At 45.8% G+C, this 72,089-nt stretch overlaps 2 long non-coding RNA genes across 7 annotated transcripts; one reads left to right on the forward strand and one right to left on the reverse strand.

Moving 5' to 3' along the window:
• Positions 1–5,203: 5,203 nt before the first annotated feature.
• Positions 5,204–49,263, reverse strand: LOC133256767 (uncharacterized). 5 transcript variants are annotated; one of them, XR_009739297.1, is made up of 4 exons: positions 49,036–49,263; positions 39,690–39,872; positions 36,294–36,471; positions 5,204–5,456 (listed from the first exon to the last, which is right to left on the reverse strand). It is a non-coding gene; the product is annotated as an uncharacterized LOC133256767 (long non-coding RNA). The 5 variants fall into 5 exon arrangements; XR_009739295.1 differs by lacking the exon at positions 5,204–5,456 and adding an exon at positions 9,329–11,649; XR_009739296.1 differs by lacking the exon at positions 5,204–5,456 and adding an exon at positions 48,105–48,785 and having other exon boundaries at positions 33,175–36,471.
• Positions 49,264–67,999: 18,736 nt separating this feature from the next.
• Positions 68,000–70,559, forward strand: LOC133256768 (uncharacterized). 2 transcript variants are annotated; one of them, XR_009739299.1, is made up of 4 exons: positions 68,000–68,352; positions 68,480–68,724; positions 69,512–69,656; positions 70,099–70,559. It is a non-coding gene; the product is annotated as an uncharacterized LOC133256768 (long non-coding RNA). The 2 variants fall into 2 exon arrangements; XR_009739300.1 differs by having other exon boundaries at positions 68,480–68,659.
• Positions 70,560–72,089: the final 1,530 nt, after the last annotated feature.

Raw genomic sequence — 72,089 nt, forward strand, 5'->3', positions numbered from 1 at the left:
ATGCATTGAAAGCATGTATATGGTTGTGGTTTCTAAATTCTCTGCAAAATTAACCAGCCATGATGGAGTTAAGAGAATAAATATACTCTTATTTTGGGGACTACTTCAAAGTACAAAGAGCCATGTTCTTTTTTAACTGCAAAGAAAGCTTATAGTAAAATAGACTTTCAAAATTGCAAATAAAAATCTGTACCTCAAGGATGTGTGCTGGGCCTTTCTGTGTGCACAGCAGGATGAAGAAAGAGAGGAAGTGCCAAGAGAGAGGACCCACTGCATCAGGTGTTACAGATCTGGCCCGTTTCAGCTGGCAGGACGCTCTCCTCTTATCTCAAAGGGAGAGACTTTTCGGAGGAGCAAAATCCAGGGTCAACGTTTGAGGGGTCCAAAGTTAAGACTGACACTTGGGGACTTGCTTGGTGGTCCAGTTGTTTAAGAATCTGCCTGTCAGTGCAGGAGACACAGGTTTGATCCCCAGTCTGAGAGGATCCAACATGCTGTGGAGCGACTAAGCCCATGCACCACAACTTCTGAAGCCTGAGGGCCTAGAGTCCATCCTCCACAAAAAGCAAAGTCATTGCAATGAGAAGCTCGCTCACCACAACTAGAGAAAGCCCATGTGCAGCACCGAAGATCCAGCACAATCAAATATTTAAGAAAAAGATTGACACTTAGAAAACAAGAAATTTAAGAGGCGCCAACTGGTTCCAAATAGGAAAAGGAGTACATCAAGGCTGTATATTGTCACCCTGCTTATTTAACTTATATGCAGAGTACATCATGAGAAACGCTGGACTGGAAGAAACACAAGCTGGAATCAAGATTGCCGGGAGAAATATCAATAACCTCAGATATGCAGATGACACCACCCTTATGGCAGAAAGTGAAGAGGAACTAAAAAGCCTCTTGATGAAGGTGAAAGAGGAGAGTGAAAAAGTTGGCTTAAAGCTCAACATTCAGAAAACGAAGATCATGGCATCCGGTCCCATCACTTCATGGCAAATAGATGGGGAAACAGTGGAAACAGTGTCAGACTATTTTTCTGGGCTCCAAAATCACTGCAGATGGTGACTGTAGCCATGAAATTAAAAGACGCTTACTCCTTGGAAGGAAAGTTATGACCAATCTAGATAGCATATTCAAAAGCAGAGACATTACTTTGCCAACAAAGGTCCGTCTAGTCAAGGCTATGATTTTTCCAGTGGTCATGTATGGATGCGAGAGTTGGACTGTGAGGAAAGCTGAGAGCTGAAGAATTGATGCTTTTGAACTGTGGTGTTGGAGAAGACTCTTGAGAGTCCCTTGGACTGCAAGGAGATTCAACCAGTCCATTCTGAAGGAGATCAGCCCTGGGTGTTCATTGGAAGGACTGATGCTAAAGCTGAAACTCCAATACTTTGGCCACCTCATGCGAAGAGTTGACTCATTGGAAAAGACTCTGATGCTGGGAGGGCTGGGGGCAGGAGGAAAAGGGGACGACAGAGGATGAGATGGCTGGATGGCATCACCGACTCGATGGACGTGAGTCTGAGTGAACTCCGGGAGATGGTGATGGACAGGGAGGCCTGATGTGCTGCGATTCATGGGGTCGCAAAGAGTCAGACACGACTGAGCAACTGAATTGAACTGAACTGAACTGGCAAAGTGGTAAAGAACCTGCCTGCCAATGCAGGAAATGCAAGAAATTCAGGTTTTGATCCCTGGGTCAGGAAGATTCCCTGGTGAAGGAAATGGCAATGCACCCCATTATTCTTGACAGGAGGATCCCATGGACAGAGGAGCCAGTGGGCTACAGTCCAAGTGTGCGTGCTTAGTTTCTCAATCGTATCTGACTCTTTAGGACCCCGTGGACTGTAGCCCACCAGGCTCCTCTGTCCATGGGATTTTTCAGACAAGAATACTGGAGTCGGTTGCCATTTCCTTCTCCAGGACTACCATCCATGGAGTCACAAAGAGTCAGACACAACTGAACACACACATACACACACACAACTGCATCAGGAAGCACATTAGTGAGCGCACAGTCCTTTACACTGGTTTGCAAGCAGGCCCATGGGAACCTGGAATCAGAAGGGAATTCTGATGACCACACCAAGATCGGGGAGACCCTCGCCTCTACCCGGGGAGTCCAGTTCAGTCAGTGTGTGCTAGGCTCCCAGAATCCATTCTTTTGGCTTTCTTCTCTAATGGGGTATGCAGTAGGGGTGTGGAGATTTCATTCTCATAACACTTCTTCAAGAGTCAAGGAACCACTCAGCCCATTGAACCATTATCAGGGACCAGCCAGGCCCATGAACGTGGCGCCTCTGGGTCATGGAGACTCAGGAGCAGCACAATCGCACTTGGCCTACTGCTTGGCCAAATGGCTCCTGCTGCAGATTTTTGATGAATGATGATGCTTTTTTTGCTCAGGCCAAGGTTTAATTTGTGTTGCAAGGGAACACTTTCAATTGTCAACAACAAAAGGCGAAATTTCCTATATTCCTTGAGAATCAGCTTCAAAGGGTTCAGCTCCTTTTTTAAATGCTCTTCAGCTTTATTTTGACGTGGCAGGAAAGTTTTGCATGCATCCTCGCATCCCGTGTTGTGACAGCTGCATTTAATGAGTGCAAAATGATCAGAAAAACATCCTTTGCTGCGAGTTGCCAGTTGGTGACAGGGAAGAGGAGGTGCTGTCATCAGAGCAGGGGAGTTGCACACACAGTCGCTAAGGTGGGATTCCTGCCCGGCCAGATTCCTGCCTTGCCGGTCTGTCCCCAACAGCTCCACGCGCTGCCACGAGCCGAGTCAGGCCGGCACACCCACATCCCAACAGCAGGATGCAGAGTCAGCCATATCACCCCAGGCCACTGTTGCTGGAGGCTGGCCCATGTTTCTTTCTAAATTCTCTGTCCTACTGAGAGAAGGTCTTTCTGACTAGTCTCACTCAGTTATAACTAACAAACTCATCAGAAAAGAAAAAGGGGCAAATTTTAAGCAGTTTCTGTGGAAAGACCTCAATCGGAAAATAAAGATCTTCTTTTACAGGCAGGTATTCATGATAGGTTAGATTCCTAGAAGGCTCAGTGGTAAAGAACCTGCCTGCCAATGCAAGAGATGCAGGTTCCATCCCAGGGTTGGGAAAATCCCCTGGAGGAGGGCATGGCAACCCACTCCAGTATTCTTGCCTTGGAAATTCCATGGACAGGGGAACCTGGCAGGCTATAGTCCATGGGGTCACAAAGAGTCGGACACGACTAAGCATGTGTGTAGTCATGGTAGATTAAATTACTGTTTAGCAAACATTCACTGCATGCCCCAAACACATACAATACTGACTTCCTTGGCATGAATTTACTTTCTTTTTTAAAATATTTATTTTTATTTCTTTCTTTGGCTGTGCCAGGTCTTATTTGCAGCACACAGGATCTTCAATCTTCAATGCAACGCTCAGGAAATCTTTAGTTGTGGCGTGTGGGATCTAGTTCCCTGACCAGGGAACTAGATGGAATCCAGGTCCCGTGCACTGGTAGCTCAGAGTCTTAGCCACTGGACTACCAAGGAAGTCTTGAATTTACTTCCTTATCCCACGGATGTTGAGCTCGACCACGGGACCTCTTCTAGCCAATAACATGTGGGCAGATATATCGAATGTAGATTTGGAGTCCGGACCTTAATGCATGCGTGTTTACACTCACTCCTCTGAGAGCATTTGCCTTCACCTTGGAAAGATCAGTCTATACGGTTCTAAGCCCTCAGACAATCCTTGCAGAATGAAAGGCAGATGAAACAGACTTGAGCTCCAGCTGCAGCCCGAAGCAGGGTTGTCCCAACTGGCCCCTAAACCTGGAGGAGAGCTGCCCAACCAAACCCAGCCCACGTTGGCCCAGCCGCAGCTGACCCAAAGCCCCAGAACTGGGGCTTAATGACGTAAGTCATTGAAATTTGGAGCTGTTTGTTGTTCAGCATCATTGTGCTGCTTCCTAAGCTTTTGAGAGAGGTCATTGATAATATATGCCTAATTATGCAACAGCAAGAAATACTCCAGCCGGAGCCAGAAACCTCTAGCTCTACGGACACAGTGTTCCAGAAAGCCGGCAGAGCCAGCACTCCAACCATGCAATCCTATTGATGTCATCAAGATGAATACAGCTCCACACTAACTGCATCTTCAACCTCTTGGTTCCAAGTTGGGGTGGCGGAGTCCCGCTTAACAGTAATATTTCAAAGCTGCTCCTGTTCCCACCGTGCTGCATTGGTTGCAGTCCATCCACAGTTTACAGGGAAAAACTAGGAGTACCCACCTGCGTCTGTCTTCTTCTCTGGTGGTGGTGGTGGTGGTTTGGTCGTTCAGTCATGTCCAACTCTTTGCAACCCCACGGACTGTAGCCCCCCAGGCTCCTCTGTCCCTGGGATTTCCCAGCCAAGAATACTGGAGTGGGTTGTCATTTCCTACTCCAGGGGATCTTCCCCAGCCAGGGATTGAACCCACGTCTCCTGCATTGGCAGGCAAATTCTTTACGGACTGAGCCACCTGGGAAGTATCTGTCTCCTTCTCTGGAGTCTGTTTCATTTCCATGGGCTCCGTTTCAACCTCTGTCTTCCCTCCATCACAGGAAGACAGCAAAAGGAAACTCTCACACTGAACCATTATGACAATTTCCTCTAGAGGGGAGAGACCCGTAGGTGTCGAAAACCTTCCCCTAAGTTGCTGCTGCTGCTGCTGCTAAGTTGCTTCAGTCGACTTAGTGTCCGACTCTGTGCAACCCCATAGATGGCAGCCCACCAGGCTCCACCGTCCCTGGGATTCTCCAGGCAAGAATGTTGGAGCAGGTTGCCATTTCCTTCTCCAATTGTATGAAAGTGAAAAGTGAAAGTGAAGTCGCTCAGTCATGTCCAACTCTTAGTGACCCCATGGACTGCAGCCTACCAGGCTCCTCTGTCCATGGGATTTTCCAGGCAAGAGTACTGGAGTGGGGTGCCATTGCCTTCTCCGTCCTCTAAGTTATATTTGCTTAATTTATGCTTCTACCAGCAAGTAATTAGGGCAACAATTAATTTCCGAATGCAAATGTGCGATGGGTCTCACTCGTTTTGTTGTTTTCAAAGCCCCTTGTCTTGAGCCCTACTTGTGTTAGCATCTTAATGGGTTTCGTTTAGCAAAAGGAAGGAAATTATTTTTTCTAATGCTTTATTTACTTGATCGAATCGGGCTTTTGATCAAACATTGACTACAAATGTTTGTTCAAGATCACATGCCATAGCATTTAATAGGAATGAAAACCTGTAGTACAGAACCGTCATTTTCCACGTATCTGGCAGGCAACTGACGTAAGTGGTGCGTCATCGGCAGACAAAAGACATTTGTAGGGATGTGCCTGTCTGTATGAACCAACACTGATTTTCCAATCAGAGGGAAGACTTCATTTCATCTCTGAAAATGCCACCGAGATGTTCTTCGAGGAGAGAAAATGTTCCATCTGGAAAGACAAGTAAAATTAGCTCTTATTCCTTTTACATCCTCCAGTGCTGGAAAGACTGGGATGATGGTCAGACGTCCAGTGAACACTCCTTGTAACTGTTCATTCCTTCCTAAGCTACCGCCTCGAGAACACTCTTTGCTGGGTCCCCCAGGACCTGCTCTCAGGATTCACAGAGTGCTGGGAAAGTCAGACAGGAAAACCCCTGCATATTTTTGTAACCACTCCACCTGGTATCCTTTTATATGCCTGATTGTTACTTTCTCCTCCACTAGAATGTAAGCCCCACGAGCGCTGGAACTGCATTTTCTCACCATCCCAGCAGGGACCAATCACAGTTGAGTCTCTCTGTGAATATCTGTGCCCTTGAAAGGAAAAGGTGGTCCTTTAGAGACGTGAAGAGGAGGAAATGAGAGCCCAAAGGACAGATGCCCTTCTCAGCACAGGATAGGGTAGAAGGTGGATGAGTCAGAAAGGGGGCAAGGAGGAGATGCGGATGGAGGGGGCTCCCCTGAGGACACAGGAAGGCTGCTGTCCGAGGAGCAGTCAGGAGAGGGTCAGGAGCGCACAGTTGATGTAAAGCCCGGGAGGAAGAAGGGGAGGAGGCAGTGATCCAGCCGGGTGTGAGAACACAGAGGAAGTTTCCCTGCAGCACGGGGTCCCTTGGGGAACAGAGGTACTGAAACTGGACAGGTAGAGAGGCCCGCAAGCAGAAGTCACCTTATACCCAGATGGGGACCTCCATCTTTCTCTGCGATCAGTGTTGACTGTGATGGATCGAAGCGTATAAATACCAAATTACTCACTACTGTGAACACCAAAGAAAAACAGTTGTTCACTTTGGGCCAAAAGCTGAGGCCCATTTTTATGACAGATAACGAATGTGTTTCCACTGATGGGCGACTTGGCTTGAGGGTAAGGCCAAAAGAGTATTCCAAACACACACGGCAGATGTAGCTACACTTTTCTCCCACTGTCTACACGTTTAAAGGAAAACCGGCATTTGTGTCTGAATTATCTGAATAATTCCACAATTCTTCCTTTGCTTTGAGTAGATGCTCAAAAGAATTAAGAAACAAGCATCTTTAAGATTAAACATGATTCTTACAAAAAGGCTACTTGAAAATAGCAAAGTTGGGACTTCCCTGGTGGCCCAGAGGTTAAGAATCCGCCTGCCAGTGCAGAGGACATATATGCAAACCCTGGTCCGGGAAGATCCCACATGCTGCAGAGCGACTGTGCTCTGGAGTCCATGCTGCACAAGAGAAGCCGCCGCAACAAGAAGCCCACGCCCCACAACTACAGAGTAGCCCCCACTGGCCACAACTAGAGGAATCCTGTGTGCAGCAAAGAAGACCCACTGCAGCCCCCAGACAAATATTTTTTAATAAAAACAAAAAAAAAATAAGTAAAACGGCAAAGTTATTTGCTTCTGTTTTCACCCACATGAGAAAATATTTCATACAAGCACTGATGAGAGACCACCGAACAGGTGAGTGTTTTGGATTGCTTTCTTTTGTTTCCCAGACTTTCTGTTTTATTAGGGGAAAACAACCACTCGGCAGAGCAAGGCAGAGATCACCGCTTGCCTTCTGCCTGCTGCACGCCAAGGTCATCAGTAAGTGGAAGTAGGCCCCCTCTGATTAAGAATTCCTCTCATGTCCACAGACTTCAGCCTGGGCATGACAAGGACTTTTGAACTTCAAAAAAATAAATATTTCAACATCTCATCAGGCCAGTATGCTAAGCCTGATGGTCTCGTCCAGCCTCCAGAGAACCCTCGCCAGCCGTTCCCTTCCAGCAGAGCAGAGGGGGTGGCCCCACATCTGCATTCGGGGAGCCCAGCTGCCAGGAAAGAGATGAGGGAGATGCCAGGATGTCCACCCACCAGTCCCTCCAGGACATTCAACCAGTTCCGGAATTGGGTGAGTTGACAGGTGATGGAGCAAGCCTTTCTCTGCTGGCTTTATGCTCTCTTCCAGACAGTAATGGTCAGGGGACGTGTAGACAGTGTTCCAGAGGCGGCAGGGAGCTGACCGCCCTCACTCACTCCACCCTCTGTGTACAGAAATCCTTAAGGATGGGGCCGATTGAATGGATATTGGGCAAGAGCATGACAAGGGCTTCCGGGGTTCTCCACGTGGGCCCACACATCCCCCGCTTCCTCTTTCTGAGCAGCATGACCCCGAAGTCATCAGGAACAACAAGCCTTTGTTACTACCCTTCCGTGTAACTTTTAAAATTCATGTTACTCTTATAATACTTCATATACTGGCTTGTTTTTTTCCCCTCTGATCACACCTATATATTTTAGTTTGTCCTTCTACTTCTCTTTTTTTTAACTTCTTATTTTATGTTCTGAATGCATGCTAAGTCACTTCAGTCGTGTCTGACTCTTTGTGACACTATGGACTGTGGTCCACCAGGTTCCTCTGTCCAAGGGATTCTCCAGGTAAGAATACTGGAGTGGGGTACCAGGCCCTCCTCCAGGGATCTTCACAATAGAAACTGCATCCCTTTAGTCTTCTGTATTGACCTCTAGTGCCACCTGGGAAACCCACTGGAGTATAGCCAATTAACAATATTGTGATAGTTTCAGATGGACAGCAAAGGGACTCAGCCATACATACACATGTATCCATTCTCTCCCACACTGCCCTCCCATCCAGGCTGCGACATAACGTTGAGCAGAGTTCCCACTGCTCTACAGGAGGTCCTTGTTGGTTATCCACTTTAAACACAGCAATGTGTATGTGTCCATCCCAAACCCCCTACCCTCCCCACCCACCCTTATGGTCACTTATGGTAACCATAAGTTCTTTCTCTAAGTCTGTGCATCTGTTTCTGTTTCATAAATAAGTTCGTTTGTTTCTTTTTAGATTCTGCATATGAGTGATGTCGGGCAGGTGATCATACTTACAGTTTGCCCTTCTGCTTCTCTTACATCCCATCTATTCCTTTAAGGAGATCACAGTGGCGATGATCACACCGTCTGTTGTCAGGGAAAACTTGAACCTCAAGTGAAGTAAGACAGAACCTCTCACCCTGAGAGAGATGAACCAGCCACAAATAGCCCTGGGGAATCAGAGAGCCCAAGCTCAGAGTCTTGACAGATCTATTTCAGAAGAATTCTTGTGTGGGGTTTTTAAAACCACAAAGCAGAGATGTTAGAGGTAAATGTGACACTCTGATGGCTCAGCTGCATAAAAGAAGGTGTACAGTAATCTTCTGACAGGGGATGTCATGCTTGAAGCTCCTTAGGGTCTCAGGAGACCCCAGCCATGGTCTAAGGACCTGAGGGACTAGATGGATTCAGTGGGATGCCTCAGAGGCTCAGGCAATTCCTATTTGCTTTGCAGTTTCAGAAGAGAAAACATTGGGGGCTGCCCCGCATATTTCATTTTTAAGGAGTTTCTAGTTCTGGGCTGCTTCTGCTTAGTCACTCAGTCATGTCCAACTCTTGGAGACCCCATGGACCATAGCCCACCAGGCTCCTCCGTCCATGGGATTCTCCAGGCAAGAATACTGGAGTAGGTTGCCATGCCCTCCTCCAGGGGATCTTCCCAACCCAGGGGTCAAATCCAGGTCTCCTGCATTGCAGCCAGATTCTTTACCACTGAGTCACCATGGAAGCCCTTCTAATGCTGTGGATAATGATAACCTACTTATTACCTACTGACCAGGGCTTCGCGGTACCAGCTGTATCTACTAACATTCAAGTTGTACTAAAAGTAGGATTAAAACATGAATGAAAGATAAATCATTTTGTAAGATCCTAGATTTCTGTGTGTTTCCCATAAGAAATTCTAGATAGGCCCCATAACGTTGAATTATTAAAACCAGAATTTTATGCTACTGGTACAAAGATGGAGCTATTTGACCCATAAAATAATCGCTTTAGGCAGACACTTATTTATTACTTTAATAAGGGGAAAAGCTTTTGGCATGAAAAAAACTCAAAAAAAATTAATAAAATTCAATTGCCAATTACCTATAATTAGAAAATGTCCAAACTGCTTTTTTTTTTTTTTTTCAGCTGTCTTCATGGCACTCCAATAGAAAGCTTTAAGTAAATCTCTTCTTTTCAATGTGTCATTTTCATTAAAATCCCTGTACTATGTAACTAAAATAGGGGCTTCCCCAGTGACTCAGCAGGAAGAATCCTCCTGCAACGGAAGAGATGCAGGAGACCTGGGTTTGATCCCTGGGTCGGGAAGACCCCCTGGAGGAGGAAATGGCAACCCATTCCAGTATTCTTGTCTGGGAAATCCCATGGATAGGGGGGCCTGGTGGGCTGCAGTCAGTGGGGTCACAAAAAGTCATATACGACTGAGCAACTGAACAGCAGCAGCAGCAAGAGGTAGAAGAAACCCAAATGTCCATCAAAAATGAATAGATAAAGAAAACACAGTGTGTACATACAATTATATATTATTCAACTCTATAAGCAAGTAAAGCCCATAAGATACTATACAATGTAGATGAAACCGGAAGACATGACATTAAGTGAAACAAGCCAGTCACAGAAAGACAAATATTGTATGATTCCACTCCTAGGAGGTACTAGATCAACCGAACTCAACAAGAGAAAGTGGTACCAGACGTCTGGGCAAGGGAGAAAAGTGGAGTTGTCCTTTCACGGGGATAGACTTTCAGATTTGCAACTTCTGAAGCTCTTTTTCACAACAATATGAGTATGCTCAATGCTACTGAACTGTACAAGTAAAAACGGTAAAGATGATAAATTGTATGTTGTACTTTTTTACTACAAAAAAAAAAAAAACTGTTAAACGACAAGATCCCACTGTACAGCAAAGACAACTGTATCCAATATCCTATGCTAAGGACTTCTCTGCTGGTCCAGTGGTTAAGACTTTGCCTTTCAAAGCATGGGGGGAGGGTTCGATCCCTGATCAGGGAACTAAGATCCCACATGCCCAAGGCCAAAAACCAAAACAGTAACAATATTGTAACAAATTCAGTAAAGACTTTTAAAAAATCTTATGATTAAACCATAATGGAAAAGAACATTGAAAAAAAAGCATGTGTATGTATGTATATAGATAGATATTCAGACATATACATTTGAATCCCTTTGCTGTATAACAGTAATTAACACAATATTGTAAATCAACTATAATTCAATTAATAAATAAATGGAATCATACAGTTTTTGTTTAATTGTTTAATTTGTCATTGCTTTTACAAAGCAGAGATGGTTGCACTGGAAAGAAAGCCTAGAGCGAGTAACAGTTTGTTTGTAGGGAGAGGTGGGGGAGCCGGATGTGGGGAACTAAGATTTTGAGGCCAAGGGTTTTAAAAAGCTGGCTAGGAAAAAAATTTCTGGAGACAGAAGGAAAAAAAAAAAGTATGATGTTGAAATCAATTTCTAGAAAGAAGCCAGGCCTCGCACTGCGGACTATGGAGGCTCCAAGGCCACGGGACAGAGGAGATGCTGGAAACCACAGAAGGACATTTCTTGCCCTAAGCTCACAGTTTCCCATCTGAATTAATCACTGAGATTATACTCAGAAGCTGAGTCTCTTCTTCCCGGTTTGGACGGGACACAACCTGAGTGAGGATGACAGAGTGTTGTCAGATCCCAAACCAAAGCAAGTGGTGGAAGAAGCTTCCCAATTATCAGCAAGTGAAGGCCAAATGCATGTCATACCCCATTCATTCATTCAGCCTATCCTCTGAACGGCCGTGGCTCCAGATGCTGCGTATGGAGGTTGGTCAGGGCACCTCCACTCCTAGGAACTTGCATCTTGGAGGCACACAGTCTGTGTGACTGTGTCACACAGACACAGTCCATGCTGTGTGTCTCCCATCCTTGCTTCTCTGTGCCTTTCAAGAGTTGAGACCTTGGACCAATCCTAGAAGACCATCCACCCTTGGTGATAACAAGCAGGTGTTTGTACGGTTGAAAGGCCAATATCCAAATCCAAACAGGGCTTGGCCCACAGGCAGCAGAGAGGGGCCAGAGCTTCCCACAGGGTGAAGGGCTCGTCAGCTGGCTGAGGATGGGTGCTCCCCAAGAAAGGGAACATAGAGGACACAGCTATGGCTCCAAGAGCTGCACTGAGACCTGCGAGCCAGGGAAGGGGTGGAAGGAAACAGCTCAGGTCACTGCAGCAGCGACTTCCACCCTGTGGTTCCCAGGAGGCCAGCCGGCGGCTGCGGTGACAGGTGGCTGTGGAAGGAAGGGCTGCCTTGAGAAGGGGCAAGCAGTTTGTAGCATCCTTGGGGCCCCTAAAGTTAGACTGGAAAAGTCTTTTCCACGTCTTGTCTATGGTCACCAAAGGGACTGTGTGGGACATGGGAAGAAAATATTAGAAAGTCTGCTGCTGCTGCTGCTGCTGCTGCTATGTCGATTCAGTCGTGTCCGACTCTGTGCGACCCCATGGACTGCAGCCTACCAGGCTCCCCCGTCCCTGGGATTCTCCAGGCAAGAACACTGGAATGGGTTGCCATTTCCTTCTCCATTAGAAAGTCTACATCTCTTTAACATACTCATCATTTTGAATTTCCACATTTTTATTTTATGATATATATCATCTATATCCGGAGAAGGCAATGGCACCCCACTCCAGTACTCTTGCCTGGAAAATCCCATGGACGGAGGAGCCTGGTAGGCTGCAGTCCATGGGGTCACTAAGAGTCGGACACAACTGAGCGACTTCACCTTCACTTTTCACTTTCATGCATTGGAGAAGGAAATGGTAGCCCACTCCAGTGTTCTTGCCTGGAGAATCCCAGGGACGGGGGAGCCTGGTAGGCTGCAGTCCATGGGGTCACTAAGAGACGGACACGACTGAAGTGACTTAGCATAGCATAGCATCATCTATATCATCAATGGTATCTGTGCACAAGAAATAACAAATAATAAATTGCCAAGTGTATATTGGGAGTTTGTGTTCAAAATATTTTAGTGATTAGGGCAAACAGTCCAGAAAGCCTGTCGATCCACCCTTTAATAAACTCCTGTATTTAAGAGTAGGACCAAGAACACCATGCTTTAGGGGACACCCATTGCCTTTTGAACAAAACCAGCAGGATGGCAGGAGAGGAGAAATCAAAATACAGAGGGAGCTAGGCAAACAGGGGCAGACTTACCAGGTGGAACACATTACAAAGGAGCAGAAAGTAAAAAAGTTAGGCGCTCAGTCATGTCCGATTCTTTGCAACTCCCTGAACTGTAGCCCGCCAGGCTCCTCTGTCCATGGGATTCTCCAGGCAAGAATACTGGAACGGGTAGTCATTCCTTTTTCCAGGGCATCTTCCCCACCCAGGGATCGAACCCAGGTCTCCTACATGGCAGGCATACTTTACTGTCTGAGCCACCAGGGAAGCCCTTTGCTCACAAACGGACAGAAGAGGCAGACAAGTCCCAGAAAGACAGGAAAATGAAGGCAAGCACCTCCAAAAATGTCGAGTGGTGATTGGAGAATTACTTGCCAAACGGCGACTTTGATCAGGCTCATCTGTGCCTTTTCCTTTGGCCTCGGTACCCCGAGGTACTTCTTTCAGAAGAAAAAGTGGACTACACGTAGAAAGGGTCTGTCCTTCAGGGGAGAGAGTTCATGTCCTTACTTGGTTTATTCATACCTTGAATCTGTCTTAAAGGGGACATGGGGTGTGCCCGCATCCTCCACTGGATAAAATGCTCTCCAAGGACCTTACATTCAGACACACATGCACATATACACACATACACATACACGCATGTGTGCATGCACACACATACACGCATGTCTGCCCACACACGTATACACATGCACACACGAACTGAAGCCCGTGTTTCCAAACACATAGATTTATATGCTTCAAGTCTTAATTGCTGTAATGTTCAATGTAATGTCTCTAGCAAGTAAAAATAAATAAGTACCAACACGGACAGACTGTATAGCAAAGGGAGCTCTGCTCAGTGTTACGTGGCAGCCTGGACGGGAAGGGGGCTTGGGGGAGAATGGATACATGTATATGTATGGCTGAGTCCCTTCCCTTTTCTCCCGAAACAACATTGTTAATCGGCTATGCCCCAATACAAAATAAAGTTTTAAAAAAGAGGAACGACCAAAGGGGAAAAGAAAGCAGACAAAGTATAAGCTTGAGAGCAGTGGCCCTGGGCAGTGGGCTGGGAGCCAGGATACAGGAGGCAAGGTCCCCTGCTTCTCCCCTCCAGCACCTCCCCCAGGCTCTGCCCGTCCCCTGCGCCTACCCCTGTATGGCGCCCAGTGAGACGGGGGCCAAGCCTGCAACTGAAACCTTTCAGTCCCATAGGAAGTAAAGCAGGGATGTGAAGCTGAGACATGGCTCAGGAACCAGCGGTCCACGGCTCAGACTTTGCTCTGAACACCTCCCCCCAGGATGCACGTGTCCAAACCTCGGGCCATTGTGCACTCTGAGCCAGGCTGTGTGGGGGCCACCGGTGAGCAGAGCAGACAAGCCCTGGCCCTCACTTAGCTTCTGGTCTGAGGCCTCATTACTCAGTCTGGCTCCCATCCACTGAGAGCAGCCAGGGAAACCCCAGCCCCCACCCCAGACCCCCTGAGCCAGACACCAACCCCAGGCAATTTGAATGCACATGCAAGTTTGGGAAGTGCTGGTTTCGTTGTTTGTTTCTGTGAAAAACAGTCAGACCAGGGGCTCGAAGACACGTACATCTTCCCTTGACTTTCATGTGGGCCGGCGTTGGAGAAAATAATTCCTCAACTGTTAGAGCTCAAAGGGATCTTGTTGTTCAGTTGCTCACTCGTGTCAGATTCTTTGAGGCCCCACGGACTGTAGCCCACCAGGCTCCTCTGTCCATGGGATTTCCCAGACAAGAATACTGGAGTGGCTTGCCATTTCCTCCTCCAGGGGATCTGCCCAACCTAGGGATCGAACCCTCGTCTCCTGCATTGGCAAGCAGATTCTTTAGCACTGAGCCATGTGGGAAGCCCCAAAGGGATCTTACAGTTCATCTCATTCTACTGTTTCATTTAGGGATGAAGAAATGGGAAGCCAGAGAGGGAAAAAGCTCAGGAAAGAAGCCATGTGAAGGGAAGAAGCTCAGGGAAGAAGCCAGAACTGGAACCAAGAATTTTAGTAACAAGTTCTCTATGCCTGCCGCAGGGCTGAAGAAAGGCAGCTGCTTCTGCTGCTGCTGCTAAGTCGCTTCAGTCGTGTCCGACTCTTTGTGATCCCATAGACGGCAGCCCACCAGGCTCCCCCGTCCCTGGGATTCTCCAGGCAAGAACACTGGAGTGGGTTGCCATTTCCTTCTCCAATGCATGAAAGTGAAATGTGAAAGTGAAGTCACTCAGTCGTGTCCGACTCTTATCGACCCCATGGACTGCAGCCTACCAGGCTCCTCCGCCCCTGGGGTTTTCCAAGCAAGAGTACTGGAGTTGGGTGCCATTGCCTTCTCCGGAAGAAAGGCAGGGGGCAGTGTAAAAGAAAGGGAGACAGAAACAAGACATGTAAGACAGGGGGCCACAGCACTGAAGACCTGGGGGTACCTCAAAAATGTTGGGGGGCAGGTTATTTCTACAGTCCTTTCCAAGCCTGCTCTTTGATACCCTCCCAAGTTGGTGCAGATAAAGAAATGCTGACCCCCCAGCATGAATGTGCTTTTGTTCTGAGGGTGATATTCTGGTCAATGAGACCTCCCGGCACAGGAAGTGGCTATCAGGTGTCGTTCTGTCTCATTCCTCCAGACGAGCCTGTAAGTGAACCCTGGAGTCCAGGGTATGTGCATAAGGTTTACCCCCAAGGCCCTCAAATCCCTTTGGCGAGAGCATCAGAAGGGAATCAGTACACCTTCTGGGGAAATGCATGTGGATTACATCATCCCGCCAGGCTCCTCTGTCCATGAGCTTCTCCAGGCAAGGATATTGAAGTGGTTAGCCATTCCCTTCTCCAGGGGATCTTCCCCCTAACCAGGGATCAACCCTAGGTCTCCTTCATTGCAGGCAGATTCTGTACCGTCTGAGCCACCCAAAGCTCCTCTCTACATCCAAGTTCCTAAGTGCAGTCGTCAAGGATGCCAATAGCCTCTTACTCCTCCTCACCACTCATCTGAAGCACTGGACCGCTTTAAAACTCAACCTTAAATCAACTTGAGAGACTCTCCCACAAGAACCGGCACGTTCTGTCAAAAACCAGATAGATTAAAAATGAACACAGGCAGTCGCCAGACCCGTACTGTCCAAGCCAAGCTGAAGGAGCAGGAGGCTGGCAGGCCTGAGCCGAGGGGGCTGTAACGGGCCTGCTACCGCCTTTTCTTCCCACCCCAGTAATAAATACTCAATTTGAGAGAGCTGATGGAAAAAGACAGGAGTGAAAAGTGGGCTTGACACATTTATGAGAAGGATTTGTCCTGGGTTTCTTGAGTATAAAGCCTGGAGTTTTTTCAATCTTACTAGAGGTAGCAGGGAATGAACACTTGTTTCATGTTTCCCGACCACGGTTCGGATGATTAGATGGATCATGTACCATTGGGACCAAAAAAAAAAAAAAAATCATGGAAAAAGATGGCTTGTCAAGTTAACAAGAATTGTATATTGTTTGCAATTTATAAATAGAGGCAGAGAGGCAGACACAAACCGCCAGAAGATAGAGATACTGTTCCTCGCTGAACTCACAGTGTGTGCATTCTCAGCTGTGTCCGACTCTTTGCGACCCCATGGACTGTAGCCCACCACGCCCCTCAATCCATGGGATTTCCCAGGCAAGAATACCAGAGTGGGTTGCCATTTCCTCCTCCAGGGGATCTTCCCGACACAGGGATCGGATGTAAGTCTCTTGTGTCTCCTGCGTTGGCAGGCAGATTCTGCATGCAGTTTCTGACACTGGAACAGAGAACATTTTATGATGGATTTTTTGATCCCTTTTGCTAAAAGATGAGGGTGGGGATCTCAAATTGTTCAGTGCTTCCAAATCATGATGACAACTAGCAACAGTATCTGTCGGCTCCACGAGCTGGTTTTCCTCCAAGGCGGATGGAGCCGAGGATTTGTTACTTGATCTAACAGCAATGGCTTTCCAATAGCCAGACACGCACAGCATCATTGATCAGTGTGCCCTCTCCTTGTTTGCATTGGAACACTGCTCAATTTACACCAATTAAAGAATGCTTGGTTTGGATATTGAAGAATCATTAAGGAATGCAAATCCCCAAGGGCTTCTAAAAATGACATCTGACTAGAATGGTGATTAAAGCATGAAGACGGCATTAGTATTTGAACAGTTTGACTGATACACAAAATCATTAGAATGTCTCTCCAGGAAGAGTGACTCTGGGTCAATGTATGTCCTTGCCTGGTCACCTAAACAAATCTGACAAGTCTAATTTTAAGTAATTGCTCAGAGTTTAGTGGCCGCCTCTGTCCCCACAAGGGCAGCCGTCTGGACCACATATTGTAATTGAGATGTGTCTTTAAACGGAATGTGTCAACCCAGCATGCAAATGCGCTCTCAGAAAAGGTTAAAGGTTAGTGATGCTCCGACGAATCGCTTTCCAGTCAAATTTCCACGTGAAAATTCTACTGTCGCCAGCAGTCACCTCCCTCAGCGGATTCTACCTCATGCCGTGCAGGAAAGGCTGGGTTTTCTGGCTATGTCTGACTCTCAAGTTCAGCTAGAGACCATCTGAAAGTGTGTTCTCTGGACCAGCAGCATTAGCATCACTTGGAAACTTGTTAGAAATGCTGAGTCCTGCCTCCTGCCTCCGCTAACCTGCTGAATCAGAGATGCTAGAGCTGAGGTCTTGCATTAATGCTTTACTAAGTCCTGCCCTGATCTAAAGCCCATTCGAGTTTGAGAACCACAGATCCAGACCCACTGAACCTCTGTCTAGGATGAAATGGACGCCCCGTGGGATAGTGATTTGCCTGAGGCCATGCAGCCCAAACGATAGTGGGAGCTATGATGAAGTATGTTATCGTCAAATCATTCATTGTTCAGTCGTTCTCGTGTCCAACTCTTTGTGACCCCGTGGACTGCAGCATGCCACAATTCCCTGACCTTCACTATCTCCTGGAGTTTGCTCAAACTCAAGTCCACTGAGTCGGTGATGCCATCCAACCATCTCATCCTCTGTCGCACCCTTCTCCTCCTGCCCTTGATCTTTCCAAGCATCAGAGTCTTCTCCAAAGTGTAGCTCTTTATATCAGGTAACCAAAGTATTGGAGCTTCAGCATGGACTATAGCCCACCAGGTTCCTCTGTCCATGAGATTTCCCAGGCAAGAATACTGGAGTGGGTTGCCATTTCCTTCTCCAGAGGATCTTCCTAACCCAGGGATTGAACCTGAATCTCTCTCATCTCCTCCATTGGCAGGTGGGTTCTTTACCACTAGCCCCACCTGGGAAGTCCAAGAGTCACCTGGGAAGCCCTGAAATCATTAATCCTTGACTTTATTATTCAATAAAAACATTTGGGCTTCCCTGGTAGCTCAGTCAGGAAAGCATCTGCCTGCAATGCAGGAGACCAAAACTCAATCCCTCAATTGGGAAGATTCCCTTGGAGAAGGAAATGGCAACCCACTCCAATATTCTTGCCTGGGGAAATCCCATGGACAGAGGAGCCTGGCAGGCTACAGTCCATGGGGTCACAAAAAGTTGGACACAACTTAGCAACTAAACCACCACCACCAAAATTTTGAATATACTTTGCTGCTCTGTTTTTTGATGTTTGTTTGTTTGTTTTGGCAGGTATGCCCCTCCCCTCATCCCGGAGAGCTTATGCAGGATAGTCCTGGCTGGCGGGTGGCTGGTTTGCCTCTTCCTTCTCCTGGGCCCTAGAGACAAAACACCCAGGGCTGGCTGTTGGCTGCAGCCTCTGGACTAAGTGCTGGGGACGGCTCATCTGAGCTGGAGATTTCATTGCCGTGGTGAAAGCCTTGCAAGATGGCTTCTTCAGTCCGTGGGGATCATGGGTGCCCAGGTGGAGACTGACTCTCCATTGCCAGCGGTCCCCGAAGGACCGGGAGGAGCAGAGCCCCTTGCCGACTCCCACTGGCTGTGTCGTCAGAACCACAGATGGTGTGAAGCAGAGGGCACTTGGGGAATGTTTGTTTCTACTTGATAACCCAGCATCTCTCAGGACCCTTTGGGGCTTTCGGACGATCCCTGTGCACCGTTAAAGATGAGCGGTGTGCAGCAAAGGAGGTGCGCATAGGAGCATAGCAGCATGGGAGGAGGTAAAAATGCAGCTTCTCCTCTACTTAGGATATAATTGAATATAATCAGACCTCCAGGAGGACTAACTAAACAATAGGTTTCTGATTTAATTCTTCTTTTTTATTAATATGAATCACTGTATCTCTTGCCATCTTATCCCAGTCTGACAACCCTCGAGCTACAAGGAGCCTGGTAACTACAAGCAAGGACATCAAATCAAAACAGAAAAATAAGGGCTGCCTCAGCTGCAGGCTCCAGGAGCTTGAGTTCCCAGCGCAGGCAGCTTAGCCAGATGGTGACCCTGTGAGAAAAAAGGTTTTTTCTCAACTCATCCAGCTCCCAGCAGACAGACAGAGCCAGTTTATACCACAGGCTCCCCTGTTCTTTGCTTCCTGGACACCCTCACCCCAGGTGAGCCTGTGCGCCCAGGGCCCCCCGCCCCCTGCCTCCCCCTCACCTCCCCGTCCCCTCCCTCCATCCCTCCATCCCTCCCGCCCGCCTGCCTTCCCTCTACCCGCAGTGATGCTCAGCCTTTCAGCCTTTCAAGCCGGCGCCCTGTGCGGGGCAGGGTTAAAATGCGTCTCTGAATGGGGAGGAGAGACAGGGTGGATTAATGGCAGCGGCAGAAGAGTGATACAGGCCGAGCAGAACAAAACGAGGGCGACCCGGACAAAACAAAGCCCCACAATAGATCATTTCTGAAAAGTCATCGGGCAGCTTTGAAACCCGGGCCTCTGTGGGTCCCGGGCAGTTTCGCAGCCACGGGCTTTCAAGACACATGAATGGAAACGGAACAGTAACTCTTTCTCCCAACTCTTTTCAGGGGTCTTGTCAGCAGAGAAGGATTTACCATTCAATTCCCATACTTTTATGTGGGAAATTAAGAATTGGCTCCTGAAAAAGCAGTTGCCTTTTTAAACTCTCATAAATTGTGACAATCTCATAGATTCACCCAAATTTCTTCTTTCTTTTCTCCTTTCCACTTAGAGTTCATTGTTTTAAAATATACTCATAAACACACATATACGTACACATTTCCATCTTGCCTTTTCTCAGGAGTATTTTCTACAAAAAAAAAACCCTCCAACCAAAGAAGACTCTCATCTGTCTGCTCTGTTTGGTTTTGATCCTTAACTATGTCCATTTTATCACAGTTCAACACAGACTTAACTTCTTCTTGGAATGAAAAGATCAATCCTTTCCAGATAGGAATCCTGTATATCTGGGGTGTTTTCAAGATTAATTTTTATGTGGACCATTTTTAAAGTCTTTATTGAACTTTTTATAATATTGCTTCTGTTTTATGTTGTGGTTTTTTGGCCATGAGACATGTGAGAGCTTAGCTCCCTGACCAAGGATGAAACCTGCACCCTTGCATCGGAAGGTGAAGTCTTAACCACTGGACTGCTGGGGAAGTCCTGGCTTTTGGAAAGGTGACAAGGGTTGGGTGAAGCTTATGCAAAGTCAGAGACAAAATAAAATGGGATGTTTTCTTGATTCCTGACTCAGTGGCTCTGTGTTGAGTGGTGACTAGCCCTGAATAAAGGCTACTTCTGAATTGTCTGATGAAAACACTCGGATCTTCCTGGAGGAGAGCTCAATCATCCGTCCCCATCTGGGGGGTCTGACAGTGTATCTCAGGGGACAGTGAGGAGCAGGCTCTTCTTTCTCAGAAGCCCTCGGCGTTTGCCATGTCCATCTCATTAACCTTCCCTGTCCTGGGACCCAGGCCCAGAGAAGCCCAGCTTAGGCTCTGAGCCAGCCCATCTGATCCGACTCCCCAGGCCTCTCCCAGGGATGCACTCGGGGATAGGAAACCCAGGTGTGCTTGACCCCCGCTTCCCTGGCCCCTTGTCCTGCCCCCTGGAGAGCCCAGCTCCAAGGCTGATTCCCATGGAGCAGCTATGCTGACCGCCAGCCACTCTCGGGGGCAGTCAAGCATATTCCGAGTCCTCAGAAATGCCTTGAGGTGAGAGATGGGAAAGATGGGGGTGGGGAGAAAGGAGGCCAACCCGCCACACCAGCCCATCGCGAGGCCAGGCTGGGACACATAACTATTTCCTGATGTGCAGAAGTTGAAACCTGGACTTCCTCTCTTTTTAGATGTTTCAGATATGCAAACACAAACCTCACAAAAGGAGTCTGATGGTATACTTAACACAGACTATCACCCCTCTAAGAAACAGAAATCAAAATAAAATAAAACAAAATAAAATGAATTTAAGAAGAGAGAAATCAATTTCCTATTTTTGAGGACAGTGTTTAAAAAAAGCATAGAAATTTGCAGTATACGTATATCAAATCCACACGCTGTAAACCTAAACCTACACAACATCATGTCCATTTATCTCAGTAAATCAGGGGAGAGAAGAAAACCTTCGAAAGAAAATCCCCATAGTCACTGTACAGACACCAGCATGTTCAGGAGCTGTGTCGTCTCCTTCCTGAAATAACTTACTTGTTCAGAGTTATTTCTAAAGGAGTCAGGATGTCGATCTTTAAGAGGTCAAATAGCACTTAAAAATTAATTTTGGAAGGAAAGGATGGTCCTTACACACAGATTTCACTTGCTTGAGAAAAGTGGGTTGCTGTGGTCCAGGAAGCTTTTAAAAATTAACATTTCCATTTCCTCCTTTGCTGTTTCTAAACCAGAGGCAAAAATTCCAAAGACCAGGCTCCTAAGAAGCTTTTGAAAACCTCATCACAGCTCCTCCAACCCCTTCCTCCAGCCTCGCCCACAACCCCAAACGATGAATGTGATCAGGAGAACAGCATCGCAGAACCATGACCAGCTTTTCCCAGCCTGCTTGCAACTGGACAGCCTATTGTCCAAGAAACACTCCTGCAGCACTTCTCTGCTGGTCCAGTGGTTAAAACTTTACCTTCCAGTGCAGGGGGTCTGGGTTCGAACCCTGGTCAGTAAGCTATGATCCCACATGTCTTGCAGCAGAAAATCAAAACATAAAACAGAAACAGAAATGAATTCAATAAGGACTTTAAAAAAAAAAAAAAGAAGAAGAAGAAAGAAACTCTCTTGCAACATAATTCTTCAAACAACTGGCTTGGGCATATTTTTTTTAAGGAATTCAAATATTACATCACTAGAGAAATTCTTCCATGATTTTTTGAATAACTTTTCTCAACCACCACTTGCCAGGACCACAACAGCCCATGGTAATGGTGGGGATTCTTGTCTTTTCAAAGTTCTTTATCCATAAAGTAGCAGAAGTGATCTCATAAAATAATCAGGTGATTTATCTGTTCCCCCACCTGACTCCCACACATACACAGACACTTCTTGTGAACTCAGCAGCTTCCAGGACACAGAGAGTGAAACCCAGGCCCAGCCCCAGCCCCAAGGGTATGGCCCATCTTCTAGTGCATTCTGCCCTCCTCCACCCCCATTATCAGTCCCTTAAGCTCAGATTCTTCCTTGTCCCAGAGCCTTTGCACACGCTCTGCTCTGCCTGCATGCCTGGCTTCCTGACTGCTTGAGCACTCAGCACAGAGCAGTCCTAGTTAAAGTAGCTTTTTTCTCTCCTATTTCTCTCTCCCCAGCCCCAAGGCTACATCCTTCATAGTTCAGTCTGTGAGTGGATAGTCTTAATTTAACATCCATCTATTTGCTGTGGTCAATCTCCACTACAAGAAGGCAAAATCCAGGAAGATCCAGGCACAGATCTCTTAGCATCACCAGTAACTTGCACACTGCTGGTAGACAGTAGGTGCTCAGTAAATATCTGTGGGGCTTCCCTGGTGGCTTGGCAGTAAAAGAATCTACTTGCCAATGCAGAAGACTTGAGTTCAATCCCTGGGTCAGGAAGATCCCCTCGAGAAGGACATGGTAACCCATTCCAGAATCTTGCCTGAGAAATCCCATGGACAGAGGATCCTGGAGAGCCACAGTCCATGGAGTCACAAAAGAGTCGAACATGACTGAACAACTAAACAACGACAGCAATGAATATTTGTGGAAGGAAGGAAAGAAGAAAAACCTGAAGGAAGACAAGGTATTGACTTGAAATCAAGGCTCTACTTCCCCACCCAGTAATGTTGTATATTATTTGGGGTAAAAATCTCAGCTCTTAGATTAAACAGATCCCAAAATACAGTGGCTCACAGGATCAAATCATTTTCTCTTTCCCATAACTCTCTGGAGTGGACAGTCCAGGCAGACAGGATGCTCCGTTTCACATGGCAATGAAGAGATCCAGATTCTCTGCCTATTGTCATTCCACTGTCCTGCTAGGCACTGAGCACCTGCTTGGTTCAATGCGGTCCCAGCCCATCCAGGTTCCAGCCCATGGGAAGAAAGACGGGGAGGGGAGGAAAGCGATGCCCAGTGAAGGCAGGGAACAGAGGCTGCTCACAATACTTCAGCCCCCATTTTATGGCAAAAATGTAGTGGTTTGTCCTGAGGGGAAGGTGGGAAGTAAAGTCTCTAGATGAGTGACTTCACATCCAGGGAGGAAGGAAGGCAAATTTGGAGAAAACTAGCCATCTGCTGCAGGTTCCTAGACTCCTCTCTGAGCAGAAAACATCTGAAGCTTGTCCATGGGGAACAGAGCACGTGTGCAAACTGTCTTTGATCAGAGGACAGTGACCCACCCCGAAGGATCCCCGGCCATGTAACAGAGCTCTGGGGAGCTGCAGGGTCAGCAGGACCTCAGGCTGGGGGCATCACTGCAGGGGACACCAACTTGCTCCTCCCTCCCCTTCCTTATCAGCTCTGAAGCTCAGAAAATATCCAGGTGCGTTTCTGTTTTTACACCTAAATTTTCCCATTCAGCTCTTCACTCACCACATAAGAATATGCAAGCAGCAGGTAACCCCAGAGCCCAGTGCTCTAATTTAAAGGGAGGGAAATACTTTCAAATTGTGGTGCTGGAGAAGACTCTTGAGAGTCCCTTGAACTGCAAGGAGATCAGACCAGGCCATCCTAAAGAAAATCAACCCTGAATATTCATTGGAAGGACTGAAGCTCCAATACTTCGGCCACCTGATGCAAAGAGCTGAGTCATTGGAAAAGACCCTGATGCTGGGAAAGATTGAGGGTAGGAGGAAAAGAGGGCAACAGAGGATGAGATGGTTGGATGGTATCACCAACTCCATGGATATTAGTTTGAGCAAACTCCAGGATATAGTGAAGGACAGGGAAGCCTGTCATACTACAGCCCGTGGGGTTGCAAAGAGTTGAACACGAATTAGTGACTGAACAACGACAAAGAGACTGCTTCCATGTCCCCAAGACAATTCCAGTTTAGCAGCTTCCTTCCCTGTGATCTTGAACAAATTAATATCCTTAAGACTCATTTTGCTCACCTTTAAAATGGGAGTGAAAACATCTTGTCACATGGCTATGATTAGAATTCAACTACCTCATGTAGGTAAAGATCTTGGGGGCTCCCCTGGTGGCTCAGACAGTAAAGAATCTGCCTGCAATGCCGGAGACCCAGGTTTGATCCCTGGGTCGGGAAGATCCCCTGGAGGAGGAAATGGCAACCCACTCCAGTATTCTTGCCTGGGAAATCCTATGGACAGAAGAGCCTGGTGGGCTGTAGTCCATGGGGTTGCAAAGAGTCAGAAGTTACAGAAAAACCTGAACAAAATTTCGGCCACCTCAATAAATTCCCTCAGCAGATTCGTCCCAGATGTCAGTTGATTCCAGATTTCTTTTTTACAGAGTGAAATCTTCTGCTTATGTGGACGGAATGACTGCCTTACTATCCCAAGGTAGAAGCCAAAAGTGTTGCCTAAAATGATGCTGCACCCTGGAACTTCTGGTAATTCCAGGTACTGCATTCTGGGTGGTGTTTATTCTGTGCCACCAACACCTGAGTGACTGAAAGTGAAATCAATCCAGGTTCTGTGTCTGGGGTTTCAACACTTTGCAGACTGGCACGTGTGCCTGAGAAAAATCCAGGGAATGCTCGGCCTTTCATTCCTCCGAGAACTATGCCATTTTCCAAGAAAAGCTAAATAGCTCATTCCTGTCTCACCCCCTCTTCTTCCAGCCTGGTTTCCTGAGGATATTTTTTAGCCAGACTGGAGTGTGTTTTTTAATAAGCTGTTGGAAACTAGAAGAGCTTTAAATCGAAACTTGTGCTGAATGATTCTTGAGTGCATCACCCAACGAAGAACATTATCCTTGTTTCATTTATCACAGACAAAAATCACATCCACAGGAGCAACGGCCACTCCATGGCTTTTGCAGACAAATTCCCCAGAGTATAAACCAAAATCCACAGGAAATCTCTCATCACTCTTTCTGTGAGAAGCTAACTAATAAGTACCATCAGGTAACGAAGCTGTTATTTTTTTTTTTCTTTCTGCATTCCTTTTATCATCAGGAGGAATGGGGAACTTCATATTTCAAGGGCTTTTTGCACAGGAAATCCTGGTGTGGCTTTAACACACGCTGAGGTCCCTGGGGGGGAAGTACAGAGTAACCCTGAAAACCTTGGGCAGAGCAGCAGAGTTGGCCCGGATGGCATCCATCGGGGCTTCCTAAGTACGTAAACCACCCACCTAGATGGGCGTGCTCCCAGCCATCTGAGCCCTTGGACCTTGTTTCCAGAAGAGACGACGCCATGAACTGCAGAGCTCAGAGCCCAGATTCACTCCCCGAAATACAAACAAAAGCTTAAATCCAGACAAGGAAAATACTTGGTTTGGCTGAAGTGGACAGTTCAGGCCAGTGTGAACTGGGCAGGCTGAAGAGCCTGAGAATCTATAAACCTTCTTTAGAAAAGACAGACCCTGGTCAGCAGAGGTGGCCTGGCTAGAGATAAAAGTGTTCCCCCACCCACAAGCTAAAGACAATGCCCCCTTAATACATCCCAAACGTTCATGGTGCTTCTGTATGTCAGCGAGACACAGTTTTTAACTTCACTTCTGTGTTTTATGTTCTCTATGGTTTTTTGGGGGGAGCATCTCTGGTGGCTCAGTGGTAAAGAATCTGCCTGCCAATGCAGGAGAAGCAAATTCGATCCCTGGGTTGGGAAGATTCTCCTGCAGAAGGAAACAGCAACCCACTCCAATATTCTTGCCTGGGAAAATCCCATGGACAGAGGAGCTTGATGGGTTACGGTCCATGAGGTCACAAAGAGTTGGACACAACTTGGTTAGTGACTGAACAACAACAACGATGGTTTTTTCATAGAGATCCATTTTTTTATAACTACTTCACTTTCACTTTCCACTTTCATGCATTGGATAAGGAAATGGCAACCCCCTCCAGTGTTCTTGCCTGGAGAATGCCAGGGATGCAGGAGCCTGGTGGGCTGCTGTCTATGGAGTCGCACAGAGTCGGACACGACTGATCGACTCAGCAGCAGCAGCAGGACAATAAAAAATTAAAATGACAAACTTTAAAAAAAGATAAAGCCTCACCCAGCAGGGCAGGAGGCAGGGCTGGGGGTGGAGGAAGGTCTCCACGGCCACACTGAGGTGCTGGACGCATTCATGCAGGCTGTTGAGGCCTTGCTGAACTGACCAGTGGACGGGCAGGTCCTCATCGCCCCCTGGAATCCGGATGGCACCGAGGGCTGGCCAAGCAGGGTCAGAGGACACATGGGGAGGTAGGTGTGTTTCTTTCATCACATACAGTGATACACGTATAGTGATGAAGGACCATCATGTGCCTTAGGAATGAGTCATTGAGTCACAGGGAACAATACAGCCTGAAACCCGTGGACCTTTAATCCAAAAATGTGCAGGTGACAAGGTGGTACCCTGGGCATGGAAGAGATGGTGGGTCCCACAGCACTGCCTTCTGACCCCAGGGTGCCCTGGGGACAAGAGCAGCCTTCAAGCAGGTGACTGGAGAGACCCTAATAAGCAGTCTGTTTATGGAAGGGTCCTTGGGGTTAGAAAACCAAACCCGGGATGAGCAGTTATCACCCTGGGCTGGAAGCAGCCTTGGGAGGATGGATTCCTAACCAACAGAAAAGCGACCATGTCACCCTCAGGCCGTAAGAGGGGACGGAGCCATCATCACACTGACCCTACCATTCTGCTCCCCAGTTTAGGGGCAAACCCCGGGGGGGCAAAAAGGCTCCTGAAGCATTTCCGGTGTCCCTTCCCACATGACAGGGGTATAAAAGGACTGGGGGTCTGCAGGGGTGCACGGAAGATGTCCAGCCCCCACATAGTTGACTTTCCCTTCATCTTCTTTTCCCACCAGACTTTAAGCTCCCAGAGGACCAGGATACAGTCTATCCCCTGCTGGGTCCCAAGTGCCCACAAGTGCCCACACACAGTGGGCACTCAGAGAGTATTTACCGAATGACTGCAGAGAAGCAAAGAAGAAAACCACTCGCCCAGGACTTAACAGCAAGTAGGTAACAAGCAGCATTTTGTAAAAGGTAAAAATAGTCCTTAACAGGGTGTTTCCCTACGGTAAACCAGTTCTTACTTTGACCATTCTGCCCAGAGCAAAATACAGCCGACATATATAAGAAGAGAAATGGAAAAGCATAGACGAGTTGTTGAAAAGATTATATTTATGCTTTGCTTGGAGTGAAGAAAAGTTTGGGGGAAAGGGACCAAAGAATTTTAAATGGCCTTTTAAGAAAAATACAAGAAGTACGTCTTTCTCCTAACTTTCGGACCTGTGGTCTAGGAAGAAGGGGCCGGTTGCCAGGATTATTAAAGAAACTCTGTGTTGAGCAGTGGAAAGATGTCAGCTTGTGGGTTTCTCTGCCACGGGAGGTTTTGGAGCCCAACGTTGTCTGGATTTGATGACAGGTAATGACATTAACTAATTACAAAACTAATCGCATTTGGAGCAGTGGAAGCTGAGATCATGATAAGCATAATCAAATCCCTGACTTCGGGGCTTCAGGAATGGGAGGATAAGCTTTCTCCCTTTGCAAAGCTTGACCAGATGCTTTTCAGAGGCCTTTGTCTGAGTGTTCTGGAAGCTGCAGACACCAGTAAGGGTGGAAACCAGCATTCTGAACCACAGCACCCAGTGGTCTGCTTGGCATTGAGCAAGCACGGGGTCCCAACTGGCTAAAGATGAGCCTTGCCAACCCCCTGCCATCCGGAGCTCCGACAAGGTTTAATGCCTGGCCCTCCACTTCCTCTCTCTTCCCCCAAAAGCCTGAAGACCCATGCCTCCTGACCCCCATCACTGGTTGGGTCATCTTGGACAAATTCCAACTCATTGGACCCTCTGTTTCTTCCTCTACAAAGCAGAGATCGAAATATTTGTCCCACTTGCCTCAGCAAATTGACATGAGGATCCAGTGAAGTAGCATTTACTTTGCGTGTTATGGGCTTCCCTGGTGGCTCAGACGGTAAAGAACCCACCTGCGACACAGGAGACCCAGGTTCAGTCCCTGGGTTGGGAAGATCCGCTGGAGAAGGACATGGCAACCGACTCCAGTATTCTTGCCTGGGAAATCCCATGGACAGAGGAGCCTGGCAGGCTGCAGTCCACAGGGTGGCAAAGAGTCGGACACAATTGAGCAGCTAACAGTTTTCAGGACTGTTACTGGATGGAACTAGTGACCATGGCATTTCCATGGCCCAGCTCCAGGCTCTGCTGATTCCTTAAAGGGCTTGAGATGCTCTGAAGGAGGTCGGCCTTTTCTCTGTCCTCCTCCCAGGGAACCTGGGGAGGAAGAAGGAAGAAAGAAGGTGATGGAGGTGACTGACCGCTAGAAAGGTGTCCGGCTTCTTTATTTTAAGGATTCCCACTTTCCTGATAATTGGGGTCTTCATATCGAAGGTGTTTGGCCTGTAATTTGGCTCCTCCTGTCGTACTTTTTATATTTTATAGCAGTCTGCAGCAAGTGTAACAAGTGTTTCAACATGTGTTGAAAGTGTTCGTTGTTTGGTCGTGTCTGACTCTTTGTGACCCCATGGACTATAGCCCACCAGGCTCCTCTGTCCATGGGATTTCCCAGGCAAGAATACTGGAGTCGGTTGCCATGTCCTTCTCCAGCGGATCTTCCCAACCCAGGGACTGAACCTGGGTCTCCTGTGTCGAAGGTGGGTTCTTCACCGTCTGAGCCACCAGGGAAGCCCATAACACGCAAAGTAAATGCTACTTCACTGGATCCTCACGTCAATTTGCTGAGGCAAGTGGGACAAATATTTCGATCTCTGCCTTGTAGAGGAAGAAACAGAGGGTCCAATGAGTTGGAATTTGTCCATGATGGCCCAACCAGTGAGGGGGTTCAGGAGGCATGGGTCTTCTGGCTTTTAGGGGAAGAGAGAGGAAGTGGAGGACCAGGCACTTACCTTGCTGGAAAAAACTGTTAGTTGCTCAGTTGTGTCCGACTCTTTGTAACCTCGTAGACTGCAGCCTGCCAGGCTCTTCTGTCCATGGGATTCTCCAGGCAAGAATACCAGAGTGGGTTACCATTCCCTTCTCCACAGGATCGTCCCAACCCAGGGATCAAACCCAGGTCCCCTGCATTGCAGGCAGATTCTTTAGTGTCTGAACCACCAGGGAACCCAACATTCCTGAAGCCCCCATGTAAAACTTGAAATGAAATCCTATATGTCTGTCAGTCACTTGGAAAATGATCTATCCATTCTCTTATCAATTCATCCCCATCCCCACCAGTTAAAGCCATCCTCTGAGTTCAACTTCACTCTTCAGAAACCAAGCAATCACTTAAGAAAGGGGAAAACATTAAGAGATCCGGATTTCAATTAACTTGGCCATTGATTTTTGTGTAATTCTGGGGGAGGCATTATTCTTTGGGTAAGATGGGGGGAGGCAAAGAACTCAAAGATTAATGAAGGTTCTAATACGGGCAGTGCCAAGGGCTGGGATATCTGACATCGTGGTCCCCAGGCCCTGTTGAAAAGCAGAAATATTAGGAAATAGTCTGGAAGAGAGGCCTGCTGCTGACCTGCCCGTGACAGTGGTGGGTCTGCCGTTCACTGGGTGAGGAGGGCTTTCTTGTTACATTTTAATGTAATTCCTGTATTTGGTGTTTCACACAATTCCATCATTTTTTAGTTGGTCAAAAAGTATGTACTCATGTAACAATTTAATGTATTAATTTTTGACTGTTCTTCATATCATGTACCTCTCTAGTCAAAGTGATGTTATAAACATTCAGTGACAATGAATCAGTGTTAATCCTAAATCCTTGAGGGCTTCCCTGGTGGTCCAGTGTTTAGGAATCGGCCTGCCAATGCAGGGGGCATGGGTTTGATCCCTGGTCCGTGAACAACTAAGCGCTTGAGCCACAACTACTGAGCCTGTGCTCTAGAGCTGGGAGCCAGAAGTACCGAGCTAGCCCTGTAGAGGCCTCGAGCCACAGCTACTGAGCCTGGAAGCTGCAACTGCTGAGCATGTGTGCTTAGCTACTGAAGCCAGTGCACCCTGGAACCCGTGCTCCGCAACAAGAGAAGCCACTGCAGTGAGGAGCCCTCACACCCCAAGGAAGAGTAGCCCCTGCTCGCTGCAACCAGAGAAAAGCCAGAGCCACAGCAATGAAGAGCCAGTGCAGCCAAAACTAAAATAAATAAATAAATCTTTTAAAAATAAAAATAAATCCTTGATCCTCCACAACGTGCTTGAAAAGACAAACTTTCTGAGTTAAAAGCTCTAACATCTGTTAGGAAGAATTTTTCATGTGGGTTTGGAATCTTTAATTCCCCCCCCCCCCACTTTATGAACTGCATTGGCTTTTGACCTCCAGACATCTGACTGCAAATATCTTTTCTTGTATTCCCATAGTTCTAGACAATCATTTTTGGAAGACAATAAATGTATTCACTATAGATAAAGATAAATAACATATGTAGCCAAACTTGATTGTTTTAGCTGTAACTGTTTCATAACTGTCACATGCGTATCCATCCTAACAGGGGACACGAGGTTAGCACGCACACACACACACGTGCACGCACACACGTGCACACAGCACAGAAATGCCACAGAGGAAACCACTGATACAGATATAATTTTTAATGCGTTGTGTCACTGACTGTCTTCTGGAGGAAAGAGTCTCTGTGAAAATAGATTTAAAACAACAGGCAGTTTAATCAGATAAGTACACCACATCTATCTCTGTCCCCTGGAAATATGATTTCAGCATCATGCCTGGTGGGGAGCTCATTGAAAGACGTGTCTTCTGAGCAGTAGAGTGAAAGCAACTGTCATGAGAAGCCTTTCCAGGGTAAAGGGATCTGCTGGTGTGATGACTGTGGGGAGGAAGATGACGATCGCCTTCATCAATAGGTAAACTGTTGGAACTGAGCAAAGCAAATAAGGTGTAATTGCAAATGATACAGGCTTCCCAGGTGGCAAAAGTGGTAAAGTCGTGCCAGTGCAGGAGACATAAGAGACATGAGTGCAATCCCTGGGTCAGGAAGATCCCCTGGAGATGGAAATGACAACTCGCTCTAGTATTCTTGCCTAGAGAATCCTATGGACAGAGGAGCCCGGCGGGCTACAGTCTGTGGGGTCACAAAGAGTCAGACATGACTGAAGTGACTGAGCACACACGCACCCAGTGTCCCCTCAGGGAAGCGGTTGACCAATCAGAGGTGAGAACTGGCAGGTAAACTTTCTTCCTCCCCTTCCCTCTCCAGATCAGTCTCCCCTGAGACCTCATAGTTCATGCTGCCCTGCGGCTGCTGTGACAAGTTACCCCAAACTTGGCGGCTCACACAGCAGGCATGTATCCAATCAGCGTCACTGGCCCACACGGAGCTCTCAGCAGGGGCCGTACTCTCTCTGGAGACTGGAGGGGAGGGGCCCTTCCTTGCTTCTTTGAGCACCTGGTGAGGCCCACATCCCTTGCCTGGTGATCACTCCATCACTGCCATCTCTGCCTCGTGTTCACACTGCCTTCTTCTCTTCCGTGTATTAAATCTGCCTCTGTCTCTGCCTCTTATTAAAAGGACAGTTACAACTGGATTTAGGACCTATCCAGATAATCCAGAGCTTTCCAGGTCACACTAGAGGTAAAGAACCCTCCTGCCAATGCAGGAGACGCAGGTTCAATCCCTGGATCAGGAAGATCCCCTGGAGGAGTAAATGGCAACAGACTCCAGTATTCTTGCCTGGAGAATCCCATGGACAGAGGAGCCTGGCAGGCTGTAGTCCATGGGGTCGCTGAAGAGTCGGACATGACTGAGCAAGTACACAGATTATCCAAGGTAACTCTCCATCTCAAGATCCTTCATCACAGCCTATTCCTGGATCGAACCTCCACAGAACAGATAGCATATGAGCTTCTCCTCAAGCTCTCCTTTCTAAGGAACTCAAAACAATGCACATAAATCATCAAGAACTTTGCACACGGCAACGGGAGTTATAATGGTAGTAACAATAATAGTTTCCACCGTTTTCAATGAGATTTTACTTTTTTCAGGAGCATTGCTAAATCGCTTAAAAATAGGCTTAGACACTGTGGAAATGGAGGTCATCTATTTCGGTGGAATTTTACACTGTGTTGAAAGATTTATTCCCCCCTCTACAAAACATTTCCTGCGTGGTGACAATTTCTCAGTAGAATACCTGCTAAAAGATTAGAATTAGAAAAAGAAGGGTTTTCCCACAGCAAATGGAAGGGAATTCACTTCATGGCAGGGAAGTTAAATAAATTGGCTAATGCTCACCAATTTCTTAGAGAGGAAAAGTGTTATCTGTATCAATGTTAAATCCTGCAATGAATATGCTTTTTGTGCTGAAACAAATTACGTTTCTGAGAACAGCACCATCCTGGGTCCTAGGAATATTGGAGGAACTGCACAGCTTCAAGAGGGCAAGGGGAGAAGGGGGTGACAGAGGATGAGATGGTTGGATGGCATCACTGACTCCATGGACATGAGTTTGAGTGAGCTCCAGGAGACTGTGAAGGACAGGGAAGCCTGGTGTGCTGAAGTTCACGGGGTTGCAAAGAGTTGGACACAACTGAGCGGCTGAACAACAACAGCATGGTTTAAATGCTGAATTGCAGGATCAGATGCCCCTCCTCCAAATTCAGACAGCAGGAGTGTGAGTTACTGATGTGGGAGAAAGAGGAGAATAAGAAGGATTTTCTACTGTACTTCCCAGAGGTCTGTGCAGTTGACAGCTGTACCATGAAAGATTCTGGAGGGTTCACTTTGTTTTATTTTTATGAGGCAACTTTATTTGCACCATTGTTTCAGAGAATCATGTGACTTTTAGGTGCAAGCCTACATGAAGAGCATAAGTAGCCAACAGAATTGACTATAACTATCAGGGAAAATACTGGCAAATCTCCTACTGGGACACAACACATTCCGTATTACAGTTCAGGCTGCTTCCTCCTCGCACATTTGATAATCATCACGTCAAAAGTTACAAGACACATTACTGAAGGACTACAATGTGACTGAAGACGGTATGGGACAGTAAAGCCAAGTAAGTCCATATCTGGCCTATTTAATATACATCATCTAAATGAATGATTCACGTTTGAAAATGTCTCTGATAGGGATTCCCTGGGACTTCATGTACAAAATCGTAACTTTCAAATTTTCCAAACCTAGATTGTCCCCATCCTGTAGCTGTTGGTGAAATCTGCTAGCAATATTTCATCTCTTTTCCTCTTTTCTTTCTTGATATGTAAACACACGTATGCACATGTATACACACACACACAGTCACACATACTCACATGTGCACAGGTATATACATGCACACCTACATGCAAACATACGTATACATGCATCCACATGTGCGGGTATACACACATGTACACGTACATGCGTGCTTACATGCACGTGTGACGTATGTTATGTGCCCATATACACGCACAACCCAAAACAATGTCTCCAGCAACACGCTGTTGAGTGACAGGACTACTCTCCCTTCCCCACCCCATTTCTCTCTTTATATCACAGATAAGGACCAAGCCCTTGGGCAGCTCAGGAGAAACTGTGAGGGAATCTACTTCTGGAGGACTCCAGCCCAGGAGTCCGAGAACAAAACCATCCTACGAGTCTTCCACCTCTTCTTTAAATAATCATCACTCTCCCTGAAAAATTCAGCGCCTTTTCCAGTTAAAAGCAGATGAATAAATATTGCTGAATAGTGAAGAAAAGACAGAAGAGAGAGAGGGAGGGAAAGAGCAAGAGACAAACTAACTGAAGAACTGAACACGCCTGAAACCGTGGCCAGAAGTATGACGCACAGAGGCACATGGAGCCCTGGAAAGCAGTGTTTAAAACCAGCAAACAGCTTATGGTGCTTCCACCTGCTTCAGTTCAGTTCAGTTGAGTCAGTCGTGTCCGACTCTGCAACCCAGACTGCAGCACGTCAGGCCTCCCTGTCCATCACCAACTCCCGGAGCTCACTCAAACTCATGTCCATTGAGACGGTGATACCATCCAGCCATCTCATCCTCTGTCGTCCCCTTCTCCTCCTGCCCCCAGTCCCTTCCAGCATCAGAGTCTTTTCCAATGAGTCAACACTTTGCATGAGGTGGCCAAAGTACTGGAGTCTCAGCTTTAGCATCATTCCTTCCAAAAATTCCCCGGGCTGATCTCCTTCAGAATGTACTGGTTGGATCTCCTTGCAGTCCAAGGGACTCTCAAGAGTCTTCTCCAACACCATATTTCAAAAGCATCAGTTCTTCGGCACTCAGCTTTCTTCACAGTCCAACTCTCACATCCATATATGACCACTGGAAAAATCATGGCCTTGACTAGACGGACCTTTGTTGGCAAAGTAATGTCTCTGCTTTTGAATATGCTATCTAGGTTGGTCATAACTTTCCTTCCAAGGAGTAAGCTTGCTGCTGCTGCTGCTGCAAAGTCACTTCAGTCATGTCCGACTCTGTGCAACCCCATAGACGGCAGCCCACTAGGCTCCTCTGTCCCTGGGATTCTCCAGGCAAGAACACTGGAGTGGGCTGCCATTTCCTTCTCCAATGCATGAAAGTGAAAAGTGAAAGTGAAGTCGCTCAGTCGTGCCTGACTCTTAGTGACCCCATGGACTGGGGCCCACCAGGCTCCTCTGTACATGGGATTTTCCAGGCAAGAGTATTGGAATGGGGTGCCATGGAGTAAGCTTACTAGATCTTAACTAAACTGATTCTCATTTCTTCACATGGCAAATAGAGATAACACTTATTCACTGCTTTCATACATAGTATCTATGCCACATAGTATAAGATACTTTTATACATAGTATCTTATGACTGAGAAAACATTTGACCCTCTGCTGTACTTGAGTTCTCCACTTGACTCACCCAACCACCCACTGGTGGCAGAGGGGCCCATCTTTTGGCCCTGCAGCAGAAGTCCACAGGATGACCCTAGGTGTTTTTTTTTTTAATTGAAGGTGATCATAGGTCTTGATGGACTTCCTTGGTGGCTCAGACTGTAAAGAATCCACCTGCAGGGTTTCCTGGTGGCTTAGTGGTAAAGAATCCGCTTGCAATGCAGGAGACATGGGTTCAATACCTGAGTCAGAAAGATCTTCTGGAGCAGCATCCACCTGTAGTGTGCGAGATCTGAGTTCAATCCCTGGGTTGGGAAGATCCCCTAGAGGAGGGCATGGCAACCCACTCCAGTATTCTTGTCTGGAGAATCCCCATGGACAGAGAGGCCTGGAGGGCTACAGTTCATGGGGTCACAAAGAGTCAGACATGACTGAGCAACTAAGCACAGCACATAGGTCTTGATGGAGGAGAAAATGGCAACCGACTCCAGCATTCTTGCCTGGAGAATCCCACAGACAGAGGAGTCTGGCAGGCTACCGTCCATGGGGTTGCAAAGAGTCAGACATGACTGAGCCAGTAAGCACACATGCACACATAGGTCTTGAATTAGCTAATAAAGGTGCACTCTAAGTCATTAACACCTCCTCCTCCAGGCAGCAGACAAAGGAAGAGCCCAGCCATGATTCACCACCTGCCACCAAGACAATCGCAGCAGAACCTTTTCTCAAACCATGACTTCTTGCACTGCATCCTTCTCACTTCCTGCTACCAATGCACCTGTACTGATTACCGGGGACAAAAACACATCACCAAAGGTCCTCAGTGTCTCACCAAAGGAAGACCACTATTCACATTCCTATAAACACATTTCTCAACCTGGAGTAGACTTTCAGCAGGTGCTCAGTGGATCAGGTGGAGTAAGTATATCAAGAGTCAGCAAACTTTTTCTGCAAAGAACCAGATAGCAAATCTTTGAGGTTTTGTAGACAATGTGGTCTTTATCAACACTGTTTCACGTTGTGTCCAAAAGCAGCTGTAGACAACACATCCACAAATGGCTGTGGCCATGGCGATCCCATAAATCTTAACTTACAAAAGGAGGCAACAGAGACTTCCCTGGTAGTCCAGTGGTTAAGAATCTGCCTGCCAGTGCAGGTGACCCCTGGTCCAGGAAATAAGATCCCACATGCCATGGAGCAACTAAGCCCATGTGCCCTGACTCCAGAGCTCACCGTCTAGAGTCTTTGAGCTGCAACGACTGAGGCTATGCACCACAGTTATTGAAGCCCGCACGCCATAGAGCCCGTGCTCTGTGGCAAGGGAAGCCACCAGATGAGAAGCCCATGCACCACAAATAGAGAGTAGCCCGCAACTAGAGAAAAGCCTGTGTAGCAACAAAGACCCAGTGCAGCCAAAAATAAATTAATAAATAAAAAAAATTTTTTTAAAGAGACAACAGGTCAGAGGTAGCCTGTGGGCCTTTGCCAAAACCCCAGGACTTACATCAACTTTGGGGAAAGTGTTGATGTCAAAAACATCATTTTAAGTCTTCCTTTTAGAGGCCGGTCCTGCCAGTTCTGAACAGTACATCCAGGCACTTCTGTCCCTCTTCCCATAATCCTCTTGTGAACACCCACTGGCTTCAGAGACATGGGGCTTTCACCCTTCACACACAGTTATTCTGGAAGACAAAACAGGGGCAGAAATTAAAACCAGAGACCAGGTCTTTGTACCCTGCCCAGCACATCAAGTGCCCCTCTTCAAATTGTCCTGGGTGAGCTGTGTACCTAACGAAGAAAATAGAACTATTCTTTCAGTTAATCGTCTTTTAGCAAGGGGGTGGTGGGGTGTGGGGGGGAGCGCAAATTAACTAAAGGCTCTTCTAAAATGCCAGCTGAAAAGGGAAAATGCTCCTTGGCACTAGGTAATCTTTTTCATGTGAAGTTACACGATCACTTCTCATTCTGTCTCTTAAGCACCGCGTGGCACCCATCCATGTATTAGGCTAATAACTGCACGAATCTAGTTAAAAAGAAGCAAGCAATTATTTTAATTAGAGGAGAACAAAAATAACACTCCTGGATTCTGGTTTAAGGGACAAGAAGGAAGTCGTCAGGGTTCAAAAAGATCCCACAAAATATTTTTGTGAAAGGAAAAATAATTAAGGCCAAATTTAGAATGGACTGGCAATACGTGGGCCAAATAAAATGAATGGCACCACTGTGCAGCTAAAACCCATTCATAGAGACGAGCCCCAGAAAGTCCATTTCTGTGATACCATTTGGAGGGTGTAGCCAATTTCACAAAGTGAAAGTTCGCGTCTAGCGGGGACTTCAGCAACCCTTGCGAACCTCTTACACGATCTCTTACAGAGTTTCTGTGTAAACTCTTTTATTAATAAGAGAAAGGGGGAAGCATCTCGGTCAGATGCCTTTTAAGCAGGATTTTTTTTCTTTAAAATTCTTAGAGTAAATGGTTTTAATTTGTTACTCTGGAAAAATCTGTATAGGAAATCCTTGCTACTAATCCATTCTACAGAAAGCGGATGCCATCAGAAGAGAGTTTCCACTATTTGAGTTGAATTTAGTCAAAGAGGAAGAGATTGCATCAGCGGATTTTCCATCGCCTGGGCCTTCTTGCCTCCCTTCTGGGCATGGCATTTGGGCCATCCTAGTCCATCTCAGGCTTCCAAAAAGATGAAATAAGGGAATTCCCTGGTGGGCCAGGAGTTAAGAATCTGCCTTGCAATTCAGGGAACATGGGTTCGATGCTTGGTCGGGGAACTAAGATCCCACATGCCTTGGAGCAACTAAGCCCGTGCACTGCAATAGAAAGTTCGTGTGCCTCAACAAAAGATTCTAGTAAGGTGGATGAACATAGAGCCTATTATACAGAGTGAAGTCAGTCAGAGAAAAACAGATATGGTATACTAACGCACAGATATGGAATCTAGAAAGATAATTCAGCCTATTATACAGAGCAAGATATCAGAAAGAGAAAAACAAATAGTGTATATGAACACATATATACGTAATTTGGAAAGATAGTACTGATGAACCCATTTTCAGGGCAGCAAGTGAGACACAGACATAGAGAACAGACTGTGGACACGGTGGGGAGGAGAGGGTGGGACCAAATGGGAGAGCAGCCCTGACATACGCACACAGAGCCAGTGGGACGCTGCTGTACAGCGTAGGGAGCTCAGGCTGGCACTCTGTGATGACCTAGAGGGGCGGGATGGGGGAGGTAATGGGAAGCTTTTAGAGGGAGGGGAGGTGTGTATACCTATGGCTGATTCATATCAATATATAGCAGAAGCCACCACAATAATGTAAAGCAATTATCCTCCAGTTAAAAATAAATACATTTTTAGAAAGATCCCATATGATGCAAGGAAGATCCTGAGTGCTGCAACCAGGACCCAAGACAGCCAAATAAATAAAGGACTAAAGTTGAAATGAAATACAAACCAGTCCCCTAGTCAGCGTTGTCCCTTCTGTTTGAATTTATACGTGTTTACTGAACACCTGCTCTCCACCAGGCTGAGCCCTGGACCCTGCCTGCAAAGAGCTCAGCATCTCATCACAGAGATGAGGCCCCGGCCAGGAGACCACACAGTCCCAGCTGGGAGGGCTCAAGGGTTCTGGTCTGAGCTGATGGTTAAACAGTGGGTTGTCCAGGAGGAAGCCATGGACAGCCCATGCCTGGTGGGAGGAGCAACACACACAAAGGTTGGTACAAAAAGGCCCCGCGTACACACTGAGAACCAAGGGCAGCTGGAGATGCTGCAGGGGAGGGGGCAGGCTGGCGAGGACGCAGAGCCCGGCCAGAGGGGTTCCGGGTGCGTGGTCACAAGCCTGCACGCCACCTCGCAAAGCCACCAAGGAGCTCTCTATGAGGGCTGAGGCGGCCAGCTTTCTATGCTGCTTTTTGGCTGTGCTGAATCTTCAGTGCTGCCCGGGCTTTTTTCTCTAGGTGTGATGAGCAGAGGCTGCCCTTCAGCTGCAGGGCTTGGGCTTCTCATTGCAGTGGCTTCTCTTGTCAGGTGCACAGGCTCAATGGCTGTGGTGCATGGACTTAGTTGTTCCGCGGCACGTGGGATCTTCCTGGACCAGGGATTGAATCCATGTCTCCTGCTTCGGCAGGTGTATTCTTTACCACTGAGCCACCAGGGAAGACCCACCAGCTTTCCATTTTGGAGTGAGCACTTGGATGTCTGAGAAGAGGATGAAACGAAGACTGGGGGTACTAGAAATGCCATAGCCCAGAGGACCACAGCAAGTAGGTGTGGAGAGATGGGTGAGCTATGAGATGCACAGTGCTGAAGGAGATTAAAAAGAACAGGTCTGTGGAGCAGCGATCAAAAGGTCAAAAGGAGGAGATGAAATTGGTTTTGAAGATTCTCACTGGGATCAGGTATTTATCTGAATGCTTGCCCTGTCCAGAAAGTTGTTATCTCACAGGTTCCTCTTCAAATCCAAGATGGACCTTGACAATGGGCCCAGGATTGAGACGCAGTGACAAAGATCAGCCTTGAGCATGTATGTTTACTGCCAAGTGCCATGGGAGAGCTCCTAGAAAACAGTCTAACTCCTATTGACCTTCCCATGGGCTTCCCAGATGGCTCATCAGTAAAGAATCCACCTGTAATGCAGAAGACACAGGATAGGTTGGGAAGATCCCCTGGAGGAGGGCATGACAACCCACTCCAGTACGCTTGCCTGGGAAATCCCATGGACAGAGGAGCCTTTTGAGCTACAGTCCATGGTGTCCCAAAAAGTTGGACAAGACTGAACATGCACACAGATGCAAAACTCACACGAAACCAGTTTTCTGCCTGAAGTCTAATTCAAAATATACAGAAACCTAGAATGAAATATGATTGTGATGAATACTTACTGTGATGGTTGGTATGATGGGTTAACTTGATGGGGCTAAAGGAGGCCCAGAGAGCTGGTGAAATGTATTTCGGGGTGTGTCTGTTGAGGGTGTTTCTGGAGAAGCCTGGCCTTCAAATGGGCGGATGGAGTTAAAAGGACCACCCTCAATGTTGCAGTGAGAAGCATCCCATCTGCTGAACGTCTGTACCAAATAGAAAGACAGAGGAAGGGTGAGTTTTCTCTCTGCTTCCCCTGGGACACCCATCTTCTCCCGCCCTTGGACGTGGGAGCTCCCAGTGCTTGGGCCTTCAGAGTCCAACCAGGTGTGTGCTCATGCGGTCACTTCAGTCACGTCCACCTCTCTGCAACCCTATGCATAGCACAAGTGTATTCCATTATCTTGTAATAACTTTTAATGGAGTATAATCTATAAAAATACTGAATCACCGTGCTGTATACCTGAAACCAATATAATACTGTAAATCAACTCCACTTCAATTTAAAAAGAATCCAACCATGACTTATACCACTGCCCACCCCCCAGCCCTCAACCCCCCAGTAGTCAGGCCTTCAGATTTGGACAGGGTTACACCATTAGCTTTCCTGGCTCCCAGTTTGCTGATAGCAGATCAAGCGACTTCTTGGCTTCTGTAACTGTGCTAGCCAATTCCTATAGTAGGTCTGCTCTTATATGTGTGTATGTATATATATATATATATATATATATATATATGCATATATTCAATTGGTAGGTTTCTCTGGAGAAACCTGAGTAGCATACTCAGGACAGGTGTTAGTTGCTCAGTCATGTCTGAATCTTTGTGACCCCATGGACTGTATCCTGCCAGACTCCTCTGTCCATGGGATTCTCCAGGCAAGAGTACTGAAGTGGGTAGCCATTTCCTTCTCCAGGAGATCTTCCTGACCCAGGACTGATGCTAGGACAAACTACATACAATCACTATATTAGATTAGGAGGAAATGGAAACCCACTCCAGTGTTCTTGCCTGGGAAATCCCATGGACAGAGGAGCCTGGGGGGGCTACAGTCCATGGTGTTGTAAAGAGTCAGCCATAAATGAACACACACACATGCATTCATGTTTTAAATTTTTAGAGAATGTAATGAGAACACTTCTCAATTTGTTTCATGAGCCAGCTAAATCATGATAACATACCTGGCAGGGATATTACACTAAAAAAAAAACTACAGGTAAATTTCTTTTATACATATTGTAAAATTATCAAAACATGTGGTAATACATAAAATAAATATCATAACAAAATTCAGTTTAGTCCAGAAATGCAAGGCTGGTTTGACATTCAAAAACTTCTTGCACAGTTCATCACATTAACAAAATAAAGGGGAAAATCATATGATCAGCCTATAAACAAGTAAGCACTTAATTTATGGCAAAAATGTTTCAGAGTACTAGAGAAAGGAAGTAAGTGGATATGATGGAGGAATAAACAGACTTGATCCTAACATCACACCATATATGAAAGTCAATACCATGTAGATTACAGATCTAAATGAGAAAGGTGAAATTATTGATATAAAGTTTCCAGAAGATAATACAAAAGAATATTTTCATGACCATCAGGAAAGCAAAGCTTTCTTAAATAGGACATAGGAAGCATTAACTATAAAGGAAAATATTGGTAAGTTAAAGTACAATAAAATTAAAATCTTCTAGTCATCCAAAGACACCATAAAGTGAGTGAAAAGTCAATATATACCTCAGGGTAGTATAAGATATTTTCAATATACATAAACAAAAAAGGATCATATTCACAATATAAGTATCTCAGTAAGATACTTAAAAATCTGAAAGAAAAGATGAACAATACATCAGGAAAATCAGCAAGACATTTGCAAAAACCCATTCTCAAGATACCCAAATAGCCAGGGTACTTGAAAAGATGTTCAACTTATTAGTAAATCTGATAAATCAAGTTAAAACCACAATGAAATCAACTAGGTACCACCAGAGAGCCCCAAATCAAAAAGACTAAGAACCAGATATGAACAAGGAAGTAGGGCGGCATAACTCTCCCACTTGCTGGTGGGAGTAGAAACTGACAAAGTTCTCTGGTCTACACACACAACACAAATGCATGCACACAAAGACATCCACAAGAAGGCCCACAGCAGCCCCTCGGAATTAGCCTAGATCTGAAACAACCCAAACACGGATCAGGAGGAAAATGATGGGTGAACTATGCGTTGTAACTGTTGGAACGGAAGGAAATACAACAGGGGAAAAATACTATAATTATACCCAACAACATAGACACAGCTCACAAACTTGATGTTGAAAGGATAAAAGCCAGACACAAAAGAACAGATACCATATGATTGCATTTATAGAGTGTTACTCAAGAAACAGGTGGCTCAGATGGTAAAGCGTCTGCCCACAATGCCGGAAACCCGGGTTCAACCCCTGGGTCGGGAAGATCTCCTTGAGAAGGATATGGCAACCCACTCCAGTATTCTTGCCTGGAAAATCCCATGGATGGTGGAATCTGGTAGGCTACAGTCCATGGGGTCTCAAAGAGTCAGACACGACTGAGCGACTTCACTCACTCGCTCAAGAAAAGAGAAAAAAACAACCTATGGGACTAGAGGTTAGGATGGTGGCTATCTCTGAGGAGGAAGAAGGGACACCGTCACCAGGGCCATTGGGGACAATGGTTGGTTCTTTTTCTTACCTGGGGATGGTTACTGGGATGCATTCCCACCAGGATCATCCATGGAGTCACGTATTTCTGCTTTTTGCAGCTTCCATATGTGGAACCTCAATAAAGAATCCCCAAAATTTTCAAGTGTTGATTTCTTCAGTGAAGCACATGGAGGGACTAATACAGAAAATAGTGTAGAAGATCTTTTTTAAAACCAACCTTGGGACATTCTTGGTGGTGGTCCAATGGCTAAGACTTCATGCTCCCAAGGCAAGGGACCTGCGTTTGATCCATGGTCAGGAAACCCATGGATCCCACACACCAAAACTAAGATTTCACATGATACAACTAAAAATCTCACATGCCCCAGTGAAGCTCGAAGATCCTGAGGGCCACAACTTAGACCTGACACAGCCAAATAAATAAATAATTTTTTTTTTAAATAGTAGTCTGCAGTTACCTGGGTTCACTGACCTAGAACCAGACATCCTAGAAAGTGAAGTCAAGTGGGCCTTAGAAAGCATCACTACGAACAAAGCTAGTGGAGGTGATGGAATTCCACTTGAGCTATTCCAAATCCTGAAAGATGATGCTGTGAAAGTGTTGCACTCAATATGCCAGCAAATTTGGAAAACTCAGCAGTGGCCACAGGACTGGAAAAGGTCCGTTTTCATTCCAATCCCAAAGAAAGGCAATGCCAAAGAATGCTCAAACTACCACACAATTGCACTCATCTCACACACTAGTAAAGTAATGCTCAAAATTCTCCAAGCCAGGCTTCAGCAATATGTGAACCGTGAACTTCCTGATGTTCAAGCTGGTTTTAGAAAAGGCAGAGGAACCAGAGATCAAATTGCCAACATCCGCTGGATCATGGAAAAAGCAAGAGTTCCAGAAAAACATCTATTTCTGCTTTGTTGACTATGCCAAAGCCTTTGACTGTGTGGATCACAATAAACTGTGGAAAATTCTTCAAGAGATGGGAATACCAGACCACCTGATCTGTTTCTTGAGAAATGTGTATGCAGGTCAGGAAGCAACAGTTAGAACTGGACATGGAACAGCAGACTGGTTCCAAATAGGAAAAGGAGTTCGTCAAGACTGTATATTGTCACCCTGCTTATTTAACTTATATGCAGAGTACATCATGAGAAACGCTGGACTGGAAGAAGCACAAGCTGGAATCAAGATTGCCAGGAGAAATATCAATAACCTCAGATATGCAGATGACACCACCCTTATGGCAGAAAGTGAAGAGGAACTAAAAGGCCTCTTGATGAAAGTGAAAGTGGAGAGTGAAAAAGTTGGCTTAAAGCTCAACATTCAGAAAACGAAGATCATGGCATCTGGTCCCATCACTTCATGGGAAATAGATGGGGAAACAGTGGAAACAGTGGCAGACTTTATTTTTCTGGGCTCCAAAATCACTGCAGATGGTGACTGTAGCCATGAAATTAAAAGACGCTTATTCCTTGGAAGGAGAGTTATGACCAACCTAGATGGCATATTCAAAAGCAGAGACATTACTTTGCCAACAAAGATTCGTCTAGTCAAGGCTATGGTTTTTCCTGTGGTCATGTATGGATGTGAGAGTTGGACTGTGAAGAAGGCTGGGTGCCAAAGAATTGATGCTTTTGAACTGTGGTGTTGGAGAAGACTCTTGAGAGTCCCTTGGACTGCAAGGAGATCCAACCAGTCCATTCTGAAGGAGATCAGCCCTGGGTGTTCTTTGGAAGGAATGATGCTGAAGCTGAAACTCCAGTACTTTGGCCACTTCATGCAAAGAGTTGACTCATTGGAAAAGACTCTGATGCTGGGAGGGATTGGGGGCAGGAGGAGAAGGGGACGACAGAGGATGAGATGGCCGGATGGCATCACTGACTCTGTGGACGGGAGTCTGGGTGAACTCCGGGAGTTGGTGATGGACAGGGAGGCCTGGCGTGCTGCGATTCATGGGGTCGCAAAGAGTCGGACACGACTGAGCGACTGAACTGAATCTAGGTTCAATGTGCCCTCCTGATGTTGGTTCCAGAGCGGAAAGTGGAAAGGACCACACATACACACCTATGACTATAGGTCAGCTGGATCGGGAAAAGTGAATGCCTTTCCCTGAGGAACCATGAATAAAACTCGGACCCTCTGCAGTTGAGCAAAGAGGTGAGGAATGTATGAGGGAAAAAAAAAATGAAAGAGCCGTTGTATGAAATTATGTCAACAATGAAGGACCTGGAGGAGACGCTTGTATTTCCAGCCTTATTATGTAAAGCGGGATTAAAAGGTAACAAATTGAGGCTGTCTAGGAGGAAATACTTTCTTACGAAATGGATAATTAACCTCTAGCCAATGGTTTAGTAAAATCCAACTCCTCCCTTAAAAAAAAAAAAAAGATTAGCTATTTATAGCAGCTGAAACAGCATCCACAGTTACACTGACTGCTATTATATTACAAAGACACCTCTGCTTCCAGGCAAAAAAAAAAAACTGATAGCCAGCTGGGGTCAGGAAGGAAATTTTCCCTTTGGTGTGGGATTTCACAGCTCCGTTATCTAGTAGTGAACCATCCAGGCACTGCCTGGCGTTTGCACCTCCGTTTGGACACCTGGCTCTTCCATCCAGGGAGCTGCACTCAAACAAGCCATTGTTTTCCTCCTGGATGGCACACCTGTAGCCTTGTATTTAGGCCACACCTTGTGTTTCCAAAAGGTAAACACGAGGAATATAATCAAAATTGGTCCTAACACGACTGTTTTTACATCAACAGTCTATAAATATATGGGAGAACTCAATATACGTGTGAAATAAACAGAGCAGGTATGCCTACACGGAGGTAATTCAAAAGACGGCTCTGTAATTTAGCAGCCTGGATCTCAATTGTTGTATTTTTCGGCATGAAAAACACAGATATTATTCATCAAAGTGATTGTCCTGCGCACTTGTATACCTTATATAATTTATTTTTTCGGGGCTTTTTACTTCAAAGAAATCACTCGCTAATGACATTTCAGACTTTAGAAATTTTTCTGATAGCACACTGCTATTCCCTCAGGGGCAGAATTGTGAATAAGTGGATTTTTTAAAGATCATTAACAGATATTACAAACCAATTCAAACGGAGCATTTTCCTTGCAAATTACCTTTAACTTTTAAAGCCATTGGAAAAAAAGAAAAAGGAAAAAAGACAGTGAGTGATTTAATTTACTTAGCCTGTCTACAAATCACAGCTTTGCACTCCATCGGCGATTGCATTTTTCAACCAAAAAACATCTCTAACTATCTCTAATAGAGATATTTTTCTAAATGATCACACTCAATGAGTGATATTTCAAAAGATAGTGATGTTTAGTTTTTCGTTTTTTGTGTTTTTTTTTTTTTTATCACTGAGCAAGTTGCCCTGGAATTGAGAATGTTTATTTTATTGATATGCTTGAAGCCAAACCAGTCAGCCCTGCACTGCCTGTATCTGTTGCTTAATTAAAACTCGCAGGTAATTAGCAGGTTTATCATTTCTGAGCAAATGGATGGAGAAGCTTTGGTGGTAGATTGTGGAGTTTTTGAGGTAAGGAGGGGCTCTTTTATTTAATGATCAAACTGTCGTTTCCTGGCTAAAGAGCTAATATTTGGGGTGAGAAGCACCTTTATTCCCCACGTACATCAGGCCTAGATTCCTATTTGCATCAGCACCCCGTTGTGTATGTTTTCTATTCAAAGAGCCCCTGTGGACTTCAAAGTGAGTTGCCTTCGAGGCCAGGCTACATGGGAGTCCTGAACGGGGTCGGATCAGGCCCAGAGCCGGGAGAAACCATGCCAAGACCAGCGCGCGCTGGAGCCCCCAAACCATGTCACAAAATTAAAGGGTGTCCCCTGCCTAGGCCACCCCACAGTGCATGTGGGAAATGTCCCCAGGCTTGCCAAGCGCTGCGCTGGCTTCTCAGGCTACTCCTTATAAATATTTGATGAGTGGCACTCCATTTGTAAGGAACTATGTTAATAAGAATATTCTTTGAAATCGGAGTCCAACGTAGGCTTTAAAAGGGGTCATTGTTTGAAGGACTACAGGTTTCCCCTTTTTCCTTTTTAAAGTGCAAAGTCAACTTACCAAGAGTCAAACAAAAGGATCTGGTGTCCTTTTGGATGGTCCTTCAACCAAAAATGGGTAGGATTCTACACTGAAGGAAGTTCTATTTTTGGAAGGGTTTATTAAATTATTGAGGGTGTGTGTGCTTAGTCGCTCAGTCATGTCCCACTCTTTGCGACCCCATGGATTGTAATCTGCCAGGCTCTTCTGTCCGTGTGAATCTCCAGGAAAGAATACTGGAGTGGGTTGCCATTTCCTCCTCCAGGGGATCTTCCTGACCTGGGCAGGGGCAAGGAGGTGGGTGGGGATTGAACCCTGGTCTCCTGCATTACAGGTGGATTCTTTATCATCTGAGCCACTAGGGAAGCCCTAAATTATTGAGAGGACTTCCCTTGTAGCTCAGTCGGTAAAGAATCTGCCTGCAGTGCAGGAGACCCAGGTTCGATCCTTGGGTTGGGAAGATCCCCTGGAGAAGGAAATGGCAACCCACTCCAGTATCCTTGCCTGGAAAATCTCATGGACAGAGGAGCCTGCTGGGCTGCACTCCATGGGGTCACAAAGAGTCAGGCACAACTGATCGACTAACACTTACTTACTTACTTACTTACTTACAGGAATAAAAATGCTAATATTTCTTGAATGTTTCTTGGGTGCCAGATATTTTCATTCTCTTCTTTTCATCCTCACCAAAATATTATGCAGTAGAAGGTAAAGAATCCAAGAATCCGCCTGCAATGCAGGAGACCCGGGTTTGATCCCTAGTTTGGAAAGATGCCCTGGAGAAGGAAATGGCAACCCACTCCAGTATTCTTGCCTGGGAAATCCCATGGACAGAGGAGCCTGGGGGGCTACAGTCTATGGGGTCTCAAGAGTCGGACACAACTGAGCACCTAAACGACCACCAGGAAAGTTCCCTGGAACAGAGATACACGTTCCTGGGCCCTCACACGGGGGTGTGGCCTCACCAAGCCTTTCGTCTATATGACAGGTGATGGTTTCTGAAACTGCTTCACACAATCCAGGTCATGGAGACAGTGTCTCATCAACCTTTTCTTCCACTTCAGGCCAGTTTCTCAACATGAGACTTTCTGTTCTCATCACTGTAAGCTTTGGTCTTTTAACGAAAATGAATCTAAATGGGAATGATTTTTCATGTAATTGGGGTAAAAACAAAAGTTTAAAAATAGAATAAAGTAAAACAGGATGATTTCCACTCATAGAACATCAATCTGTTTATTTTGTGCTCAGTCGACAGATCTTTATACCCGCTGAGTTGAAGTGCTTCAGCGAGGTGCTAAGATGTTGGATTTCTGAGCACGCTTTACCTTGCCTTAACATTTAGGGTAAAATCAAACTTCTAAATCTGAAGCACAGGGAGGGTGAGATGAATTGGGAGATCAGGAATGATGTATATACACTATTGATAACTGTAACATAACTGATGAGAACCCACTGTAGAGCACAGGGAATGCTCTATGGTGACTTAAATGGGAAGGAAATCCAAAAAGAGGGTATGTCTGTATACATACAGCTGATTCACTTTGCTGTACAGAAGAAACTAACACAACATTGTAAAGCAACTCTACTCTCATAAAAATTAATTTTAAACAGATTTTTTTAAAACCCATAAAGCATGTAAGAGGGCAGATGTGATTTGATGCCGGACGGCCTCTCATACCTCATCCTGACCAGCTCACTGCTCTGCAGTCTCTGTGGAGAGGCTGAGGTGCCTCCTGCCTTTCTCCACCTGCTGGTCCTGTCTCTTCATTGTTGTTGCTCTTGTTCTTCAGTTTTGACTGAACACATCTGACTCTGCAACCCCATAAGTTGCAGCGCACCAGCCTTTCCTGTCCTTCACCATCTCCCAGAGTTTTCTCAAACTCATATCCATTGAGTCAGTGATTCCATCCAACTTTCTCATCCTCTGTTGTCCCCTACTCCGCCTGCCTTCAATCTTTCCCAGTATCAGGCTCTTTTCCAATGAGTTGGCTCTTTGCATCAGGTGACCAAAGTATTGGAGCTTCAGCATCGGCCCTTCCACTGAATGTTCACGTTTGACTTCTTTTAGGATTGACTGGTTGGATCTCCTTGTAGTCCAAGTGACTCTCAAGAGTCTTCTCCAGCACCACAATTGTTAATTTGGTTTAAAGGTGCTCTCCTCAGAAAGTGCTTGCTTTGCCTTCAGATCCAAAACAGTCCAGCCCTGATGTTCACCATTTCCACTTCCTTCAGAGCATCATTTCCTCTGTTAGCTTAGCCTCTCATGCAGCATCCATCTCCCCAGTTCAGCTGAGCCTCCAGAAAGTCAGAGATCATCACAGTCTGTCCTCCACTTCTTCTCCCAGTCCGTGCATAGTCCCTGGCACAGGGAATATTGTTGGCTGAAAGCAGGTTTACCTGGTGTAAAACAACATAAAACCCCAGGCAGATACTCTGTCATTGGCTGCTGAGGCAGCTCTTGAACTGAGGAAGAAAAGCTCTCATTTTCCTCGTGCACCAGCTCAAGTTCTTTCCCCTGCAATTGATCCCTGCCTCCTCTCCGCCAGACAGACACGCACACCTGATCTGGAAGGACTGCCTGTGTTTACTCCCAGTCTGGGAAGTCTTACCTGTTGGCAGGGTCCTGCCTGCCAAGAAGGCACAGCTCCCCCGTCATCTGAGTGCTAGGCAGCCATGAGTTTGGTGTCCGAGGGGCCAGGTGTGGCTCTCAGGGGCTCCAGGGGCTCCTCTGTGCAAGTCACCACTGGCGACAGCAATATCGCAGAACTCAGTTCCCGTCACCTCCTAAACTGCTGACCCTGATGCAGGGTGGAATGTTTTGTTTTCTTGATTGGATCACTTCCAAATTAAAGAAGGACTATTTAATAGTTGTAACAAGGGAAACAACACTTAGAAACAGATTAAAAACAAAGATAATTCTTTGTCCCCATCACACCTCACTACCACTCTCTGAAGATTACCAGAGGCAGACACACATAGCCTATATCCCTGTGTTATATAAATGATACAGTGTATATTACATACATTTATATTTAATGCGTGTGTGTTAAGTCACTTCAGTGTGTACCACTGAAGTACAACTTCAGTATAATATAATTATAACTTATGTATACATACATTAGTATAACATATGTGCTGCTAAGCTAAGTGCTAAATTGCTTCAGTCGTGTCTGACTCTGTGCGACCCCATAGATGGAAGCCCACCAGGCTCCCCTATCCCTGGGATTCTCCAGGCAAGAACACTGGAGTGGGTTGCCATTTCCATCTCCAATGCATGAAAGTGAAAAGTGAAAGGGAAGTCAATCAGTCGTGTCCGACTCTTAGCGACCCCATGGACTACAGCCTACCAGCCTCCTCCATCCATGGGATTTTCCAGGCAAGAGTACTGGAGCGGGGTGCCATTGCCTTCTACGATAACATATGTATATATAACTATATATTTGCTGTTGTTTTTGTTCAGCCGCTCAGTCATGTCTCACTCTTTTTGACCCCTTGGACTGTAACCCACCAGGCTCCTCTGTCCATGGGATTTCCCAGGCAAGAATACTGGAGTGGGTTGCCATTTCCTTCTCCAGAGGATCTTCCCAACCCAGGGGTCGAACCCACATCTCCTGCATCTCCTGCCTTGGCAGACAGGTTCTTTACCACTGAGCCACCTGGGAAGTTCATAACTATATAACGAATATATAGAATTTTACATCCGTGGGGCTGTGTATATGCTGGAGGGACTTTATCGCAGGATCCCATCTTCATTCAATGGCTGCTTATCTATGTATGTTACTTGCCTTTCTTAGGTGTGGCTACTCCAGGGACTTTCTGGGAAGACGGGTGGGACCACAGAGGACCACACCTGTGTGCAGCGGTGCCCATTTCCCGTTCTCTTCAGAAACATACCTGCGTTGGGAAAACACACTGGGATTCAGATGAGTTTTCAGAGAAGTGACATTGCTGGTGTTTTCTCCCGGATGACGGTTTGAGGACATCTGAAGAGGTGCCTGCCCCACCCCTACCTTGGTGAGGTCCAGACCAGCCCTGAGCACCGTCTCCTTGCTTCCTTGAACTCCCCCGCCCACGTTGCTCCCTTCTGTTTCTTTTTTCTTTTTTTTTTCCCTCTCCTCTGTTTCTAACTGGCTCCCGTTTCGAGTTGCCAGCCCCTGTATTGCCTCTGACCTTGTCTCTTTCCAGCAGCCTTCTCTCAGGAACGAATCTCAAGGTCAAGGCTTCATTGACTTCCTCCTAGGTGCCTCTGCCCTCCAGTCCTCAGAGAGAGCCACCCACACTTTCACTGGGTGCCCATCGACTCAGCCCAGCTGTCTCCAGGTGGTCATTCCCTCTGACTCTCCCCCTACAGACCACAAACTTGGTCAACACAGCTGTGAACTGCTGTGTAGGTTTCAAACATATTCAAGGCGTTTATTTCAACCAGTTCTTACAATAGCCCATAAAGTAGAGAAGGTTACGTACACTGGCCCCTCAAATATATGGGTCTTAAGAACATTAACAGGAAATTTGCTAAAAAGATGTTAAATTGGTCACATAAAAAATAGTTTTGCTGTTAGTAAAAGAAAAATACAGTAGAGTAACATTGATATACTTTTTGCCTATGGAAGAGCAAATATTTCTAAGGATGAACAATACTCTGTTCAACAAGGGAGGACAGTGGCCAGACCCTTTAACCTCTCAAAGGTAGGAGGACATATTGGTGGTACTGCTCTGATTGATAATTTGCCATTCTTGCCTGGAGAACCCCGTGGACTGAGGAGCCTGGCAGGCTACAGTCCACGGGGTCACAAAGAGTCGGACATGACTGAAGTGACTTAGCACGCACGAAAATTCAACCAAATTCTCCTAAAGCATCCTCGCCATCTGCCTCTTGAATAGCCATTGCCGCCCCCGGCTGTCTCTAGAAGATATTCCCCTGTCCTTGCAGGATGGAGCCCCCTCTCCCCACATCGGCACAGGCTCTCCCAGCACAGAGGCCGCTCCAGGCACTGTCACCGTCTGCAGGAAGTCTTTGCAGCCTCTGGGGCACCATTTTGTCACCCCTGGGACCACTGCCATGCTCCAAGTCCACTCAAGGCATCTGCTTTGAGTTGTTTTTTTCCCCACAAACAGTGAAGGATTTGTGTTGATTCTTCCCCAGAAGGTCACTGGTGACCAGTGACCCTCGGGGTGTCCACAGGGGGACCATGGACAAGTGAGTCAGCCCTCCTGGGGACTGAACTCATGACCTCATTAGCACAGGGCTGTCATCAACAGACGCACACAGCACGTACCTCATTGAAGGCACTGAGGCAGTATTTTGCTAAATGTTAATTCTTAGATTAACTACAGATGAGTAGAGTTCCTAGAAGGGAAAAAGAAATGAGAGAGATGTGTGCATTCTTTAAAGGAAATGTGGATCATCAGTAGATGGTCCCTTTGGTTCATTTTATGATTGAATTTCAGCATCGGAAGGTGACACTCATTGGGATTCATGGTGCCATATTTTGTGTTTTTTTTTTTTCATCAATATCCTGGCCAGAAGACTGTCAGGGAAAAAAAGCAAATGGTGTCACTTCCCCCTTTGGCCAAACTGCATAAGGATTCTGTAGTGATTCCTCCAAAGTTCAAGCTTCAAACACAGGCAGCATGAGGGAAAGGGTTCTCCCATCTGAGGGAGAGGTGGTCCTTCCCATACACGAAAGGCTGGGCCCTCTTGTCTCCCCACCCCACACACCCCAGAACCCTAATTCCTGTGGCCAGAAGCCCCTCCTGCAGTCCTGTGTCAGTCACTCTGCAGCTCAGTCAGCCCCCCTCCCACCCACCTCACCTCCGTTTACCTTATCCCCAGCTGGTCCCTGAGGGACCAGTTTTACAAATAGCAACTATGGTTTGGAGCTGAGTTTCGACACCAGCTCTGTATCCTGTGTCAGATTACATCTCTATGAATATTCCACCGACTGCACAGCTCTGAAGAGAAGTTTCCGCTTTCAAGCCATTTCAACTTCAGTCGCTCCCACCCCTGACAGCGATCTTTGAAACTGATAGGGCCCTGATAGAAGCCAGAAGAAATTTTTAAAAAATATTAATAATCATGGGCGAGGTTCCCAGTCTTTGTAATCTTGTGGAAGAGCTCCCTGGAGGAAAGCACACTTGAACCGAACACATGCCCACGCGAGCTCGTCCATGGAAAAGGCTACTCGGAAATGCATGGATGTTTTGCAGAGAATTTCTATGATGGGGGAGAAGAGGATAAGTCAGTCGTCTGCACTTACCACCTTTTCCCTGAGGAACTTGAAAGACCATCTTTAAACACTCAGGTCTGTTCCCACTGCAAAAGAAGCCCCACAGCACCCAGGCATTCAGTGGAGAAGACTAACCTCTTAGGAGCAGCGCAGCTCTGCCATGCACCACCTCCAGCACGTGCCAGCTCATTGGGGTGGGGGTGAGGGGGCAGGGAAAATTAGTATCTGCTTCGACCTGGTCATTTCCTCACCTGTAAAATGATGATAGTCACAGTTACTGCAAAATAGTCACTGTCTCCACATGGAATAAAGGACATCAAATTCTTTACTGGATTCCCTGGAACACAGTACCTCCTTGCTGAAACTTAACTATTTCTAACTTACTTCACCCTGTATGACAGACTCAAGGTCCATGAGAAAAGCAAATATCATATATTAACGCATATTCATGGGATCTAGAAAAATGGTACAGATGAACCTATTCGCAGGGCAGGAATAGAGATGCAGATGCAGAGAATGGACATGCAGACATGAGGCGAAGGGGAGGGTGGGATGAAATGGAAGATTAGGATTGACGTATATACACTGTCACGTGTAAAAGAGATAGCTAGTAGGAAGCTGCTACGTAGCACAGGGAGTTCAGTCTGGTGGTCTGTGATGACCTAGAGGGGTGGGATTGGGGGTGGGAGGGAAAGGTTCAAGAGGGAGGGGATAGATATATATACACGATTCACTTTGTTGTATAGCAGACACTAACACAACTTTGAAAGCAATTACAATTAGAAATAATAATTATAAAACTTTAAATTTTAAAAATTAATAACTAATTTTTAAATTGTTTAAAGAAACTTAACTATTGTAGCTGCTATGTGCTTCCTGACCACCTCGGGACCTATAGATGCATCCCAGATACCCTTCCCTTTGTAAATCTAAAATAAGAATTAAGTTGTATATAGCAGTACATCCATGAAGAAGATACTGGTGATTAGACTGACCGTAGCCACTTGCAACAAGTATGCTCTGATTCCAACAGCTAAGAGGCAGCAGCCTGCAATGAAAACAGTTAGCCCTGATTTTTAAACAATGCCTTTAAAAATGTTTCCTTCTGAAATACATTATAAATGGCATCAGGAATTTTCCAAACTGCCATGATCAAAATACACGATCTTAAAATCATAATTCTCTACAACATACCAAAATCGTAGTCAGCCTAAAGATTCTCAGAAATTTTGAATTCTGAATGCCTTAAAAAAAATTCAATTCAAATAAAATCAGACTAAGTACTTTGTTATGAAAATACAATCTGAGATTCTGTATTTGAGGAACACTCTTACAAGCATTTAGTAAGTTATAATTTAAAACTTCTACTCAAGTTCAAGTTGACAGTTAGGGACTAAATAAATAGAAACTAAATTGATGAATAGTATCTTTCTTACAGCTGTGGGCTCCATTTGCTACTCTAATCTCCAGCAGGGAATATTAGCTCAATAAAATAAATATTTTTAATTTCTTCTATGCATTTCCTCAAACCATGCCAATGCACTTATCTATGGCGCACTTATCTATGGCTCACTTAAAAAATTTGTTAAGTACCCCCCTTCACTTACTTAAAAGAGGATGTTTGATGTCCTAACAACAATGGAGTAATGGGCATGAGGGCATATTGTTTTCAGGCGCTGAGCCCTTAATCACTTCCAGTTCTGATTCATCAGAAAAATAGTGCTCTTGAGGGATTTTTTTTTTTGGTCACAAAATATTGTCTTTAATTTTGAGATACTTACTTCTTGTCAGAAAATGATACTGTATTTTTGTCCTAATGATGAAGGATGAAAGATGGGGAGAATTCCATTTGGTGATTATTGGACCACAAAGAAGTAAACTGATTCAGAAAACAAATCCCCAGAAGAAAAATAAAACATATAATGTGAGGTGGGAGCATGGAATTCTTGGCATCTATTCAATTGAGGCCAGGATTGGTAATTTAATAACATCCTTGTTTTGTTAATATTTGGGGGTGGGGTAAAGCTCTAGGGCTTTAGCTTTGGGCCAGATTCCTTCTACTCCCCACCATTACCTCAACCAGCAACAGTGTTTAAAGACATAAATCCCAGGGGCCTCACAAAGGATTGTTAAATCACAGGCTGCGGGCAGGGGTTCAAGATGCCATCCTTCCCACGTAAGCCAAAGCGAGGAGGGAACCCTGATCTCCTCAGTTCAGTGGGCAATGGGATCGCGTCCAAAGAAAGCCCACTCTGACCACTGTCCCCAGAGGCCCTGAGCATCACACCCGAATCAGAGCAGATGGGTGATCTCATGAAGAGAAACCTGCCAATTGCCACAATTCTGCCAAAACATTCTGATTCATGGGGTAATTGTGCCACTTTCCTTCAGACTGATCCTTCTAGCTTCCCCTGCTGGTTACTGGGCAGAGTTTGGAAGGGAAAAAAAAAAAAACAGCTTCGACTTTGGAAATCCTGGCCACACCTGTGCACTCCAAAAAAAAATACCTGAGTGATGCGTGTGGTAAAGGAATTCAAGTTGGTGCTTCAGTAAATTCTGCCTTTTCCTGGGACCTGGAGGTCATGGAGTGTATCATTTTTTTTTAGCTCTGGTTCTCTTTCAAGTTTAAATGAGGGGATAAAATAGCACAGGAAAAAAATGAAAATAAAAAACAAAAACATTCAAATTGAAGAGGGTGACAGGTTTAATCCAAACTCAGTCCCAAACACAGTTCTGAGTTGTCACTTTCTTCCATGACCTTTTAATTCCTAGATTTATGTAATGTGTAGGAATAAAACAAATATAATTATTAAAAGTCTTACCAATGTTATGATCTCCATGATGGTATAAGAGAAACATTAAACAGGTAACACAAGTGTGATAGACAGTGCTACTAGTGATGGTGGCAATGGTGACTGTGATGACGGAGGTGGAGGGGTGATGATGCTGGTGATGATGGAGGTGGAGGGGTGATGGTGGTGGTGGTGATGAAGGTGGAGGGGTGATGATGGTGGTGGTGGTGATGGAGGTGGTGGAGGGGTGATGATGATGGTGGTGATGGAGGTGGTGGAGGGGTGATGATGGTGGTGGTGATGGAGGTGGAGGGGTGATGATGGTGGTGATGATGGAGGTGGAGGGGTGATGGTGGTGGTGGTGATGGAGTTGGAGGGGTGATGATGGTGGTGGTGGTGATGGAGGTGGTGGAGGGGTGATGATGGTGGTGGTGATGGAGGTGGTGGAGGGGTGATGATGGTGGTGGTGATGGAGGTGGTGGAGGGGTGATGATGGTGGTGGTGATGGAGGTGGAGGGGTGATGATGGTGGTGGTGGTGGTGGTGGTGGAGGGGTGATGATGGTGGTGGTGATGGAGGTGGTGGAGGGGTGATGATGGTGGTGGTGATGGAGGTGGTGGAGGGGTGATGATGGTGGTGGTGATGGAGGTGGTGGAGGGGTGATGATGGTGGTGGTGATGGAGGTGGAGGGGTGATGATGGTGGTGGTGGTGGTGGTGGTGATGGAGGTGGAGGGGCGATGATGGTGGTGGTGGTGATGGAGGTGGTGGAGGGGTGATGATGGTGGTGGTGATGGAGGTGGAGGGGTGATGATGGTGGTGGTGGTGATGGAGGTGGTGGAGGGGTGATGATGGTGGTGGTGATGGAGGTGGAGGGGCAATGATGGTGGTGGTGATGGAGGTGGAGGGGTGATGATGGTGGTAGTGGTGGTGATGGAGGTGGAGGGGCGATGATGGTGGTGGTGATGGAGGTGGAGGGGTGATGGTGGTGGTGGTGGTGGTGATGGAGGTGGAGGGGCGATGATGGTGGTGGTGATGGAGGTGGAGGGGTGATGATGGTGGTGGTGGTGGTGATGGAGGTGGAGGGGTGATGATGGTGGTGGTAATGGAGGTGGAGGGGTGATGATGGTGGTGGTGGTGGTGATGGAGGTGGAGGGGCGATGATGGTGGTGGTGATGGAGGTGGAGGGGCGATGATGGTGGTGGTGATGGAGGTGGAGGGGCGATGATGATGGTGGCAGTGATGGAGGTGGTGGAGGGGCGATGATGATGGTGGTGGTGATGGAGGTGGAGAGGCGATGATGGTGGTGGTGATGGAGGTGGAGGGGTGATGATGGTGGTGGTGATGGAGGTGGTGGAGGGGTGATGATGGTGGTGGTGATGGAGGTGGTGGAGGGGTGATGATGGTGGTGGTGATGGAGGTGGTGGAGGGGTGATGATGGTGGTGGTGATGGAGGTGGAGGGGTGATGATGGTGGTGGTGGTGGTGGTGGTGATGGAGGTGGAGGGGCGATGATGGTGGTGGTGGTGATAGAGGTGGTGGAGGGGTGATGATGGTGGTGGTGATGGAGGTGGAGGGGTGATGATGGTGGTGGTGGTGGTGATGGAGGTGGAGGGGTGATGATGGTGGTAGTGGTGGTGATGGAGGTGGAGGGGCGATGATGGTGGTGGTGATGGAGGTGGAGGGGCGATGATGGTGGTGGTGATGGAGGTGGAGAGGCGATGATGGTGGTGGTGATGGAGGTGAAGGGGTGATGATGGTGGTGGTGGTGGTGATGGAGGTGGAGGGGTGATGATGGTGGTGGTGATGGAGGTGGAGGGGCGATGATGGTGGTGGCAGTGATGGAGGTGGTGGAGGGGCGATGATGATGGTGGTGGTGATGGAGGTGGAGGGGTGATGATGGTGGTGGTGGTGATGGAGGTGGTGGAGGGGTGATGATGGTGGTGGTGATGGAGGTGGAGGGGCGATGATGGTGGTGGTGGTGATGGAGGTGGTGGAGGGGTGATGATGGTGGTGGTGATGGAGGTGGAGGGGTGATGATGGTGGTGGTGGTGGTGATGGAGGTGGAGGGGTGATGATGGTGGTAGTGGTGGTGATGGAGGTGGAGGGGCGATGATGGTGGTGGTGATGGAGGTGAAGGGGTGATGATGGTGGTGGTGGTGGTGATGGAGGTGGAGGGGTGATGATGGTGGTGGTGATGGAGGTGGAGGGGCGATGATGGTGGTGGTGATGGAGGTGGAGGGGTGATGATGGTGGTGGTGATGGAGGTGGAGAGGCGATGATGGTGGTGGTGATGGAGGTGAAGGGGTGATGATGGTGGTGGTGGTGGTGATGGAGGTGGAGGGGTGATGATGGTGGTGGTGATGGAGGTGGAGGGGCGATGATGGTGGTGGTGATGGAGGTGAAGGGGTGATGATGGTGGTGGTGGTGGTGATGGAGGTGGAGGGGTGATGATGGTGGTGGTGATGGAGGTGGAGGGGCGATGATGGTGGTGGTGATGGAGGTGGAGGGGTGATGATGGTGGTGGTGGTGATGGAGGTGGTGGAGGGGTGATGATGGTGGTGGTGATGGAGGTGGAGGGGCGATGATGGTGGTGGTGATGGAGGTGAAGGGGTGATGATGGTGGTGGTGGTGGTGATGGAGGTGGAGGGGTGATGATGGTGGTGGTGATGGAGGTGGAGGGGCGATGATGGTGGTGGTGATGGAGGTGAAGGGGTGATGATGGTGGTGGTGGTGGTGATGGAGGTGGAGGGGTGATGATGGTGGTGGTGATGGAGGTGGAGGGGCGATGATGGTGGTGGTGATGGAGGTGGAGGGGTGATGATGGTGGTGGTGGTGATGGAGGTGGTGGAGGGGCGATGATGATGGTGGTGGTGATGGAGGTGGAGGGGTGATGATGGTGGTGGTGGTGGTGATGGAGGTGCAGGGGTGATGATGGTGGTGGTGGTGGTGATGGAGGTGGTGGTGAGGGTGATGATGATGGTGGTGGTGAAGACAGTGTTGGTGATTAGTCATTTCCCAAAATAGTCAATTAAACACTTCAACTCACATATTAGAGGCTTGAAAGGTCTCTACCGATCTTCTCTGAGTCTTAGCTTCCTTTTGGGGGTCAATATTTGGTTAATCTGATCACAAAGATGTTCTTCGATTAAAACTTGAAAAGCACTTTCAAGAGAAAGAACAGAAGTGAAGTTGAAGCAACTGTTTAAGATTGGTGTTTCTCTCCGCCAATGAGTTTTTATTCTTCATTATTATTTTCATTCTAATCATGGTCACTGAAACCATTTCAGAGTATTATAGGCATCCAAGGAGGCCAAACAGCCAGTTCCTGGAGCCTCTCGTGAAGACATGAGACACTTTTTTAGTGAGGTTCATAAACGTCTTGTTGCTGTTTTTCAGTCACTTAGTCATGTCAGACTCTTGGCAACCATGGGCTGCCAGCACGCCAGGCTTCCCTGTCCTTCACTATCTCCCAGAGTTTGTTCAAACTCAACGTCCATTGAGTCAGTGATGCCATCCAGCTATCTCGTCCTCTGTCACTCCTTTCTCCTCCTGCCCTCAATCTTTCCGAGCATCAGGATCTTTTCCAATGAGTCGGCTCTTTGCATCAAGTGACCAAAATATTGTAGTTTCAGTTCAACACCAGTCCTTCCAATGAATATTTAGGGTTGAAAATGTCTAGGACAGAGAAGTGTGCCCTGTAAGGGCCTATTACCATAAATAGAGAGAAATCCTTGTCCTGTATGGTTTTGTGTAACTGAGGATGAGATCCTCATAGGCAGTTTATTTGCATTTCTCTTCCCCCACCTTCTGGGCTCAGCATAGGATTGAATGGACCAGACCACTGTGTAGTCAGGTGTGATCACGTGACTTTTTGACCAATGAGATGTGAGGGGTGACAGGTGTCACTTCAGGACAGAAGCTATAGAAGTCAGGGCAAGCTTCCCCAGGTCCCATTACCTCCTGCTGCGGTGAGTGTGGGACCACGTACAGCAAAGACCCCGCCATCCAGCATCCATAAATGTCTACAATTGAAGGACACCCTTGCAACCGACGATGGACAAGAAATGGGATCAAGGAGCAAAATTGTTATTGTAAGTCACTGAGATTTTGATGGTTATTTTCTATTTTCATAGCATAACCTTCTCTACCAGAACAGATACAACTGGCAAAGAGCCAAAACAAGAGAGTTGAAAGTCAGTGGTGGTCACATGGGAAAGAAAGAATCTACATCTTTCTGAGAATGAACCAAATCCTCAAAAAAACTCTGTGATCGAATTGCTAACTCTGAGACATTTAATCGTTCCCTAGCGAAGGTCTCTTTGAGACAAAAAGCGCTCAGGAAAAAGGTTTGACATGACCTGCAAGCAATTGGAAGTCACCATAACCCACTCGGATGGCAAGGTAATGTGGCGTCTCTTTGGCTGAGTTTTATTTCCAACAATACAGCACCTTCTCACCACTGTCCAGCAGACAGATTCCTTCTCATCTCATCTGCAGAACTGTTCATTTAAAGACGGCACTGCTCAAGATATAAGCCTCCTTTAAGGAACTCTACTTTTAAGAAAACCAAGTCTCACAAAATTAGTACATTTCCACATTCAAAGTGAGGTGGCAAATGTGAAAAGCCATCTGTGCCCACCCTCCCCTCCACCCTTCAGACTTCCCCACCACCCAGAGCTTCAGCTCTGCATGAAAAATCTAACACATGCAAAGCATAGAGGCTCTTTGAAAATTTGGCCCAGTGTGTGTCTTCTATGTGAGTCGCCGTCTCACAGAGCCTTGCCAATAACAGCAAAGAGGAAAGAAAAGGAAAGGTTTTCTTTTCTCTGAACTTGGGATTGAAACATAAAACTCCTCTCTTCTAACGGGCTGAATGGCTCCAATTTTCTACACTCGGGAGGACCTCTTCGTCCCCATTGCCTTCATAATATCCACATGGCTTTTCAGTGGGCATTTCTTTCCTCCCAAGTGAATTGCATGGCAGCAGTGGTCCCAAGTGGGTCACTGTCGAGGGGCCCAGAGTCCTCAGCAGCCCCCAGGATCATTGTAAAGATGAAGCAAGATGGACGATCTGAATACTCTGAAACACTAGAAGCACTACATTTACGGCATTATTTCTCCCATCTCATCTCCCGGGTCTGCTGTGTCTGACATAAGCTCTAAGTTTTCTGCAGTCTCTAAGAGCAGAGGGAACTCACATTCACTGGAAACATCCCAGTGCACAGCTCACGCAAAAACTCTAAGAGTTGGGTGTTAGAATCTCTAAGAACGCAGAGAGGTGCAGAGAATCCAGTGTTTCCCCAGGGTGAAACCAGCAGTGGCAAGGGGAGAACCCCAATCAGAACCTGCCTTTCTCTCCCTTGATTCAACGCTTACACAGAGCAACATTCCACCTGGGGGTCCTCCTGGGACAAGCCAAGTCTGTTTCAAAAGGATGGGTATGGATGTGCCATCTATTTAGCTGACAAGAGACTGTCTTAAACTGCCCCTGTGAAGTGGGCTCATCAGAACTCTCCACCTAGAGTCCCTTGGATGGACCCAAAGCCCACCAGACAAAGAACCCAAGAAGGCAAGTGAGGAAGAATAGACAGGGTCTGTGCCTGTGAGAAGAGGACAGGATTGAGCAACTTCATAAAAGAAAAAATGAGGGGGCAAGTCCGAAAGAAAATCATATGGAAATTAGTTGCCTGTCAACATAGACAGGTTTGAAATGTCCGATAGCTTGGGAGAACTCTAGTGGAAGAAGACAACAGACCATGTCCATAAAAGCAGAGAGAACAGGAACAGATAAGGATGCAGGGATAAAGGGTGGTCAAGGATTTTGAGAGGGAACCTTGGTGGTAGGGCAGGAAAGAAATACAGCAATATCACTGGGAAAGAAAGGAACCTTGGAGCAAAGCAAAGAATAGCAACTGTGGGCATGAGAGGTTTGATTTTAAGTATTAAAGGAAAGTGAAAGCAAAATGAAAGTGTTAGTCGCTCAGTCATGTCCAGCTCTTTATCACGCCATGGACTGTAACCCACCAGGCTCCTCTATCCATGGGATTTTCCAGGCAAGAGTACTGGAGTGTACAGTCGTTCCCTTCTCCAGGGGATCTTCGCAACCCAGGGATCAAACCCAGGTCTCTTGCATTGGCAGGGGGATTCTTTACCATTTGAGCCATCAGGGAAGCCCAGGAAATATTAAAAAGGGGTAAGGACCAAAGGGAAGAAAATCCACAGCAAAAGGGAAGGGGGAAAAGAAAAGTAAAACCGAGAGGTTGAAATGGCCAAAATTATTTCTGCAAAAAAAGTATATACACACTGTCTCCTTAGAAAACGAGTTGGAAAGGCAGCCAAGGCACCAGAAACACCAGCAGAAGCCAATTCATCTGACTCAGGTTAAGAAAACTGATAAAAACCATGAGCTACCTTAAACAGCATAACTGAAAGAAGAGAGAGGGAAGCCTTCTAATATTCAAAACATATGCAGCTTTCTAAATAATATCTTGGTTGCAAACTTCCAGGTTTCTAGCTAAGCCTTTTTCTCCAGTTACTTTCCTACTTTATGTACCCCAAGATGTACACATTCATCTCAAATAATTGACCAAAAAAAACACAAAATGTTTGCAAGCTCTATCTTCACTTCTTTGCAAATGGCATCACAAGAAATTCCTCACTTGGAAAAACACGTCCAGACTCCTTTAGAGCATTCTTTGATTTTGATCTCCTTGAACCATCCAATTTATTTTTTTAATTTAACTCTACTTAATTTGTTTACTGAGTTAACTGGTTCACCAACTTAACTGGAATTTATAGATGAATTATCACTCATTTTTGTCTAAACAGGCCAGCTGTTTAAGAATATAGACACATAATGTACTTTTCTCAATAGTAATTAATTTGCATTGCTCCCTCACAGCAGATCATTGGCAAAATGGTTTTTCTTAAATTCTGGATCTACAAGAGGAACCGTCAGTATGGCACAGCAAATACCCATAAAATCCCAAAGTTGAAGGAGTAATTTTATAAGGCAGGCCACTTGACTGACATAATTTAGTAGCCCATGTCTTTTCCTATGGAGACTCATACTTTTAAAAAGCACATTTCCTTATCTCTTTTAATCATTTTTCTCATCAGAAAATAAAGAATCTTCTAGTTGATAATATGAGGAAAAATGGAAATTTGAGACCTTGTAGAGTATTCTTAAAATGACTAGCCAATAAAGGAAATGTTTCTATATTTAAAATGGTAATGCTTTCCATCTCAGAAGGTAAATATATAGTTCAGGAAACTGTCCCATCCATTTTTGTAAAGTCATGGTCCTGATTTCTAAATCACACCTGGAGAAGAATCGTAGAGATTTCCAGTCTCAGGGCTTTCACTGGAGAGCAGAGAGGGAGCTGAACAGCTGATTTTTCTCTCCATCCCGAAGCCTGTTTCACATTTACTCAGCAAAACTGCTCTGGAATTCACATAAATAAATAAATAAATAAATAAATACAGAAGTTCAAGAGACAGAAGAAAACATTCACCAGGCACAGACCCCAGACTAGAGATCAAGCAGGGAGTCTCAATTCTCACCTGTGCAAACGCATAACTTCTCCCAGGTGGAATTCTATCCCCAGTTCTGAATCGTGCTATCGAGCCCCCAAATTACCATGATGGACAAATGAGGTTTCCAAATCAGAATAAGGTATGTACATAAGTATGGAGGAACCACCCAAGCCTTAGGGAAAGGACTTAGGAAAGTCTGGATAAGGTGCCTGGCAGGAGTGGCAGAGATCTTTTTTCATTTGTTTATTCTCCATTACCTTCCATTTCCTGGGATGTCTTATGATCTCCTGCAGAGGGCAACTAGGAAGTCCCTGTGGAGGTAACGACACTTTCAACCTGTAAGGGTATTTCTTCTAAGGAGCTCTGGACATAATTTATTTCAGTTCTTCTTGGAAGTCAAATAGCATTAAGGCCTATGAATAAACATACATTGTTGATGGAAGGGGTGATAGTTTACGCCTAAACCACCCACGGCATGACCTTCAATTTTATTTTGGTTGCTTTATCCATATACACAGAGAGTTTCCCCTGAAAACATTCCGAGGTAGAAAGCTCAAATGTCATTTAAAGCCCAGAGTGGCTGTTCTTGCCAGGGGATGAGTAGCAGGGTGGGGAAGGAGAATCAGAGGCAACCAGACAGGGAGCTTCAGGGTGCAAAACTGGGTCACTCAGATTGCCTCTAATGTAGACGAATGCCACTGAGTGCTGGCCGTCTTTTACTCCACTTTCTTCCAAAGATGAGAGCATGGCATCATTACCCAAATTGGCTCAGACCTTCCCTTCCCTGGGGTTGCCTGAAACACAGGCTGAACCAGAGTTTCTTTCCATCAAGGTGAACAATGGGAGAGGCAGGTTCATAACTCAATAGCTTCAGGAAACATTCAGTGCAGGACGTAGTTTATCCTTGGACAAGGCTTTGGAACATTATAGTTATGGTCTTTTAGAAAAAAAAATACATTTTTGTTTCTTTCCTCATCGAAATTTGGTCTGTGATATTTCAATACTTAATCATGTCTCTTTTTTTTATCATTTCAGTTGGTCATGAAAAGTTCTGTCAGCTGTTAGAAAGATGAATTAATAATAAATAAATCCCTATGTTCTCAGATTTCCTAGTGTTATCAGGACACGTCATGATGTATATGATTTGTCAGAACTGGTATGAAGTTTGTGACCACAGACATCTCCATAGAGGACCCTCCCCCAGAAAAATTGTCTCCGTGGGGGCTTGAACTCAGAAAAAGTTATCACCTCTGTTGTACTGAATGAGTTTCTAATAAACCTGCAATATAGAAAAGTATGTGGGGAATGAAAGAAAGGGAGAGTGGGTGCCGGCCTCTGAGATTGGAATCTGGCTTGTGACATGTGCATAGAGTTAGTGCACCCTGGCATGGTCCATCTCAAGGGTTCATTAATAAATAGATCTGAGAGAATCTGCCCAGTAAACACCTCTCAAATTAAGAATTTTTGCACAATAGATCATGTCAGCTTCAGAGGTTGGGTCTCTATGACACCACCATAACTAACTATAAAGTGAAAATTTTAGAAAGCCTTGCGGATGTCAAAGCTACATCATGTGAAATATATAGAAATCGAGAGTTACTGTATTTCCTGAGGCCAGTAGTGCCCATTACCACAATATTCTACTTAGAAAAGGTCCGTCTCGCCTGGCTGACCACGTCACTGCAGCCTGGCGGGGTGCTCCTCTCCCAGGGTAACCGCTGGACAGGCCCCAGCCACCTTGGCTTCCTTCATTTGCCCAACTCCAAGGAAGGAATTCTCTCTGACCTTAGGGTTGAAATATCAAGCCGAACCTCTTGGAATTTATCATTAGCCTGGCATCTGTGCTTAGCAATAGAGCCTCTGAATTCAAAACAGGACTGTTTCCTGGCTCAGAACTTCAGTTCCAAATTCCTTGGGCTCAAAAACTGATGGGAAAACAGATCTTCAGCATTCTTCTGATTTAAAAATCATTCAAACTGACAACAGATAAGAAATTGACAAGGAGATGCGAAAGCCTTCATTTACATAGCTGTCTCTTTCTTCCTTCTACACAGTGAAGAACAGAGCATCCTTAACCTTGGTTTTCTCACTTCTCTCAGTTTAAAGCACAGCCCATAACATTAATTAAAGTGTGTGTGTGTGAGCTGGAGGGTAAAAGTTATATTTCATATGCTGTGCCACATGGTATTCTAGAACTGTACAATTTTTAGGTGTGCTTTTTTTTCCCCCCCCTCAACTTGCTATGTATGCAGCCCCGCTTGCTCTTCAGCCTAGCCTCATACAGAAACTCCACAAGAGCAACCTACAGATAGATGCAGTGGATAGAACAGATGCTGAGGCATTGGTGGCTTAAGCATGGATAGATGGAGGTAAGTTTCTGGCTGGAGAATGCAGGTGCTGGGCGGGGCATCTGAGGTTACCTACTACAATCCTTTTGCTTCACAGATAAGTCCTGCAGAAGGTGGGTTCGATGACTAGTAAGGGGTAACCCCAAGTATTTCTGATGATTTCAAGTCTTTCCACCTCACCAGGACCATTAGCCTCTTTGAGATACAGACATAAGTTAGATCTCTTACGGGGGGGGGGGGGGGAGTCATCTACTTATCTACACTTCCTAATGTTTGCATATCAACTCAGGAGGGTCACAGAGCCCCTGGAGTTTACCTCTGGATGTTACTGGGCCCCTGGTTCCTGAGTTAAGAACTAACACACCCAAGGAAGCAAGTTTCGTAAGTAGAAAACACTACTTTCAAAACTTATCTCTTCTAGAACAGAAACTAGAGTTAATGATACAATCTATAAAATTCAGGGGGAAAGAAATTCCAATTGAATTAAGCCCTAATCAATATTTCCATACGTCTAGCGTGTGTTAAATAAATTAAAAAAAAATGCCTAAGAGAAATTTAAACCTACATGTATTTTACTAGCTATCTCACATATGGACCTGGAATATCGTTTCTCCTAATATGGAGATGGCTCAGCAGTATTTAAATGATTCCTTATTCCAAGTTATATAAATATGCACCAGATGTATCTTTTGTAAATGTTATGTTTTTCAACTTCTCAGCATTTGCAAGTAGTTGAAAGCTATGTCAGGCATGCTTTAATGGGGCATAAAAGTGTATTGTATTCAAAGAGATGGCACAGCTCTGTAATAGGTGAAAATACAAATGTTGTCAATGGATACATTCTCATTTTATTGATTTACACTGCATAATAGCATGCCCTGTAATCTCCTTTCCATGCAAGTTCTTCACCAATTGAAATATAACTAGATATTTAAAAATCATGCGTACATTAATGGATTCTGTAGATGACAGAAAATTCAAAACACAGAATTTTATGTATGACTAGAAGGCAGCTCAGAGATCAACTAAATCCCATCCCCTGATTTAATAGATGAGAAGCTGAGACCAGAAGGGTGACATGCGGCAACCACATCACTAACCTACTTGCGGCTTCGTGCATGAATTTCTATACTCTTAAATATATGGAACCTTACTGAACTCTTTATACAATCTGCCTCTCGACTACCTAAACAAAAAATAGAAGGAACAGTAAAACATATATCACTTATTGATTTCCTGTGACTTACTGGGAAGAAGCAGACGTGATCTATATGCCGCAAACTGTCAAATTATCTTATGGGAAGTAAATATAGGACTTGAGTGCCAAGTGCTAGGATTAAAAATTGTCAAAGAATATCATAACACTATTCCTCCAATATAAAATTCTAATGGACTCAAGATTAGCTTTTTTTACTTTTAAAACAAAAGATACCATAGTGAATTCTTTTCAGAACATTTTATTGGGGGTTAAATAGTACATCAAAGATGTTAAAGAAATACATTCAAGGCATATGTAATTGACTGCCCATCTCGAAAAGAGTGCTTTTTTAAATAAATAAAAAAATAAAAGTTAACACAGATCTTTATTGTAAAACTCTTTTTAAATTATTTTTCTCTCTCTTTGCTGGGGAGAAAGCAAACCCTATCTCTTGTCATTTATGTGACTTTCTAACATCTCTAGGCAGAGTGAGCATTTGAGGGTGCACACAAGTATATGCTGACTTCACCTGGCTCATTTTCCCCAGATTAGTTTCCTCTGTCACATATTTTTTATAAACTGCTTTTAATTCTTCCTTGGAATGAGGCAGCATATTAATTAACTAATAACTAATTAATTATTTGGTGAAAGTCATTTTCCGAAAGCCAAGTAACCTTTTCCCTTTGACCTTTACAAATAACATTTCGCCCTTTGGGGACCAGTGGCAGCAAGGAAGATTTCATTTAGAATGAAATCATTATGGAGGTTTTTTTCAGCGTTGGTGTCTTGGTCTCTCGTGGAGCACTGGTGTTTCTCAGGGCTCCACAGCCGACTGTCTTTCCTCTCGGGCCCCAAACGAAACCCCATCTTTTCCCTCTCGCTGGGAATCAGGCTTGCACATTCTGCTCCGTGGCCCAGATTCAAGGCACTCCCCGAGGGGCACACAGTCCAGCCTCGCTGATTGATCCCTGGGTTGCCTAGAAAAGCTCCATTGTCTCTGAATGATGCTGGGACCAGTGAGAAGGTTAAAGACAGTGGCTCTGCCTATGGCTGCGAGGTATCCGCACGCTCCCTACGAGGGTGTTTGAGAGCGGAGCACAGAGAGGAGCGGAACCAGCCCACCGGCTTCTCCATCAGCCTGGAAGCAGAGCCGCCTAGAGACGGTGCTTCTCATCAGCAGGTCAGCCTCCTCCCCTGGGTGCCCGGATACAGAGCAACAGACACACCACTGTTGTCTATTCTGTGCAAGGTTTATAGACACACACTTATGCACCTGCTGGGGCCCTTTAACTTGGTATACTTCAATATAAATGGAGCATCCAGCCTAAATTCTAATACTCATTTCTGCTTAATCCACAGAGCCTTGTGGAGCCTTATTCTGCTCTCATGATCATGCAGGGCTGGGAGACGGCTGGCTGGTACTGGTGCACACAGAAGTCGTGAGCATCCTGATTGTGATGCGAGACTCTTGGGGGTGCTGCAGTCACAATTGTCACAGGGCTGCTTTGCAAGCACAGAGATGGACCTAAAAGGGGGGGATAGCTGGGGATCTTCACAAAGGGGAGAAAGCAGCAGGGTCCCAGAATTTGCAAAGCAGTAAAGCAAATAAAAGCTTACTGTCTGGTAAAAGCACACTGTCTCCAAGACAGGTGACTGAAGTTCAGACTTGGGTACCACCACTTGGGACATTCAGCAGGTGACTCAGCCCCTGGAAGCCTCAGTTGGCTCACCTGTCAAACTGGGATACACGATGCGCTTCATGGGGTGTTTAAAGGCTTAACAAGGACAATGCACACAAGATGCGTGTTTCAATACCTTGGTACATGGTAAGCCCATAGTAAAATGTGGCTGTTATTATTACTGCTGCTGTTGTTGTCATGGAAATTCTCTTTTGAGTCTTTATGCTTAGAAATGAGAAAAGATTTGACTTTCCTCTCATCTTCCCTAACTCAGAGATTGAGCACACACTGCTGAATCCTGGTGGACCATCCACCTTCCAGGCCATGCAGAGGAGTTCAAAATGGAAGAGAGGGAAGAAGGTGCCCAAGACCTGGGTTAGAATCCATCATCTCCCACCAGCAATGGCTCTGCAAGCATGGGCACCTCGCCTCCATGACAAAGTCCAGGCCACAGGTGGCAAGAATATTTTCAGAGGGAGTCAGAGGGACATCTCAGAGGTGGTCACTCTCCATGGCCCAGTAAGGGGGGAGAACAATGGCATTCCTACTGCTGTCTCAGTTCCCTGAGGACAAGAGGGGAAAACCCCATCACCCTTGAAGTGATGGCAGCGAGGGGTCTGTCAGGTTGGGTGTGGGGGAGTCTGTACTCTAAAATCTCACCCCACTTCAGTGGGCTCCACAAAGACCACATCCACCCACCAGTGGACAGCCAACAAGGGCTCCTTCCCAGCATCACCTGCCCACTGCCACCCCAACACTCCTAGGTTTCTCCAGTGCCCTGGGAAGCCAACTCAATGCTTTCCCAACCCCTACTGTGTACCTATCACATCTTTAAAGCATAAGGCTTGGCAAAAGAAAATTTAAAAATAGACAACTCTATATTTGATGCTTACTGCGTATATCCCTTAGAAAATCTATATGAAACTTTTCGCCCCTCTCAGAAAAACCAGTTTAGCTGCTAACCAATGCTACTGAATTTACTGAGACTGCAAGCTAGAAGTAGTTGATGCACACAGCCCAAGCTGGTCCAGCATTTCCTGCTAAGACCCAGAGGGCAGAGAGCATGTGGGAAACTGTGCCCAGTTTCCTATGCACATGAGGAACTTGCTTTACTCATACTACAAGGGGTCCCCCACTCTCACCACACACACACACACACACACACACATGAGAGCTAGGTCTGGTGGGTTGATTCTGTTTAATAGACGGGGTAAGCTCTGTGCAGCCTGAGGAAGGTTAAAAAAAAAAAAAAGGAGAATTCGTGTTGCTGCATTTATGTTTTGTTGTCCACTGATTTTGCTTCCAGGGCCGTCCACCACCCCGGGCCTAGTACCTCACAAATGAGACCTTTCCTTCCGGCGAACACAATGGTGGCTAATGTATCCAACTCACCAAAGTCAGAGTTTCACAATAGCACTATTTTCAAGATGCTTTTATATTTATTAGAAAAGGTATTTATTTTTTAATCGCGTCAAAACTCTTTGGACGTCTTGGGTTTTTTTTTCTTTTCCTTTCTTTAAGGACCCTGCATTTTGGGTTAAGGGCAGTAAATAGTAGCCAGTCCTGATTGGCCAACAGCTGTTTCTTTATGGGAACCTTACTTGCCAAGTAGCTGGACAGCGATACTCGCTTGGTATTCATGGGAAGTACTTGCCGAACAATAATGACAATAATTGCCTCTGATTCTTGTGTTTACAACACTGCCAAAGTATCATTAGGGCCTTATTTATAGATAATAATGCTTATTAATCACAAGTATTTGAATTTTGGAATGTATTAGATTAATATTCTTTTGTACCTCAGTTCTGTACTAATGCTGTGAAAGACATTTACTGAATGCAACTCATTGGGAATGCTTATTTTGAGCTGCAAAATAATGTGTGTAATTTGCAGGTGAAAGATAAAGAAATTACATGGCTACCTCTCAGCAGCCTGCACCGTGATCAATGGCCAATGTGGAGAAGTAGGCCCTGGCTCTAAAACGAGAAAAGAAAGAAGCAAAATAGCCATCCCTAGAGGCATTATTTCCCCAAAAAATCTTGTAAATTCTTATGACAGGAGAACTTCCTAATAATAAGTCTATTATCTTGTTTTGCCATAAATCTTTGGTGGATGGCATCATTTTATTGAAAGGGGTCTGGGGTAAAGACTAATTAGCGATTCTGCAACAAACCCACGTTGTGTAAGTTTTGGGAGGCTCAAGGGAGAAAAAGGGTAGGATGACTGGTAACTGGAAATAGCACAAGTATGCCTTGGGTTTAACTGTCCAGTTGCTACATATCCTTCACTTATTCATTAAATTTTTCTAGATGCTTGATTTTTGTGCAAGCAAACACTAACACTCTATTTCCTTATTTTTATGTGCATCTAGAAATAGGAACCATGAAAAATTTCAAAAGACCATCACACTTTTTCCAGGATTAACATTAATAAACAATTTCAGTTTGTGTAGTAAAACAACTTTATAAATAAATATGAAGTATTACTTGCCCATAGTTTTCACCTAGCCACTTCATCCTGATATTATAGCAAATACGAAATCAGCAATATTTTTTTTTCCACCTAGCACACATTATTTGTTCTTGGAGTACCTTTATGTGTTAGAATAATAATACTTCAGTAGTTTAATTAGATGAATGCAAAAAAAAAAAAGTAGTTCCATAATTTTCCAGAAACTTTTGAGAAAGGAAGCAAGGTTTATGAATATAAATTCTAGGTGCTATTTTTAAAATAATACTTGCCACTAGAAATCTTTTTAAACATTGCCTATCATTAAGATTTACTAATGTTCTTTAAGCTGAACCCAAATCATGCTCAACCTTATCCTACTTTACCAAAGACTACTTTAAAATAGTCTGTGGGCCTAATTACCACCGACAATGTATAATATTGTCCTGCCATATTTTCATCCCTCACATAAGGGTAAAGAAACGGTACCTTTGAATTAAAATTACACTGAGAAAATTGTCCTCCCTACAAGATCCTTGAAAATGTGTTCAGCACATGTTTCCAAGTCCAAGCATACAGGATTCTAATTCATTAAATGTATAATGCTAACATTTTAATCCACTGCTAAATGTAAATAACTGCAGCAATCCCAGTTGGGCTATTTAACATTTATTTAATGTATTTTATAATACGTGTGTGTGTCTCCTCTCATGGGGCTAAGTAGAAAGGTGAACAATTATCTAATAACTTCCATCAGTGTACTCCACCAAACCTGGTAAGTCAGGCCCCTCCTCTCTTTTTATTTATTTATCTAGTAACTATCTCACCTTGAGGTCCATTCAGGTGTGTGTTCTATCACTCCTAATCAGTACAATGAAGAATCAGGCAAGACCTTCTAGAATCTGTTGCTACCTTACAAATTTAATCACTATAGATAGCCAGTCTAGACTGTTCAAATTTCACTCCCTCTTCTTTCTTTTTTTTTTTTTTAATAGCTAGGCAGAAGGGTGTGCCGCAATGCCTGAATTCTCCAAATAATTAAATTCCCTCCCTTATTTTGCCTTTGGTAGACATTGCCTAGTTCTCTCTTTAAAAGATGAGAGCAGCTGGATGAGGAAAGAGAATAAGGTTTTGAGAAAGCACAGAGGCACCTCACCTCAATGCGTGTCCCTGATGGAGCCTAAATAGTGAGGTTGAGTACCTGAACCCCACCCCCAGAGGTCCCTGAGAACCTCAAAAGCAGACTCACCCAACTGCTCACAGACTTTAAAAAAAGCAAAGTGGGAGAGAGGGAAAGGAAAGGCAGAGAGGGAGGGAGGAAGGAGAGGAGGGAGGAAGAAGATGGCTAGTCCATGAAGCTGGAGTTTAAATGTGAGACTATTACGAAAATAATTCACTTCGAAAACTGCTTTCACAGAATAAGTTGGTCTCCACCA

The sequence above is a fragment of the Bos javanicus genome, chromosome 11, assembly GCF_032452875.1.
Source record: "Bos javanicus breed banteng chromosome 11, ARS-OSU_banteng_1.0, whole genome shotgun sequence".
NCBI lineage: Eukaryota > Metazoa > Chordata > Mammalia > Artiodactyla > Bovidae > Bos > Bos javanicus.